The 72,089-nt window shown below is 41.6% G+C and overlaps 3 protein-coding genes and 3 long non-coding RNA genes across 7 annotated transcripts; 3 read left to right on the top strand and 3 right to left on the bottom strand.

Annotated features, from left to right (window-relative positions):
* Positions 1–14,836: 14,836 nt before the first annotated feature.
* On the top strand, positions 14,837–66,567 carry LOC115267661 (zinc finger protein OZF). Of its 2 annotated transcripts, XM_062842184.1 has the most exons (4): positions 14,837–15,843; positions 64,560–65,598; positions 65,730–65,766; positions 66,134–66,567. In XM_062842184.1, exons 2-4 carry the CDS (start codon positions 64,605–64,607, stop codon positions 66,555–66,557), a joined length of 1,455 nt encoding a protein of 484 aa, XP_062698168.1. In that variant the 5' UTR covers positions 14,837–15,843; positions 64,560–64,604; the 3' UTR covers positions 66,558–66,567. The 2 variants fall into 2 exon arrangements, with proteins under 2 accessions (XP_062698168.1, XP_029730670.2); XM_029874810.2 differs by lacking the exon at positions 14,837–15,843 and having other exon boundaries at positions 64,503–65,598.
* On the top strand, positions 20,955–31,766 carry LOC115271100 (uncharacterized). The gene is made up of 2 exons (XM_062842183.1): positions 20,955–21,206; positions 30,908–31,766. Exons 1-2 carry the CDS (start codon positions 20,955–20,957, stop codon positions 31,733–31,735), a joined length of 1,080 nt encoding a protein of 359 aa, XP_062698167.1. The 3' UTR covers positions 31,736–31,766.
* Positions 40,959–42,788, bottom strand: LOC115271107 (uncharacterized). Its single transcript, XR_003899744.2, has 3 exons — positions 41,832–42,788; positions 41,472–41,603; positions 40,959–41,093 (listed from the first exon to the last, which is right to left on the bottom strand). It is a non-coding gene; the product is annotated as an uncharacterized LOC115271107 (long non-coding RNA).
* Positions 50,199–52,443, top strand: LOC134291389 (uncharacterized). The gene is made up of 2 exons (XR_009999065.1): positions 50,199–50,708; positions 50,949–52,443. It is a non-coding gene; the product is annotated as an uncharacterized LOC134291389 (long non-coding RNA).
* On the bottom strand, positions 62,087–63,542 carry LOC115271109 (uncharacterized). The gene is made up of 2 exons (XR_003899746.2): positions 62,288–63,542; positions 62,087–62,232 (listed from the first exon to the last, which is right to left on the bottom strand). It is a non-coding gene; the product is annotated as an uncharacterized LOC115271109 (long non-coding RNA).
* Positions 66,568–67,214: 647 nt separating the features above from the next.
* LOC115271101 (zinc finger protein 287-like) lies at positions 67,215–71,627 on the bottom strand. Its single transcript, XM_029880586.2, has 3 exons — positions 70,539–71,627; positions 70,445–70,481; positions 67,215–68,714 (listed from the first exon to the last, which is right to left on the bottom strand). Exons 1-3 carry the CDS (start codon positions 71,509–71,511, stop codon positions 68,288–68,290), a joined length of 1,437 nt encoding a protein of 478 aa, XP_029736446.2. The 5' UTR covers positions 71,512–71,627; the 3' UTR covers positions 67,215–68,287.
* Between the last annotated feature and the right edge of the window lie 462 nt (positions 71,628–72,089).

Genomic DNA, 72,089 nt, shown 5'->3' with positions numbered 1-72,089 from the left:
TCACATGACTCTTCTCACTCGATTCCGGTTGTCGACTCGAGTGAGGTGAGTGGTTCACTTTTGTAGCGAGTAAGGAAATGAACGAAAACAAATGCGATGTTCATTCGCAGATTCTGTCAACCGGGTAGAGTTTCGGGATAACGCTCGAATTAGAGCGTAATCAATGAACATCAACAACATTTATTTAAATTCATATCAAATATTTTAATAATTATTTAGCAAAATATCTACTAAACTAATTGAAAAATCCAGTTAAAATAATGTTGAACGTTTAATAGATAATTGGTGTAATTATGGACAGTTTACTTGCTTATTTAGATACAGCTGATTATATTTATGTTTCGCCCTGATTTGAACAACGGTGGATGTTTGATTTCTGTTTTGTATGCAAACTGTGGTGCCGCACAAAAATACTCGGGAACGGAATTCTTTCGGTTTAGTGACCGTCTAATAAAGACCGGACTGGCCATACTTTTAAAGATAGGATAATAGCATCTAGATACCGTCCAGGTAGTGCTAACGGCAGCGGCAAAAAAGCCGAATCTATCGTAAGTGTTTCACAACCTAAAGGCATCCAATTCCAAAACAGGAATCCAGCAAGCATCACCCGGGTTGACTTTGATCCTGCTCAATGGCCCGTCAAAGAGTCGGAAAAACAGCGGAGTCAAGATCGGCCAGCTACCGTTCCACACCTTCCGGGCCATGGATCCGGACATGCATGGGTTGCCCATGGGTTGCCAGTGCTGCCCCGTTGTCCCCGATCTTTCCGAGGTGATCGAAAAGCGGAAGGAAACAAACTCAGTGTTTCTGCAGAACTTGCCGGAAGCCAAATGGCGCAAAGTGTTTGGAGAACGGAATCTCAAGATGGTGCTGATCAGTCAAGCCTACAAATAGGAACAACGCCAGATTTAATACCGAGAAGACAAAGTCGGGCCAACGCCATAACTTCGATTGGACAGCGTCATTCCGAATATGAAAAAAATGCGACTATAGATTTTATGGGCTTGTTCCATTTGGACAGGTGCACTTATTTTGGGCACTTGCCGCAATAATCAAGTAAATTTTATACCAATTGAATTGAATTTTTTATAGGGTTAACGACTGTACATATCTCATCGTGTACCAAATCAAGTTATTAGGTTTAAAATTAATTTAATTTGTGGTGCCCTGTAATCATTGGACGAATTACCTTAAGTGCTACTCCATAAGTGTGTGAGTCTTATCAAGAGTGTTTGTGTATATATCTTGATGTTCAGGTGACAGACAGTACTGGTTGAGAGTGCAAGCTGGAAGTGTTGTGTTTATGAGTGAGTGAGGAATGGAGAGCGCAGAACAGCGGCGTGGAAACGGTAACGGCAGTGGCCATTTAGGGTGTGAACCATTTCGCTTGTTCGTTTAACTTTTAGTTAAAATTTGGCACTTGGATAGTTATTTGCCATCGAAAAGTTAAAAAATAACCACGACGGCGGCCCATTTGAAATTTGACAGACGAGTAGTTATTTGGAACAAAATACAGTACGCAGCCAAATCATTGCGAACAAAAAATAACTATCGAACTGTCAAGACTAACCCTGCTCGGGAGTAGGGTTATTTTCAAAATAACTATCGAAGTGTCAAATTTTAACTAAAAGTTAAACGAATAAGCGAAACGGTTCACAGCCTTAGTGTCCCTCTCCACAGACTTCCGTAACCGTTGGGAAGAACCATTGAGGATCTCACAGTGGCGACGAAGATCGGCGATTCTTATTTGCAAGGCGAGACAGTGATTGGAAGAGGTAGTGCAAACACTGGATCGGCTGAAGGATTCAATGGATATTTTTTTTTGCTGTTTTGGAAACTTGTTGGCGCCTGTTGTTTTGGCACTAAATGAGGAAGGGAGAATGATTGTGGAAGCGGAAGATGCGATGCGCCAATAGAGTTAATAAACTATAGAGGACGAATGTCGCTGGTGTTCCCTTTGTTCTCGCTCGAAAACATACCGGGTATCTATCTGTCAAACTCCATACTTTTTCGCTTTGACACTTATAGCCCTGCCTATCTCCGCCAGCAAAAGATGTTGCTGCGGCGACGCCAGCGACATTCTTCCTCTATAGTTTATTAACTCTATTGATGCGCCGCAAGTGGAAGATTTCGTCAGGTTCAGTAGGTAGACAACTGCACTATGCTGGTTCTCGAGATTAGTTTGGTTGTGTTGGAATGGAGACAGTGGGAGAGGCAGTTGGCCTAAAGATGTGGGTAATGCATTGTACAGACACTAAAGTGGTCCCGGAGACCGTAACAAGCAGAAACGGTTGACGAAATGCAAAGCACTGCTCTCGGAGAGCGAGAAGTTGGTCCTGGAGACCGTATGTATAACGCTGGTGCAAAGCATAGCAATGCTCCCGGAGAGCGAAATTCAAGAAAGATCTTGGTCCCGGAGACCTATAAAATGGCTGGTGTAAAACACAACATTGCTCCCGGAGAGCGTTTGAAAAAAAAAATACGGACAGTGATCCGAGAAGTTGGAAAGAATGGAAACGGCTAGTGCATAGCACAGTGTGGGATAAGGTTGAAGTAGTGGTAAAGTAAGTTGAAGCGAAAATATGATTAGACTGTCTAACTGTTGGTCTGCGATTTTGTGAGGCCATGCTTGGTAGGACTTGATCAGGTTGAATAGTGTAAGATTCCTAGAATAGGAATAGTTTGGCCCTTTGAACCTGGTATGTTTGAGGAAGTTGCATTTAGGTTGGCTGGCTCAATTTATCAGCTCAGGATGCAAAATGGCCATGTAGCCACAACTGTACGGGCGTGTCCAGCATGACAATGCTGGAGGTGACGGGTTCGACCCGGTCGGTCCAGGAACTTTTCATAACGGAGAATGGTCATTGACAGTGGAAGCTCTCAGTTGATAACTGTGGAAGAACTCATAGAACACCAATCTGAGAAACTGGTTTTGCCCCAGTTTTGACGTTGCGCCAAGAAAGACAAGGCTGCATGAGAAATAAATCACGTTTTAGCAGATATTTGAATACTATCTATGTGAATGAGGCCGGTTACATGAATCACAATGAATACCATAAAATACCTGCTGATGACTTTTTGAGTATGTAGAAGGTGCTCTAGCGGAACAAAGGGTAGAAAGTGTGAAGCAATTTAGGTGTTATGCAAGGTGTGGTTCGACATGGGGCAGATGACATGGGACGAGCAAAATGGTTGGAATCCACGAGGGTCAATGGCGTTTTCTGGATGGAGTTCCGGTATGGTCGAGTATATTTAAGGATTTTTTGATTCCTCTGGTGAAGAGTGGATGGCAAATTCTGCTATTTGGTGTTCGTACAGAGCGTTCATGATTAAAAAAAAATTTAATCATGATTAATCATTGCTGATTAAAATTCCAATTTTGGTGATTATTGATTAAGATTAATGATTAATTTGATTTTTAGGATGATTAAAGATTATGATTATGGATTAAAATTGGTTTTATCTGTGATTATTGATTATGATTAATGATTAAAAATGGCTCATTTATTAAAAATCATGATTAATCATGATTAATCAATCACAAAAAACTGGAAATGATTAAAAAAATTTTATTGTTCAACATGTTTTTAAGTGGATGGCAAATTCTGCTATTTGGTGTTCGTACAGAGCGTTCATGATTAACAAAAAATTTAATCATGATTAATCATTGCTGATTAAAATTCCAATTTTGGTGATTATTGATTATGATTAATGATTAATTTGATTTTTAGGATGATTAAAGATTATGATTATGGATTAAAATTGGTTTTATCTGTGATTATTGATTATGATTAATGATTAAAAATGGCTCATTTATTAAAAATCATGATTAATCATGATTAATCAATCACAAAAAACTGGAAATGATTAAAATATTTTTATTGTTCAACATGTTTTTAAAGTTTCAAAAGTAAAAGGTAACTCTGTCCGGGAGATGTTTAAAAATAGAATCATAAATTATATTATTTAGAACAGCATTTGAACCAATTTAAATTGGATCAAAAATTTTATATGATGAATCATTTTTGGTGATGAATGATTAATGATTGATTAATATTTTTTCTTATGATTATGATTACTGATTAATGATTAGATTGCAAAAACAGTGTGATTAATCTTAATCATTAATCATTAATCATGATTAAATTTATGATTAATCATTAACGCTCCAAGTTTCATTACTAAGTTTTTCGAACGAGAAGAGAAGGCAACGTAGTGCACAGCGAAGCGTAGGAAAATAAAGTAGCTACTTAGAAGTAGTACCTCAGAAGCGTAACGTGACACGCTGCGTCAATGAAATAATCCGTCGTTGCCTTGCTGAATTACCTCGAATTACCATGGGATAACTTCGTATTACGGACTGGAACGCTGGAACCTTGAGCTTATGTTTGCTCACTTGTTGTGCACAAACTAAAAATCGCGAGGCAAAATTGTTAGAAAGAGGTGGAAGATAGATAAAAGAACACGGTGCAACTATCTCCTAGGAATAATGGCTCATAACCGTCACAGAGTGTGACAAGAATTCCAGTGTTGTGCCCTTTGTATGGTTGTGAATCTTCATATCACATATATCATTTAGACGTGATCTGAACAACAATACAGCACGGTTGATATATAAAGGTACATATAGTTGTTGAAAAAACAGAGGGTTTATGTTGTAAAACTTAAAAAAAGGAGCATATGACATGGGAAGAAACGTGCATTATTGACGTTCAACGAACATAAAAAAAATGAAGGAATCAGTACACTACAAATTGAAACTAGAAAAAAATGAAGTTGTGAGTAGATGTCGTTATTATTGCAAACTCGCGACGAGTTAATTTGGCTTATGTTACGAATAAAAGTCAGATATATTAGCCTACAAGACTACAGAACTGACATTCAGGATTATCTGCGATATAGAAAAAGCAGGAATAAGCAAATTTGACGAAGCATAACCGAATAATAGTAATGAAGCTTTTGAATGTTCAGGTGACAGACAGTACCATTGAGGATCTCACATAATTATTGCGTCAAGTGCCCAAAATAGGGGCACCTGCCCAAGAGGTACAATACCCTACCATTTTTTTATATGGGATATTTTATTTTAATCTAATACCACAGAGAATGTGCTAATACTTTATCTTTGTATGCTGACTAAAAAACCGAATAAAATGTACGAGTTCCATTCGATACTAGTAAGATTTCCATCCTCTATCCTCAGATGTAAGTTGCCACGTGGTCTAGTGAACGATTTTGTATCCTATCCGAAAGATTCCAGAAAAGAGCCGGAATACCATCGTATGCAAACGTGGAGAGCTGTTTGCTAGCAAAGTTGCAGCTTCTCCTAGAATGTTCCGGTTGTTCTTTGAAATAAATTGATTTCGCGAAGATATTGGAGTTCCTGAAGATAACTCACGGTTACGGAAAGAATCTAGGGATTCCGGAGAAAACTATTTAAATTGCAATTATTCCGGATGTATGATAATGTTCACGAGATTAAAAAAAACTAGTGATTCAAAGCCGAAAAATAAATGTTTGGGAAATATACAGAAGAGAGGAAACTTCTGTGGGAGTTCTTTAGAGTAATCTTCCAGGATTTTCGTAGGGAATTTCTCCAAGATATTCAATGCAAGTTCCAAAAGGAATATTATTGTGAAGTTCGGGAATTCCACCAAGGATACTTTTAGATGTTTCACTGAGGAATCATCTAGAAGCTTCGTAGCAAATACCTTTGAAATTTCCAACGGGAAATTTTGTAGGTACATATTTGACTGAACACTTTTTTTTTGGAGTTCCGCTCCCTCAGTGGAATTCCTCCGGCAATTCCTTCGGAAGATCCTCCAGGAATCTTTGTAGAAGTTTTTCAGGAATGTTTCGAGGAGTTCTATAAAGAATTCCTCTAGAAGTTCTATTTCGAATTACTCTAGGAGTTGTTCGAGAATTCCTTCGGTGATTTTTCCAGGAGATCCTCCGGGAATTCCTCCAGGGGTTCCTACGGAAATTCCTTCGAGAGCTCACCTTGGGAATCGCTTCAGGAGTCCCATCGAAAATAACTCTAGGAGTTATTACGTTTTCTTTTGAGAGATCATTCGGGAGCCGCTATAAAGCTTCATTCGGCAATTCCTCCAGAAGTTCCATCGAGAATCGCTTCACGAGTTCCTTCGGGAATTGCTCTAGTATTTCCTCCATGAAATGTCCAGGAGTTCCTTCGAGAATTGCTTCAGGAGTTACTCTGGAAATTTCTCCAACAGTTCCTCCGAGAATTGCTGCAGAACTTCGTCCGAAAATTGTCACAAGAATTTCACCAGGAATTGCCCCAGGAGTTCATCCAACAATTCCTCAAGAAATCCCGCCAGGAGTTTCTCCAGGAGTACCTCCAGCAGTTTTTCTAGGAATTCCTCGAGGGGGGCGACACATCCAGATCTTCACATTTTTACCTAAAATCCACTGTGCATTATCCGTTTCTATCTTTCCGTCTGCTTCCATCCAAAATCCACCTCAAATCTTTTTTACAAACTACTCGCATCTCTTTACATCTGATGCGATCGATGTAAACAAGGCAAACCAGATTTTTTGATTGTCAAACTGAAATCAAAACAGGACCGCGCAACTGCGGTTGGTCATCGGAGGGAGGCAGTAAGGAGCATCACCAGCCGTCGCCTTATCCGGAAGAGGTGTAACCTGAGACCTAAGACCAGCGGACTAACCGGAGCAACCCAGTGGCCGTGTCGGAGATGAAGAGTGCAGGAGTAGTTTCTACACACCAAAAATCAATTGAAACTTTCAGCAAAATGGTTTGCTGAAGCACAACCAGCAAACACATATTTTACTGTAAAAATCAGTAAACCGCTTGTATTTGCCGAAAATCAGCAAAGTCGACCGATTTTCTGAAATTTCAGCATATTTTTCTGACCGCTCGCCACCTCGGCCGACAACCTGTCAAAAAATAAAAAAAATAACTCCGCGTGTTTCTACGGCGACCGAAATCAAGTTTTTTTTTTCTTATTTGATGAGTGCTTTCAACGAAAAAGTGTGTATAAAGCCGTTGTTGGGACAGCAATGGAAAAATCCTTCGGACGATCTTGTAGCACGACTCGTTATATCTGGTACGTGAGTCAACTTTTTAGCTGCAATATATTTTGCTCAATAATTATCGAATTAAATACATGAAATAGATATAATGACTTACATTTCTAGTCCTCGGTTGTAAGCTTGTCCACTGTCCAACAATTCGTATTTATTTTAACTAGATTTAAGCTGATTTTAAGATAAGTTTTAAAAATTCAACCTTCTAGTTATAAGCACATTTCTGTTTGTTTTTGTTTCGTATTGCATGTATATAGGTAGCAAAAAATTCTATTCAATTCAACTGTGCCTGACATATTATCTATTCAATCTTACACACTATGGTTTTCTGCTGTGTGTGGATCGGGTGACCCTTTTGCACCGGAGTGCTGATTTCTCGTCGTTCGGAACATCCCCCGACCCGTATTGCTTGAAGTCTACTTCAGCGGTACCTCCGACTTCCAGAACCGCCAGCTTCGCTACCGACCGAACCAGCACTCCTGCACTGGCAGTCGCTACTTCCGTATTTCGTATACGGCCGTCTCGTCCTGGGAACACGCGGAGAACTCGTCCTCTCAACCATCCATTCCGAATCCGGTCCTCCACTACTACCACCAAATCTCCTACTTGAACAGGCTTGTAGTCCTTGAACCACTTGGGGCGCTAGGTGATCGTTGGCAGATATTCTTTCACCCACCGAGCCCAGAACCTGTCCAACAGCTGCTTGTACTGAGCATTAGGAAGCAGTTCGGGGTAAGCGCTTCTTGCTCCTCAGAGTAGATCGGTAGGTACGTAAGTGGCCTCGAGTAAACGATGGATTCTGCCTCTATCAGTAGCGTACGAAGTGTCTCATCATCCGGCTTGCCACCGGTAGACACTGATGTAAGCGCGCTTTTAACCCCGGACCATGCGTTCCCAAGATCCCCCCATGTGCGGTGTGCAAGGAGGGTTGAAACGCCACTGTGTGTCCGCATTGGTGAACGTGCCAGCCAGGTTGCTGTTGATGCGCTGCAACTCTATTTTGAGGTCGCGGCTAGCACCCACGAAGTTTGTTCCCCGGTCGCTGAATATTTCCCTCGGGGCCCCCCTCCGTGCGATGAACCGCCTGATCGCCATCTTGCAGGACTCCGTTGTCAGGTTATGCACCACCTCCAGATGTACTGCGCGTATGGTCAAGCAGGTGAATAACGCGACCCAACGTTTCACCTCGCTGCGTCCTTGCTTAACCAACATCGGCCCGAAATAGTCCACGCCGACGTAGGTGAATGGTCGAACATGTGACGCAGTTCTCGCTTGTGGAAGTGGAGCCATCCTTGGGATCTCTGGAGCCGCCTTGTACACTTTACACCACTGGCACTGCTTCCCGGCTTGCTTGAAGGCGACCCTTATCTCCGACACGTGGAACTTTTGGCGCATCTCGTTCACAGCCGTTTCAGCATTGCAGTGTTTGTGCTGCCGATGGTACCAATCGACAAGAAGTTTCGTGCCGCTGTGTCTCTTGGGAAGAATGATCGGGAACATGAAGTCGAAGGAGACCTGCTGCGCAGCTGCAATCCTACCGTCCATCCGGATGACACCTTTCTCGTCCAAAAAAGGCGAAAGTTTGAGGATTTTGCTGGTTTTCTCAAACTTTTGTTGTTCACCGACGGGAAGTTCTCGGTTTCTCTTCAGAATAACTAGCTCGTCTCCGAAAGCCTCGTGCTGGATCTGCTGGTAAACGGTTGTTTCCGCTCGCTGCAGTTCATCCCGACTTAACCATTTCGTGTTATTTGGTGACTGCTTCTTTGCCTTGGATCGAAGATTGTCTATGACCCGACGCACGTAGGCCATAGCACGAACTAAGCGTTCCCATTTCGAGAACCGTTCAAAATGCAGCAAATACTCCCTGTCGACGCCATGGTGAAGGTGAACCGGTCGAAGTTCTTCCAAGAGTTCCTCTGCTTTCGTCGTCTGCTGTGGCCACGAATCTGGATGCTCGTACAGAAATGTAGGCGCTTGGAACCAACGACTGCCTGAGCTGATATCGGGTCCTTTGCCTCACTTTGTAGCATCGTCAGCGACATTCATGCGTGATGGCACCCACCGCCATTCGTCGACCTGCGTGAGATCGTGGATTTCTGTCAGCCTGAATGCAACGAACTGCCGATATTTTCTGGGATTTGCCCGCAACCAGGAGAGAAAGGTGCAGGAATCACTCCAGAACGTTCTCCGCTTGATTGGGATCGTGTGGTTCTCCATAACGGACTTTGAAAGCCGAGCCCCAAGAACGGCAGCTGACAATTCCAGCCTGGGAATCGACAAAAGCTTCAGAGGGGCTACCTTCGTTTTCGCCGATACCAATGAACATCGAACCCTTGTTCCTTCAACGATTCGGAAATAGGCCACTGCTGCAAAGGCTTCCTCGGATGCATCCACAAAGATATGGAGCTCGACGGACGTGTAGTCTTCGGAAGAGTAGCCAGGAAAGTAGCAGCGTGAGATTGCAACTCCGTCTAGCTGCTGCAGTAATTTGACCCATCGTTTCCACTGATCTAGCAGAGTGTCCGACAAACGTTCGTCCCAACCGAGTCCAGAGCGCCAAATATGTTGCACGAGCACCTTCCCGTGGATGACGAAAATGGCTACCAGTCCGAGGGGGTCGAAGATGCTCATAACCGTCCGCAGAACTTCTCTTTTGGTTGGAACAACGTTATCCGAGAGGAGAGCCAGAATTTCTTCTCGGAACACGCCTTGGAAGACGAAGACATCTGGTTCAGGCTTCCAGATCATGCCAAGAACCCGTTCGTAGGCGGCCGATTTGTCGGTCCAAATTTTCTTTGCCGAATCTGTTGGCTGCTCCCCGACCCGTGTTAGAACGTAACTTGAGTTCGACAGCCAATTTCTAATGACGAAACCGGCCTTCGAGTGCACTAATTTCACCTGCTCTGCCAGTTCGACTGCTTCTTGCTCGGTGTCCACGCTGCACAGAAAATCATCCACATAATGGTGCTTCGTACAGCCTGCATTCGCTGGTTGGGTCACGACTGCGCCCCGATTAGCGAATCGTGTTCGTTCGTTGGGGCAACTGACAACTGATCAAACTGCTCTAAACACACGCAAGTGACGAGAAATATTTCACGAAACACTCACATACTTGCACAAACGTTCTGTATACAGGAGCTGCGATACGACGGCGATAAGACGTCAAACTCGTTTTGACATCGATTTTGACACTGACAGTGCTTTTCAGTTGGGTTTTGCCCCAACCAGTGAACATTCAACCATCGAGACAGCCCATCTAACGAGCCTCCAACGAACGAATCGGCACTGTAATTGCCTCCGCTGCCTGCGGAAACTCTTCAGCAAACTCCTCGGCATTCCGATTTTTACAAACTGGGCTGCAGAAGGTGAGCAGGTGGAGCCAAACGTCGCGACGTCCATGACAAAGACCTCGAAGGGCTCAGATGGATCATCCCGCCACAAGAATAGCTGTGCCGACCGGTCCTCAGGTTGAATAAAGATCTGATGAAACATCTCGCAGCTATCAGCGCTGATGGCCACCTCGAACTGGCGAAACGATGACAAAACCGAAGGAAGCGGGGTGAGAAAGTCCGGTCCAGCAAGGAGAGCAGAATTGAACGACTGGCCTTGGACTTTAGCGGCCGCATCCCACACTAATCGCACCTTGTTCGGTTTCCTCGGGTTCGTAACGACGTTCAGTGGAAGAAACCAAGTCCGCTTTGGATCGAAACTGGCTAATTCCTGCAGACTCGCCTTATGTGCGTATCCCTTGGCTTGATATTGACTGATCTGGGTCTTCACGTTGTCGTACAGGCCGGGCTTTGATGCTAGGCGGCGCTCAAGACAGCGGAATCGCTTTTCCGCCATAAGCCGGCTGTTCGGGAACTCCACGTGGTTGTCCTTCCACAACAAGCCTGTCTGGAACCTTCCTGACTCCGTTCGCACAGTAGTTTCTTCCAGAATTTGTCGTGCACGTCGATCATCGTCGCTTTCCATCGTACAGGTTGCTGCACCCGCACTTTCCATAGCAAAAAACTCCTTAACGAGGTCGTGAAGCTCCTGATCGGGTGAGCGGATAGAAATGTGGAACAGCTGATGAACTGATCGATCAGCTTCGTTGGATGTGCTTCCGTAGACTGCCCAGCCAAGCCGAGTTTTAGCTGCGATTGGGCTACCTCTTGGTCCTTCTCTGCTTTTACGTGTTGCCATCACGAATGAATTATCCAAACCAATCAAGATTGTAGGAATGGCATCCGCGTAGCTTTGAACGGGTAGTCCTTGCAGATGTGCGAACTGCTTGGAAGGTTCGCTGAAGTTCAACGACTGAACCGGAAGGTTGAGATTCTTGACGGTATGCACTTCCTTCAAGTCCAGCATTGTGGTGTTTGTCGCACCCGAAATCTGCAACTTTATCAGCTGTGATTCGTCTTCCACCCGCTCAACTCCACTGGTCCACTGCAAGCAGAGTGGATGTACGTTGCCGGTCACTCCGAGTTCAGCAGCTACCTTCGCTTCCACCAGAGTTCTAGATGAGCCGTCGTCGAGGAAGGCATAGGTCCTAATTGTCTTACCATTCCCGTGTAGTGAAACTGGAAGAATCCGGAACAGTACGGTTTGCTTGAGCTGACGATGAACGGTAACTGTGCTTGTAGTTGTCGGTGGTTCGATTGCTCGGGATGATTGGGGATTTCCCGGCTGAAGGAGTTTGTGGTGACGATCCTCACAACCATTCTCCCCACAGTTGCTTGCCTTGCATGGGAACTTTCCGTGAGAACCCAAACAGCGACGACAGAGGAATCGCTCTTGCACTAATTTCCAGCGGTCTGCCAGTTGCATCTTGCGGAAAGTGTGACAACCCTTGATTCTGTGTCCGTCCTTCTTGCAGGATACACAGGGTTTCGGCTTGTTCTCCTGACGATTGACAGCAACGCTTTCCACTATCTTCTCCTCAGAGGCGTGCACGAACATTTTCTCCTTCGTCTTCGGTTTCTCTTGCTTGCCACGATGTCCATCTGCTTCACTGAAGAACGTCACCTCGCTGGCGGCTGTCACAATCTGGTCCATGTAGGGGTTGTGTGCTAGTAGTGGACCCTGCGCCTATAGTGGACCCCCTTCAGAAAAATTCAAATATAAATACTCAAATCAACTATTTCCAGGCAACTTCCACCGGGGGAACATCAATTACATTGCTACAAAGCAGTTCCTGGCAAACAAATAACCCAGTGGCCGCAACAATCGGTTATTTTAACTATTTAATGAATGTAAACACTCAAAAGGGTCCACTATACGCACACTCAGGGAGGGTCCACTATAGGCACCGTCGGCGGCGTGACAGCTAACATGGAAATCAAATGGGGGGTCCACTATAGGCGCCGAGATATTTGTAAACATTCCTATAATGGACCCCGGTGGTGTCCATTATAGGCAACATCGATGCGTATTTTCAAATGCGTATTTCACTGGAAAAATATATCAATGTTGTATGTTTGACGGTCGTAACATAAAAAGGGGACGTGAAACTTATTAAAAAAATCCACTATGAAACAATCCACTGCCTTAACATAGCTAAAAACCAGCAGAAGTAAATTTCGATGGCTTAGGGGGTCCACTACTAGTACCCAAACCCTAGTTGCCAAACGTAGTAAGATCGGCGTGCACATGTTGACGCTTGAAGAGTGACCAGTTCAGCTTAAGGGTGGCTGGCAACTTACTCACCAACTCCTGAATCAACAATGGATTAGAAAGGTGATCGTGAAGACCCGCTGCTTGGAGGTGGCTACAAAGGTTTTTGCATGCCAAACCGAAACCGGTCAAACTCTCCAGGTGTTCCGACTTGGGGGTTGGCGTTGCACGAAGCTTGGAGAGTAGCGAGCTGATGATCTGCTCTGGACGTCCATACAGCGTTTTCAACGTGTCGATGATCAGCGGCACAGATGAAGGATGCATCAGATGGCTTCGAACCGTTTCCAGTGCGTTTCCCCTCAGGCACCGCTGCAGCCGCATCAGGTTTTCTCCATCGGAATAACCACACATATCGGTCGTATTCTGGTAGCAGCTCAGGAACAACGGCCACTCGACTGGATCACCGGTGAAAGCAGGAAACTCTCTGGGCACGACGTGTCTGGCGGCGAGTTGTTGTGAGTTTGGACCACTGAATAGCTGTCGCCGGGCAACATCGTTGGCGGTGGAGACGGCAGAGGCGATGGGGGAAGATGTGGGAACCATCGGCGACATGATTGGAGTCAATCGAGAGGAAACTGTGTGCACGGAGGGGGGAGTAGAGTGGGCTTGAGGCGTACTCATATGTGCAGGAACGAATGGTAGAATGGGGGGAAGTAAGCATGGTCCGGTGGCCGGAGGGGGTGTTTTATTTATTTGTTCAACAGCTCGTGTCGGTGGTGACGAATCGAGCGAGCTTATAATATTCAGTTGCGGGGCAAGCGTTGTAATAGTATTGGAGCACGTATGACTTACCGAGCTGGTGACTCTGATACTACCGTCGATGGGCGGAAACTCGTATGCCACTTTGCGCGCCGGCCGTGGCACATTCACCGTCGATGATTGCGTTGGCAGGAATTGCCGGGCTTCGTCCGGGTTTCGCTCTGGATCTTGAGTATGACCGGGTGTCTTAGCCATCAACTGCTGCTGGAGGCTGTCCGCACACCTTTGGACCTCGCTCAGCTGCTCCATCAACGCCTCCGGTGTGGTAGGAGAAATGGAGAAATTCACCGCAGTCGGCAGCACCTGATGATCCGTCGAAAACGTCTTGAAGCCACCTACAGCACCGTCGTCGCAGTCCGTCTCGATGGTCTGCACGGTATCGTGCGCGTCATTTTTGAGCTTGCAGGTGAGCTAACCGACGGCGTGTCGGGATAAACGATGATATGGCAGTCTGCTGTACGCTCGGTGCAACTTTGTCCACTGGCGCCGGATCCTTATTGATGGATAACGATCGCATTTTGGACACTATCGACTCGTCCAAGCTGCTAGTCACTGGAACAACCTTGGGGATGGTGCCGATCCGGGACTGAGAACCCACGGGGGTCGTTTGCGGTCCGGTGGTGTTACTCGTAGTCGGGACAAACTGGCTCTGTACCCAATCGTGCGTTCTTCGTGAGCGGGCACTGGAGGATTTACGTGTATTACCGCTACTGCTGCTACCTTCTTCGTCTTGGTCGAGCTGAGCCTGCAGGACCGCGTATTTCTTGGCGATGAACTCCTTCTCCAGACGCTTTTCTTCCTCGAGGCGCTGAAGCTCCAGGGAAGCACGTAATGCTCGGGAACTCGCTCGGGAACTCGCTCTGGATGATCGACTCTTCCTGGAACTGGCGATGATTGACGCTACAGCACCATTGCCGGAACCTTCCCGATGTACGCCCAAATTGAGGTTAGGATCGCCTTGCTTCTGTGAGTCTGCACTTTGTAGGCAGCTTTGCCCCATCGGTTCTGTACTAGGTACCGTGGCACCAGGAATATTCGCGGAGGTCGACATCTCCGTAAGATTTCTCGATAGAAATCTAAAAAGTTTTGTTGGGACAGCAATGGAAAAATCCTTCGGACGATCTTGTAGCACGACTCGTTATATCTGGTACGTGAGTCAGCTTTTTAGCTGCAATATATTTCGCTCAATAATTATCGAATTAAATACATGAAATAGATATAATGACTTACATTTCTAGTCCTCGGTTGTAAGCTTGTCCACTGTCCAACAATTCGTATTTATCTTAACTAGATTTAAGCTGACTTTAGGATAAGTTTTAATAATTCAACCTTCTAGTTATAATGTGGTGTCCCTTGCGACGCCTATGCATAGCAACAAAGTATAGTCGATCAAACTCCGAGCCGCGCAGGATGTTTATTGCTATATAAGCATAAACATGCTGAGCCGTTGGAGTGCGATAAACTGACCAAGCTGCTGACGCAGCGATAAGGGTCACGTATCCATTGCCCGCGATACTTACCAAAAAGAGCACAATAAATATTCTAGTTTGTACCACCAACAAGAGCACATCGTCGTGATTAATTCGAATGTCCCCAACTCATTGAGCGTGATATTGCATGGCGATCTTCTGCCAGTTCGAACAATTAAGTAGTAAACTCAGTGCACTTATTCGTCGCGGTTCATATCCAAGCTGAAAAGTGAAAAGTGAAGTGCTGAAATATGGGATGGTTTAGCGCTGACGAAGTGATAGCGCCAACCATTTCCAACGCTCCAGAGAAAAGCGACACTGTTCAAACTGTTGCTCTTTGTATTTTGGCCGCAGTTGCAGCTTGTTATGTTGGAGTAAAAGTATTGTTGAAGCTCCACAAACATCACACCGAGCGGTTGGCTGAGCGTGCCGCGAGACGAGTTGTAGTGCCTGTTTAAACTATTAAGTGAACAAACTATTGAAGACCATAGAAACAGTCAATTCTATAATTGCGTTAACAACGAACTATCTCACAAGTACGTGAAATTTACGAGATCAAGGAGAATTGTGTCGATGTGTGCCGGAAAAATGTGCAACAGCAGCAGCCCCACCAGCAGCAAACACCAAAAGTAGAGGAAAATACGGTGCGGAACGACAATGGGATGGATGAACGACGAACGCATGGATGAGCCACAAACCTACTGACGAAAGACAAATGGATGGATGACGAAACGGAAACAGGGAAGTAAAGTTATAATTAACAAAAAATAATAAGAAGAAGAAGATGTGTACTTAGACAACTTTTAAAATTATTTTAGGAAGCCCAGAGTGTATAACCAGGAAACTAAAAGGATGAATAAAAGCGGAAAACAGCAATTTGTACAAGGTATGTGCCTAAAAAGATGATCAGTTTTACATGTACAAGATAGGTGGTGAATTTTCCAAGCATCCCGATTGGAGTAGTGGTAAATGATTTCAAAGAAAAGTGTTAACCCTTAATTGATTTATGGAAGATACTACATTGCAAATTAAGGAACATATTGCAAAATTAGTGTCTAACCTAATAAATTTCAAGAAAAGCCCGAACAGGATTTATTTGAAAACTACTTTGATTAAAAAGTCAGAGTACTGTGCAAATTGTTTTAGAGAGGGTGAAAAATTATTACAGGGGTCCGTACATAAGCTATCCCCTGCGGTGTTTAATCATTATAGATCAAAACTCCGCGAAACATATAAAGAGTTATCTGAATTAATTCAAGACAAACTAACAGATTTAAAAATGCCACCGAAGTTGGACTTATCATTGGCGTTAAAAATAGTAAAACCATTCGATGGCTCGGCTAGTCATCTGCAGCAATACATTGACAGTATTGAATTGCTCAAAGATTATTCGTCAGACGTAGCAGAAGCAGAAATATTGAAATTTATGAAAATTACATTAACGGGTGCAGCACATGGCACTTCCGACAATGCATCCACGATAAAGGAAGCAATCGATGCATTAAAAAATAAATTTGCGGTAAAACTTACCCCTAGAGCCGTGGAGAACGAGATGAACTCAAAACGTCAAGCAAACAAAACAATAACGGATTTCGGAGCAGAAATTGAAACTTTGGCAGCGAAGCTTGCTGCCGCGCATGTATCGCAAGGTACATTTGCGACGGAAGCTGCCGCAGCTAACATTGTAGAAACCGTTGCCGTAAAATCTTTCGTCGATGGACTACAGAATCCAACGACGCAATTTTTACTGAGAGCTAGAAATCCTACTAGCCTCAATAAAGCAATATCCGATGCATTGGAATGCAGTCCGGATAATTCTAAGTCCAAGATTGAAACAACTTTATGGTGCAACTTTCAACAATGCACCAGAGGAAATCACAGCCATTGGAAAGGAAATCAGAGTAATAGCTATAGAGGCCGTTCATCTGGTTACAGAAGAGGCAGAGGTTATTTCCGTGGAAGAGGAAATAATCAGCGAGGAAACCATGGGTATTTTCAGAACGATTTTCAGAATCTAAACCGTAGCCAAAGCCGTGGAAACCATAACAATAACAACAATAGGAACAGTAACAATCGTGGACGACAAGATAACCGCCAAGCCAATGTCGTTGAAGAAAATAATGTCGAACAGAACGAAGAGGTGAATGTGGCGAATCTTTTTCGTGAGTAACTCTAATGGAAAGTTACTTCGAGTGAATTTTGAATGTTATAAAAATAAAGTCAATTTTATTATTGACAGTGGTGCAAGTTGTTCAATTATATCGAGCGATCTAGTACCCAAAAATGTTAAAATCGACAGGGAGAAAACAATTAAAATAACTGGTATTAACGGAAAATCTCATTCTTTAGGAACAATCCAAACTATCATAAAATACGGAGATTATGCATTCAAAACTTTATTGCATGTTGCAAACAATCTACCAGCAAGTGTACCTGCATTGCTTGGTACAGATTTTCTACGTTATTATGGTGCAAACATAAACATGCAGAATATGACATTAGAACTATGGCAGGAACATTCAAATATTATTATTCCATTTGAGAATAGCCCATATAGTATGCTGACCATACCCGCACGCACAGAAATTTTAACATGCATACCCACAAGTCTAACTGAAGAATGTGTAATTCTAAATAAGCAAATTTCACCATTTGTGTTTGTAGCCAATTCCATTGCTACACCAAAAGACGGAAAAATACCTATCAGGATTGTTAACGTTGCAAATAAACCAGTCTGTATTAAATCGCTAAATGTTGAAACAAAAAACTTGAAAGATTACAATATAATAGGAAAAATCGAATCCCCACAGCATGATGCTTAAAGATGTAGTCAACTTTTGGAAGAATTGAATTTGAAGCATTTAGCATCAAAAGATAAAGAAATCATAACAAAATTATGTTTGAAATATTCAGACGTATTTTGTTTGAAAAATGACAAATTAACTACTACAAGTATGTATACTTCTAGTATCAAAGTAAAAAGTGGCACTACACCCGTTTATTCGAAACAATATCGACTCCCTCAATCACAAAGGAGCGAAATCGATAATCAAATTGATAAAATGATGAGTGATGGGATTATTGAAAAAGCAAGCTCCGAATGGAACAGTCCGATTCTTTTAGTTCCCAAGAAATCGGCAAATGATTGCAAGAAATGGAGACTTGTCATTGATGATGATGATGATGATGATGATTGTGTACCCACCATCAGCGCAAGGATTACCTATGGCTGCAGAGTCATACCGGAACGGAATGATCTACCTGATGGTTTGTTGTAGCAGGGTAAGCTAAATTCACTGGAGACCTTCGGAAAACAACATGATAATTGTTATCTCGTGACAAAGTCTGGCCACCCCACGAACATTTGCCCGGAAACCAGTTCATTTAACTTCCTTTGGCTACCCCTCCGAAATCCCCATATATGTCATGTTCAAATATAAAAAGTAAGTATAAGGAACGAACTCACCGGGTAATCCTGACCAGCTGGTTTTCTATGTTTGGCTTTGGTCTCAGCATGCAAACGGTCCAACCATATTAAATGTGCACTCGTTCACACCACTCGCTGATTCTCCGATCGTCCATCGAAGAATCCGAAAAAAAATACATAAGCGAGAATACCCGACGCACTGAAAAACAATCTCTTGGATACTAGCATTTCCGAACTCGGAATAACGACGAACACGAGCACCACGATGCGGGCAATGTGGTCTCTTGCCACCGAGCCATCGTCGATCGTTTACACAAAGTGCGAACAAAAAACACAAAGAAAAATACGAAAACGCGGGAACGACGAAATGTGGTAAGTTTCAGCCTCCGCGCCCTGCTTGTCACTGACGACCGACGACCGTTCACTCTTCCATCAGTGTTCCACTCAAGTACGAACGAAAACACAAAGAAATGCAAAAACGCGGTAAAGACGAAATGCGGCATGTTTCAGTCTCCGCACCCTGCTTGTCACTGACGACCGACGACCGTTCACTCTTCCATCAGCGTTCCACTCAAGTACGAACAAAAACACAAAGAAAAATGCAAACCCGAATAGAAATTGTAATGTAGAAAACATCAGCATACAACTATAAAACCTTAACATTTAATGTATATCATTGTTCTCGTAATGTACTCAGACTTCAATGTAACATCTAAGTACACAGTGATACATAAGATTTACATTTAACATTAAAGTCAAACTTCAATGTGATGTTGAATTTAACATCGTATAACATCCAAAGACAAAATCTTCAAATGTTACATCAGAATCATATGTTATTACGATTTCAACTGTTGCTCGCTTGAAGCATCAGACTACATTTAACTACAGATAAATGTGATGTGACATTAGAATCAAACATCATATTGATTTCACTTATTGCTCACTTGGAACATCAGAATACATATCATGGCACCAGAATAACACGTTACATTAGAATTAAATGTCATATTGTTGTCAAGTTTTGTTGGCCAAACACATCAGCATACATCATACGACATATAAACAAAACGTTACATTTGAATCAAACTTCACATTGATATCAAATATTGTACGTTCAAAACATCAAAATACATTATACGACATCTGAACGACAAGTTACATTACAATCAAACGTCAGATTGATGTGAAGCGTTGTATGCCCAAAACATCAGAATATATTAAACGACATACGAATCCAACGTTACATTACAATCATACGTCACATCGATGCTAAGTTTTGTTCGCTCTCAACATCAGAAGATATTATACGACACGTTACATTACAATCAAATGTCAGATTGATGTGAAGTGTTGTATACCCAAAACATCAGAATACATTATACGACATCTGAACGACACGTTACATTACAATCAAACGTCACATTGATGTTAAGTGTTGTATGTCCGAAACATCAGAATACATTATACGACATACGAATCAAACGTTACATTACCATCAAATGTCACATCGATGCAAAGTTTTGTTCGCTCCCAACATCAGAAGACATTATACGACATATGAACGACACGTTACATTACAATCAAATGTCACACTGATATCACGTGTTGTCTATACCATCAATCCATCCATCTATACCATCAATCCATCCATCTATCTTCTATCTGTATATATGAAAGTCAATGTATGTATGTTTGTATGTTTATTTGTTTGTATATCAGTATGTATGTTCCAGCATAACTCTAGAATGCCTCAACCAATTTCAACCAAAATTGGTACACACATTTGTTAGGGTATCTGAATTCAAGATGGCGGCCAAAACGTCAGAAGACATGTTATTTAATGGTAAATCTTTTACGGATACTATGTAATATGGGCACCCATCGATCGGGCTTGGTGAGTAGAAGTTACAAATAGATATTCGACGCCATTTTGGAATCCAAGATGGCGAACTATAATCCAAAATGGCAGACCATAATCCAAGATGGCGGCCATGGAATGGTGGTTTGAGCTATAATACCATGCAATATGGGAATCTATCGATCGGGTTTGATTAGTGGAATTCAAAAATCAGAAGTCAACTCAGAAGAACTTAATATATTGTCGTCGCGGTTGAAACCCGAAGATTCCCCACACCCGACAATCGATTTTTCTCAAAATCCTTACGTGAAACCCAACGTCGGACGTAGTGCGCTGGACAGCGGACCTGGCCCTCTATCCTGCGCACTGTGCCCGACGTACGTCCGACACACGGTTTAGGAGAAAAATCGATTTTCGCGTGTCAAAAATTCCGATTTTCAACTGCACGAACAATACAACAGGAGACCATCGGATTCATATGTTTTTTGCAACAACATATTGTCGGGCCGCCACTAAACCGGACCGCGCTGGCGCGAGTCGCGATGCGACGTTTACTCGCGACGATAGATTTTGACGCCTCTATGTCAATCTGACATCATCACTGTCAACACATTTAGCTTTGTTTGCAATTCTGTTTACTCGAGACTGATGAAAAGTATCTTAAGTTGAATTCTAAAACCTAACTTAATTTATTTATCAAAAAACTGCCATGGAATCAAACATCATCATTCAAAACGTTCGTCATCTGCACGCCAGCAGCAACACGGTTTATCACGCACTCTACGGTCATTTTTTTCTCGGAATATCGAAGAACAACCTTGCTACTATTTACGGCAAATCCCGATCAACTATATTCGAGTGGTTCTCCAAGTATGAAACAGACGGGATTTTTCGGAGGAAGCGACGTGAGCAGGCGTTCAAGAAATTCAACACGAATATGCGAGAATGGCTAGTCAACCTTGTAACCGGTGGTTCCAATAGTTACTTGCCGGCTCCACCGCAAGGTATATTTCTCCTCCTTCAAACCCACCGTGCATGGTACGCAGCCATACAGGCAAGAGTGACACTTTTGTGTGTATGGAGTGTGAGTACCAGGAAGATCTCAACACCAACATGTATCATACCTGGAACTCACTTACAACGGTTTGAGCGCAAGCAAAACATAAAGCTTGCCTTACGTCTCTCACTGGCCCACAGATGTCGCATTGTGGAAGAGTTGCCAACCAGCTAGAACCAACTGATTTCGGCTATTTTTTCGTGTTCGGTCGTATCGTAATTAAAAATCTCAGCTATCGATCCGAACTGATTAGTCCGTCCGTAACCGCATCGGGAGTAGTAGTGCGCGTCGGATTACTCTCTTTTATTAATTTTTGTGAGTTGAACACAGACTAGTGGTGAAAATTTTCTAATCAGTGCTTATTTCTTCAATTAGGTGGTCAGAACAAAAACTTAAACGTGCTAGTCAGCAAAAACGTAGTGTTCAAAAAGTTATTGTTAAGCTACAAATACGGTTAGTGATGAAAAGGTGCATTGTTGTTAGTAGGGTAAAAGAATAGTTTTTGTCATTTCTTTGTTCTTAGATCTATTGTATGTTAAAACAACCACGTGATTAAAACCAACAGCCTTTGTGATAAATAATAGAGAAAAAGGTAACTAAAATTGTTAAAAACATGCCTATTGTACAAATTAAAATTCCTAGTGACGTCACACGTATATTAATTATGGGGTAGGTCCTATACGCGGGCCTTTTTCTTTTTCGTTGCATCGCTTGGCGGAGCAAGCGGTATCCGTATCTTTCGCAGGACGCAACCGGCCCTTTTCCCGTTCAAGCGCACGGATTGAAGGAACGTTAATTTCCCGAGGACGGACAGATTGTGGGAAAGGCCCTGCACGAACGACGGCCACTATCCGGTGCACAAAACCGGCCATTTTGGATACGGAACGCGCCTACATCTGGCGTGGGCCATTGTCGTCCGTCGTCAGTGTCGGCCATTGTCTTCTGGCCATTATCAGCGCCTGTGATTTTGGAACCGCCATTGCTCCGTTCCATCGCTCCAGCCAGGACAGCGAGCGATACGCTCCGAGGTTAGCCCAGCTATTTCCGGAGATTGCCCAGTGCGACCGAAAGTCAAGCGATTCCTTCCGGTCCCCTCCAGGACCCGCCTACACCGAACAATATTCAGCAGCCAAGATCAAGCCATTTCCGGAGACCCTCCGGTACAGAAGCGTACCCAGCATCTTCTCCAAGCACTGGGAGAGTCAACCAGCTCGGTTCACGGTGTGACAGCACCCCTATGTCCCGTGGAACTGGACCGTTCGCGTCGTAGCAGCTCCAAGTTAGCCTGGCCAGCCTGCTAGACCCCGAAGCATCGCCCGGTACCACCGCCGGCCCCCAGATGTCCACCATACCACCGCATCGCCAACCACCACCGCTCTAAAACCGCAAGTACCCTACCCCAATGTTGTGACGTCACATTACAGCCGATTGGCTAATAAAATAGCATGCTAAATTGAAAATTAAGGTGTTAGGAGCTAAATTATTGAAGCACTGAGCCCTGATAAGACTTTTCCGCCGCTTTTGTTTTTCCTCTCGTTTCGGACTCGCAAAGGAGTCGCCAAGCCTCGCCCAATGTGGTTGAGATGGATTAATTAGTTCGATTAGCTTTTGAGCCCCCCTAGATACGACACTGTTTGTCGGTTGTTCCACTGTGTGGCACAAAAGGGCACGTGTCGCGCAACACACGTGCGTGTGTAGCTCCTGTTGTAGGTGAGTACCACCGTGAGAGTGTGGGTGTTGAGTAATTAAGGTAAACGACCCTATAATTGTCTCCTTTCCCTAGCCTCGGTGAGCTAGTGGGTAACAATTTGGCGCCCAACTAAAATTTGAATTTTTACATTACCACCCCCCTCCGGTAGGGGCAGTAAAACAGTGTCCTGTTTCAAAATTCATCTTCGTCCTTCAAACGAAGAAACTGCTTTCGTTGAGAACTGTTAATTCGTTCAAGATTTCAAAGATGGATGTGGAATTTGATTTGCTTTACCTAAACCTATCACTGCATCATCTCGAGCGAGAAGAATTGGAATATGAACTCCTCATTCGAGGGCTTCCATTCACGACAACGGAAACGCGCGCGGCATTGATGAGGCGATTAAAGGATCATTTCAAATCGGATTCGAATGCAAAAATTGATATTGCTCAGTGTGACTTCGTGGTCGACACTGAGATTAAGAAAATAGATTCGAAGATAAAAGAAATTCAGGAGTTCCTTGCGCATAGGAACAAATTTGAAGGAATACGTGAGAGTCTCAAGACGCGTCTTGCTCACTATTTCAAAAGAACGAAAAGATTAACGGAAATAACGGAGAAAGATGAAGATCTCGCGGATATCGATGATTTAATTGCATGTATTCGCGGTACGTTCAATAATAACTTTTCAATGTACGCGCCACTCGGGCAGCGTGACGTTATTGAGAAGTTAAATCAATCGATTTCGCAACTCGTAATTGGCAATAAAAGCGCGTCGGGTACCGATCAGCATCGGAACAGAACATCTACCCCTAGCGAGGAAGATGAAGACCTAACAGAGGGTGCATCGAACGCGCGTACACGTCGGTTAAAATCAGTCATTCACAAACAAGAGCAACAAAATTTACCTGATTTGGGTGCCAACATCATGCCATTGCTTTTTCAACAGTGGATGATGAAGGATCCCCAAATGCAAAATTGGGTTCAGCAGATGGTGCGAGAACAAGCTTCGGAGTATTTTGGAAAGACTATCCGGACAAACTCGCGAACCGTCCAGCAAGAAACAGCTCGCGTCACAAAGGTGCAAAGCAAAGCATCGCGTCGGTCGAAGAACGTGGTCCAGCATTCGAGCTCGGAATCGAGGAAATCCTCAAGTACTGAAGCTGGTTGGTCTTCGGATGAACCACGGAACTCGTCGCGCGGTAGCAAGAATGTTCACAAATCAGGGAAACGTCGACCAGTCTCAGACTGGAAACTTAAATACGATGGGTCAGATAACGGTTTAGCGTTGATGAAATTCCTCCGCGAAGTAGAATTTTACGCGAAATCGGAGAAAATGTCTAACAAAGAGTTATTTCAGTCCGCGATTCACCTGTTTAATGGTCCCGCGAAAACGTGGTTTATGACCGGCTTCGATAACGAGGATTTCACCTCGTGGGAGGAGCTTAAGGAGGAACTCAAGAAGGAATTCTTGAGTCCCGACCACGATCATTCCACTGAAATTCGGGCAATCTCGAGAAAGCAGGGACAACGCGAGTCTTTTCACGATTACTTTTTAGAACTACAAAAGATCTTCAACGCGCTTACAAAACCGATGACCGAACGCCGGAAATTTGAAATCGTGTTCCGTAACATGCGTGCCGATTACAAAGGACATGCGGTGTCCTCGGAAATCGATAATTTGGCTGACTTGAAGAAGTTCGGAAGGCGCCTAGATGCGACTTATTGGTTTAAATACCAAAATACGTCGAACGATTCGTCCAATACGCGTGGAAAAGCATCTCAAGTAAACGAGATCACCGCGGGCGCGAAACAAAAACCCAAAATCAAGGGAGACGCCGGGAAACAAAAATCGCGTACGTTTCACAACTCATCGTTGCAACCTCGCGGGTCTGACGACGAAAGACACGAAGAAAAACATCCGCGAAAACAAACCGATAGCGGGGCGCGACCGAAAGATCAAGCGGACTCTCCTATATCATCCCAGTACAATCACCCACCTCCTAAATACTGTTTGAATTGTCGCTCGAAGGGTCATCACACACGTGATTGTGATCGCCCGAGACAAAAATCATGCCAGAAATGCGCTTACCCGAACGTGGAGACAGCTTCATGTCCAAATTGCCCAAAAAACGATTCGAAGACTGTCGCAGAGGGCCGACAGTTGGATCAAAATTAGAGTCCCTCACCCTTCCGGTTCATGTCGAGGAAGCTCTGCAGAGCCAAGGGTTCGACAGAGTGTTTCCCTCAGATTACGTCCACACGCATACTTACCAGGTGAATGAAACCATAATCAATCTACAGAACGATGATAGGCCGTTCGTCAAACTATCCATTTTTGGGATACCCCATGTAGGACTGTTAGACAGTGGTGCTCATCTCAGTATATTGGGAAAAGGAGCCCTGAAATTAATACAAAGATGCGGTCTTACCATTTTTCCGTCCGATGTGACTCTCCGAACCGCAAGTGGAGAATCACTGGGAGTCACGGGACTAGTATACCTTCCGATTACCTTTAACGGGGCCACGAAGATAGTAGACACCTTAGTAGTACCTTCGCTGAAAAGGAGAATCCTTCTTGGAATCAACTTTTGGCGAGCTTTTGAAATTCACCCTACTGTGGGTGCTTCGCAGGTTGAAGAGGTTGCAGCAGAAGCGATGGAGACAAGTAGTCCTCCGGCCGATGCTGAATCAAAATTGGAATTAGATGAAGAGCAGATAGCTCGCTTGAACGAAACCAAAGGCCAGTTCAAGGTAGCATCAGACGGTATACTAGACACCACAGATTGGATTAGCCATCGAATTGAGCTCTCGGAGGAAGCCAAAAAGCTTCCACCCGCCAGAGTGAATCCCTTTCCTACTTCTCCAAAGAAGCAGGTGCAAATCAATGAAGAGTTGGACAGAATGTTAGAAGCAAAGATAATTGAGAAATCTTACAGCGACTGGGCACTACGTCTGGTCCCTGTAGATAAATCAGACGGATCGGTGCGTCTGTGCCTGGATGCACGAAAACTAAATGAACGTACGGTCAGGGATTCCTATCCCCTCCCACACGCAGACCGTATCTTGAGCAGACTAGGACATGCGAATTACATATCAACCATAGATCTTTCAAAGGCTTTCCTGCAAGTCCCTCTGCATCCTAGATCTCGCAAGTATACGGCGTTTTCTGTGTTGGGACGGGGATTGTTCCAGTTCACCCGGATGCCCTTCGGGCTAGTCAACAGTCCAGCGACTCTGTCGCGGCTAATGGATAGAGTGTTGGGTGGAGGTGAACTGGAACCAAACGTTTTCGTCTACTTGGACGATATAATCGTCATTAGCGAAACGTTTGAGGAACACCTGACCTTACTTCAAGAAGTGGCAACCAGGCTAAGAGCAGCCAATTTATCAATTAACATTGAAAAATCACACTTCTGTGTGTCAGAAGTAACCTATCTGGGTTACATCCTAGGCCGGTCCGGTCTGAGGCCAAATCCGGACCGAGTAGCCGCAATAGTTAATTATGAACGTCCGACTTCATTGAGAGCACTCCGTAGGTTTCTCGGGATGTGTAACTACTATAGAAGGTTTTTGGCCAACTATAGTGCTTACACGCAACCCTTGACGGATTTGCTCCGAAATAAGCCCAAAACTGTCTGCTGGAACGATAAGGCAGAAGAGTCGTTCAGGAAGATTAAGGAGCTTCTTATAAGCGCCCCCATATTAACAAACCCTGATTTCAACCTCCCCTTCTCAATACACTGCGACGCCAGCGATGCAGCGATCGCCGGCGTGTTAACGCAAACGCACGATGGGATTGAAAAACCAATTGCGTATTTCTCCCAAAAGCTGTCCACGATTCAGCAACGCTATTGTGCAACCGAGAAAGAGGGTCTCGCGGTCCTCAACTCAGTGGAAAAATTCCGGTGCTACGTTGAAGGTAGTCAATTCACCGTTTACACCGATGCGTCAGCATTGACATACATTATGCGCAGTACCTGGCGGACGTCCTCGCGTCTATGCCGTTGGAGCATAGAGCTTCAGAAATATGAAATGACAGTCCTACACCGTCGAGGGGTGGACAACATTATCGCCGATGCCTTATCCAGGTCCGTAGAAGAGCTAGAGGCCTGCGAAGAGGACCACGGTTGGTATGCTGAGCTTAAAAAGAAAGTTCAAGCTGATCCGGAAACCTACAAAGATTTTAGAATAGACCACGGAGTTCTCAAGAAACTGGTTTCAACCCAGGATGAACTTTTGGACTACCGTTTTTCTTGGAAAACTTGTATCCCTGAGTCGCTTCGGGAAAGCAAACTCGTGGAGGAGCATGATGACAAAATGCATCTAGGTGTTGAAAAGACCTTAGCGCTTTTAAAAAAGAAATACTTCTGGCCAAGAATGCTTGAAGACGTTCGACAGTACGTTAGAAAGTGTTCTATTTGCAGGCAAAATAAGCCAGCCAATCGGTCCCAAATTCCAGAGCCGGGTCGTCAAAGGCTGACCCACAAGCCCTTCCAAATAGTGGCCTTGGATTTTATTCAATCCCTCCCCCGCAGTAAGAATGGAAATACTCACCTTTTGGTCGTCATGGACCTTTTCTCCAAGTGGTGTTTACTTACCCCGGTGAAAAGAATATCCGCTCCTCTTGTGACCAAGATTCTGGAAGAATCCTGGTTCAGAAGGTACTCAGTACCAGAATTTCTGATCACAGACAACGCTTCTACTTTCTTGAGCTCAGAGTTCAAAGCTCTGCTGACCAAATATCAGGTCCAGCATTGGAAAAACTCCCGCCACCATAGTCAAGCTAACCCCGTCGAGCGTTTAAATCGTACGATTAACGCGTGTATCAGGTCATATGTTAAGGACAACCAAAAACTTTGGGACACTAAGGTGTCCGAAATAGAACATTGCCTTAACAACACTCCCCATACCTCAACCGGTTTTTCACCATATCGAGTGCTTTTCGGACATGAAATCGTTGGGACAGGTGAAGAACACAGGATGGACAGGGAAAGGGAGGAAGTGACTGAGGAGGGGAGGCTGGAAAGGAAGGGGGAAATCGACGAGCATGTTTATTCCATTGTTCAGAAAAACTTAAAAAAATGTCACGAGAAGAACATAAACACCTACAACCTTCGTTCAAAACAATCTGCTCCAGTCTACGCAGTGGGCGAGAGAGTGTATCGGCGGAACTTCCGGCAGTCTTCGGCAGCCGATTCTTATAACGCCAAACTGGATGCTCTGTATGTCCCTTGCACAATTCTGGCTCGAGTGGGAACAAGCTCGTATGAGCTGGCAGACGACACGGGAAAGCCTATCGGTATTTTCTCCGTCTGCGACTTGAAGCCCGAAGCCTAAAAAAATATCATTCACCATTCATAAGATAATCTTCAGGTGGGTCGTTTTAATTGAGAAACACTCACCATTCATACACTCGTCCGGACGATACTAAAAATAATTTCCTCGGATTGATCCCCGAACCTAAAATCATTAGAATGAGTAATATAAACACAAGTTCAAGGCTGTAGTCGACTAAAAGCACTCTAATAACAAAATCTTACCTGGCAGAGCTCCAAATTTTCTCCTCCAACAGCATTTTCTCACCATCAGCTGATCCCTAGAACATAGATTGAAAATCCGACCGGTAAAGGCTTTATTGATCGCTGACCCTTTGCGCACCGAGGAGTTGCTCTTGGAAGACTTAAATTTAGACAAAATTGCAGGAAAACTCGCGAAAATCGTAGAAAAACGCATCGAAGAGACTCCGCATGCACCGTCGTTCGCCCGCGTAGAGTGTAAACAAAGTTGACGATGTGACAGTTCTCAACACAGTAGTGTTGGTAAAGTTGAGTTACCGTATAAGAGTACCTTTTCTTCATCGTGTTTATGATGAAGGTAAATGGATGTTCAAGGTGGGCCTTAAGTAGGCACCTATTTAACATAAATCGGATATCGATTTTTGTTGTAATTAATGTCTAAAAGACACTGAAATAGTACTGAATACGGTTTTTTTAAGTATTCAGGGAGGGGGGATGATAAGGTAGTGTAACCGGTGGTTCCAATAGTTACTTGCCGGCTCCACCGCAAGGTATATTTCTCCTCCTTCAAACCCACCGTGCATGGTACGCAGCCATACAGGCAAGAGTGACACTTTTGTGTGTATGGAGTGTGAGTACCAGGAAGATCTCAACACCAACATGTATCATACCTGGAACTCACTTACAACGGTTTGAGCGCAAGCAAAACATAAAGCTTGCCTTACGTCTCTCACTGGCCCACAGATGTCGCATTGTGGAAGAGTTGCCAACCAGCTAGAACCAACTGATTTCGGCTATTTTTTCGTGTTCGGTCGTATCGTAATTAAAAATCTCAGCTATCGATCCGAACTGATTAGTCCGTCCGTAACCGCATCGGGAGTAGTAGTGCGCGTCGGATTACTCTCTTTTATTAATTTTTGTGAGTTGAACACAGACTAGTGGTGAAAATTTTCTAATCAGTGCTTATTTCTTCAATTAGGTGGTCAGAACAAAAACTTAAACGTGCTAGTCAGCAAAAACGTAGTGTTCAAAAAGTTATTGTTAAGCTACAAATACGGTTAGTGATGAAAAGGTGCATTGTTGTTAGTAGGGTAAAAGAATAGTTTTTGTCATTTCTTTGTTCTTAGATCTATTGTATGTTAAAACAACCACGTGATTAAAACCAACAGCCTTTGTGATAAATAATAGAGAAAAAGGTAACTAAAATTGTTAAAAACATGCCTATTGTACAAATTAAAATTCCTAGTGACGTCACACGTATATTAATTATGGGGTAGGTCCTATACGCGGGCCTTTTTCTTTTTCGTTGCATCGCTTGGCGGAGCAAGCGGTATCCGTATCTTTCGCAGGACGCAACCGGCCCTTTTCCCGTTCAAGCGCACGGATTGAAGGAACGTTAATTTCCCGAGGACGGACAGATTGTGGGAAAGGCCCTGCACGAACGACGGCCACTATCCGGTGCACAAAACCGGCCATTTTGGATACGGAACGCGCCTACATCTGGCGTGGGCCATTGTCGTCCGTCGTCAGTGTCGGCCATTGTCTTCTGGCCATTATCAGCGCCTGTGATTTTGGAACCGCCATTGCTCCGTTCCATCGCTCCAGCCAGGACAGCGAGCGATACGCTCCGAGGTTAGCCCAGCTATTTCCGGAGATTGCCCAGTGCGACCGAAAGTCAAGCGATTCCTTCCGGTCCCCTCCAGGACCCGCCTACACCGAACAATATTCAGCAGCCAAGATCAAGCCATTTCCGGAGACCCTCCGGTACAGAAGCGTACCCAGCATCTTCTCCAAGCACTGGGAGAGTCAACCAGCTCGGTTCACGGTGTGACAGCACCCCTATGTCCCGTGGAACTGGACCGTTCGCGTCGTAGCAGCTCCAAGTTAGCCTGGCCAGCCTGCTAGACCCCGAAGCATCGCCCGGTACCACCGCCGGCCCCCAGATGTCCACCATACCACCGCATCGCCAACCACCACCGCTCTAAAACCGCAAGTACCCTACCCCAATGTTGTGACGTCACATTACAGCCGATTGGCTAATAAAATAGCATGCTAAATTGAAAATTAAGGTGTTAGGAGCTAAATTATTGAAGCACTGAGCCCTGATAAGACTTTTCCGCCGCTTTTGTTTTTCCTCTCGTTTCGGACTCGCAAAGGAGTCGCCAAGCCTCGCCCAATGTGGTTGAGATGGATTAATTAGTTCGATTAGCTTTTGAGCCCCCCTAGATACGACACTGTTTGTCGGTTGTTCCACTGTGTGGCACAAAAGGGCACGTGTCGCGCAACACACGTGCGTGTGTAGCTCCTGTTGTAGGTGAGTACCACCGTGAGAGTGTGGGTGTTGAGTAATTAAGGTAAACGACCCTATAATTGTCTCCTTTCCCTAGCCTCGGTGAGCTAGTGGGTAACAACCTGTATCAGAATGAGCCATTCCTTTTCTTTGATGAAGCGAAGGCACGGTTTCAACGGAATTTCAAGTTGTCCTTAAGTGTGTCATCTATATCCACGATATTACACGAGTCTGGATTGTCCTGGAAGACCATCGAAAGAAGGGCTATCCAGATACGGGAGGACGAAATAGTCCGGTTTGTCAAGGAAATGCTGTCGGTACCATGGGACATTTATAACCTGGTTTTTCTGGATGAGGTAAGCTTTGACAACAAAGATATGTTGCGTAAAAAAGGCTACGGGGTCGTTGGACAGAAGCTTATTTACCGTGGGGAGTTTTGCAGAAAGCCCAGGGTGTCTTTCCTATGCTTTCTTGGAATGAACGGTATGCTGGATAGCTTTTGGGTTGAAGGAACTTTTAACAGACAAAACTTTTTTAGCTGTTGTCGGAATATTGCTCTAAATAATCCCCATGTTGAACGATATCCAGGCATGCATTCCATTTGGATTTTGGACGGAGCTAGAATTCATTGCGATGCAAACATTGTGAGATATTTCCGTTCAATTGGCATCATCCCTATATTCCTACCAGCATACTGTCCGTTTTTCAACCCCATTGAGATAGTGTTTGGCCAAATCAAGTTTTACCTAAGAAGAACTTATCAAGAAAAAGGATCAATTTTGAAAGAAGTTTGTTCGTCAATGAATGCGTTCAAAAATTATGAGTGTAAAAAAACATTTGAAAACTGTGGATACTTGCCGGGGGGCGTATTTCTTCCCGAGAAAGGACTTGCTCAAGACCCGAAATACTTAGATTTTAATATTACCCCTGAATGAAAATCATTAGCCATGTTGAAAAAAGCATAATAAAAAACAGGGGGGACGACACTAGTTTTTAAGCCGACTTTTTTAATAATATTCGCAAAAATGTCAAGCTAACCTAATTAATTTGTTTTGCCCAACTTATTCCTGGACATCCCTATTTATCCGCTTTTATCCTCATAAAACCTGAAAAAGCCAAAAAAAGTCGCTCGGTTGTCAAAATCTTTTTTCGACTTTTTCATTCCTTTTTTTTTTTGTTTGTTTATGTTTTTTCTACCAGCGAAATTGTATAATTTTTCCTCGAAGCATATTTAATACCAGCGGGAATGACCGCTGCCGTCGTCGTCGGTTCTGTCGTGTTTTGGGGCCTTTCCGGTGAGTGAGGTGAAAAAATCGATTATCTATCTGATTGATTTGATAAAGTGAAAACTAACGTGAATTTCTTGACTTCCAGGTAGCTCAAGTTTACGGCAGAGGCGAAGTCAGATCACCGGATAGCACAACTTCGGGACCTGCTTCCTAAATACGCTGTTCCAGGCCTTGGCGACTTGTCTACAGTTCATCACTCGGCTGCAGTTACACAACACCAAGGACAAGAGAACGTTGTCAATGGATCGCATCCGACGTAGCGCCGCGATCCATATTCTCCGGGATCAGTTATCTGGGCCCTAAACGGAGGAGGTAACTAAACCGAAGATGATCGGCTGTCTGTCGGATGGCCTGGAGGAAGAGGAACTTAGGGTCATGATGCCAGGCCGTCCAGTGCCAGCGCGACGTATCCACGAACTTGAAACGCTACGTCCGTTTCGTCTAGTCTGAAGCGCACACTCCGGATTCACCGCTCTCAACTTGCACGGGAACGGAGGATTCAATGGCGGGCCTGGAGGGGTCACTAATGGACTGCGCCGGAACACCGTCATCGATCATTCCCAAGCTCTTCGAGCGACCGAGCAAGCCGAAACTGGACAAGCGATCACCTGGGTGGTGCCGATCTCTGTGGGTGTGCCCCGGGAGGGTATAGATCTGGACAGACCGGAAGCAGATCCAGGCTTTCCATCCATTCCGAACCGTCAACTTTGCTGAAACAAATCCGTGGTCAGATGCGACAAGTTCAAAACTTGTGTGACGCTGCCGCTTCCGGAAGTTAAGATTGTTAGGTACTCTATTTACTTGTCTGAAATAAAGGCTACTATAATCCAAAGTATGAACTACGGCGCTGTCCATAAACTACGTAGACTCATTTTGGGAAATCTCAGACCCCCCCCTCCCCCTCCGTAGACTTTTGTTCATACAAAAATTTCGAAATTTGTATGGAGCGTAGACTTTGGCCAGACCCCCCCGTCCCCCCCTAAGAGTCTACGTAGTTTATGGACAGGCCCTACTGAGGGGTCGTCATTATACCACGAGGAATAAATTCTGACCTTTTCTCTCCTTATAAAGTGAACAAGCGTAGGCTTCAGTTTTCCAGCATTCATTCCAAATGTCCAGCCTTTGCGCCTGCCTGCCAAGTGTTGCTCGTTTGATTATCGACCTTGTACACAGCAACTATGAACTTCTGGAACAATTCTAGACATTTTTGCTTAACCCTTTATAAGGCCGAGAAAACTAGAAGAGTTGTCAACGCATACTATTATGGAAATGATTATATACATGATTACATGTACAAAACAATTTTTGTTTGAAAGAAACTCTCAAAAATCTAGGTGGCAATATAGTTGCCACTGTTGGAGCTAGTCCACCATGGCCACGCGGGCCATAGCGAGGCTAGCTCCGTCGATGCCTGTTTCTAAATTACAATGAAAATAAAACGCTAGACACCTTCCATCAAACTAGACGGCTGCCGACTGATACCTCAATCAGCAACCGCTACACTCTTTATTCATTCCAGGTATATACAATTGTTCAATCTTCTTCAATAACAACATACCTACGCCAACAAATCTACCTCGCTCCAACACTCCAAACTCGAACCTGAAGGTTCGACGCTATCCGAGCGCTCAACGCTACCTAACTTCCAACACTCCTCCTTAGCGTCGCAACCTTCGAAACACGATCACCTCCTCCTGGATCGAAGCTCCTCCTCACTCCAACGCTTGACAAGTGGCCCAACTCCGACGCTTGCACCAGCCTTACACCGTTTCCGAGCTCCGACCAGGTCCATCTCCGAGCTCCACCTTCATGTTGTCTTCCGGATCACTCCTCCTGTCGCCAACCTCTTCGTCCAGGTGCGACCACCGAGCTGCATCCGATCCAACTCAACAATCCTCGAGCTCCTTCCGGTGACCAGCCAGCAGTCATCCAGTTGACCCGTATCGCCAACATTCCCATGGATCCTGTCCTCCGTTGCAGCCAATCCATCCGCCCAAGGATCCCGTGCTGCGACTCCGCGGCTTATGCGGCCGATCCTTCTCCCGGTCGATACGTGCTGTGGAACACGTTCCTGGGCCCATAACCTGTTGGAGCTAGTCCACCATGGCCACGCGGGCCATAGCGAGGCTAGCTCCGTCGATGCCTGTTTCTAAATTACAATGAAAATAAAACGCTAGACACCTTCCATCAAACTAGACGGCTGCCGACTGATACCTCAATCAGCAACCGCTACACTCTTTATTCATTCCAGGTATATACAATTGTTCAATCTTCTTCAATAACAACATACCTACGCCAACAAATCTACCTCGCTCCAACACTCCAAACTCGAACCTGAAGGTTCGACGCTATCCGAGCGCTCAACGCTACCTAACTTCCAACAGCCACTGCCCGTTTAGGCCAAAAACGCTGGTGGCAATATAGTTGCCACTGCCCGTTAACCCCAAAAACGAACTTTTGAGGTGGCAATATAGTTGCCACTGCCCGTTTAGGCCACCAGCACTGGTGGCAATATTCTTGCCACTGCCCGTTTAGGGTACTTTTCTTCTTTTGACTTGGACAAAAAGCCAGAAAAGAGATTTTAGAGTGGATTGGGGCTCAACCCATAATATAAACTGTGTAGTTCAGCTCATGTCAACCCAGAATTTGATTATTTCTTAAAATATTTACCGAATCTATAATTTTACAATAAGTTTGAGCTAATTTTCTTCACGCGGTCAAAATTAGCCATTTTTGAGACTACAAATGGCTCATAAATTGTTGTTAAAGCTTTGTTTAGTACCAAAAAAAATACTAGGCGTTGTTAGTAGTCCCAATTTTGCGTAAACCAAAAAAAAAGTTCAATATAAATTGTTATGAAACAGAAAAAAATACAAACAGTAGGTGGCAATATAGTTGCCACTGCCTTATAAAGGGTTAAAGAGACCAGTTTAGAAGAATGATTTCTTGCATCCCCATGCAAATTGAGAGGACGTGATGTACCTTATGAAAACATAAGTGGACATCTAAAGCCTCGGCGTCTGGATCTGTTCAATAGAAAGTAACTAAAAAATTACAATTTACTACTAAGCAGATGAATACGCAATAGCGGCGTCACCAAGCGACTTCAGAGGACTTGGTATACCATTAATACTGCAAGATCTGTTCAATAGGGAAAATATCTACGAAGAGAATAATTCTCTCTCAATTATTGATCTATTTCAAAACGAGATGTACTGTGCATCACCACACAACTTCAGCAGAGGACTTGGTGAACCTTCTATTCGGCAAGATCTGTTCGATAGGAAGTATTACTGCAAATTGTGCGTCACCACACAACTTCAGAGGACTTGGTGAACCTTTTATTCGGCGAGATCTGTTCAATAGGGAGAAAACCTACAAAGAAAATTGATCTATTTCAAAGCCAAATGTATTGTGCGTCACCACACAACTTCAGAGGACTTGGTGAACCTTTTATTCGGAAAGATCTGTTCGATAGGAAGTATTACTGGAAATTGTGCGTCACCAAGCGACTTCAGAGGACTTGGTGAACCTTCTATTCGGCAAGATCTGTTCAATAGGGAGAATAACTACAAAGAAAATTGAACTATTTCAAAGCCAGATGTACTGTGCGTCACCACACAACTTCAGAGGACTTGGTGAACCTTCTGTTCGGCAAGATCTGTTCGATAGGAAGTATTACTGCAAATTGTGCGTCACCACACAACTTCAGAGGACTTGGTGAACCTTTTATTCGGCAAGATCTGTTCGATAGGAAGTATTACTGGAAATTGTGCGTCACCAAGCGACTTCTGAGGACTTGGTGAACCTTCTATTCAGAAAAATCTGTTCAATAGGAAGAATATCTACTAATAGGGAGAATATCTACGAAGAGAATTGATCTATTTCAAAGCCAGATGTATTGTGCGTCACCACACAACTTCAGAGGACTTGGTGAACCTTCTGTTCGGCAAGATCTGTTCGATAGGAAGTATTACTGCAAATTGTGCGTCACCACACAACTTCAGAGGACTTGGTGAACCTTCTATTCGGCAAGATCTGTTCAATAGGGAGAATAACTACAAAGAAAATTGAACTATTTCAAAGCCAGATGTACTGTGCGTCACCACACAACTTCAGAGGACTTGGTGAACCTTCTGTTCGACAAGATCTGTTCGATAGGAAGTATTACTGCAAATTGTGCGTCACCACACAACTTCAGAGGACTTGGTGAACCTTTTATTCGGCAAGATCGGTTCGATAGGAAGTATTACTGGAAATTGTGCGTCACCAAGCGACTTCTGAGGACTTGGTGAACCTTCTATTCGGCAAGATCTGTTCAATAGGGAGATAACCTACAAAGAAAATTGATCTATTTCTAAGCCAGATGTATTGTGCGTCACCACACAACTTCAGAGGACTTGGTGAACCTTTTATTCGGAAAGATTTGTTCGATAGGAAGTATTACTGGAAATTGTGCGTCACCAAGCGACTTCTGAGGACTTGGTGAACCTTCTATTCGGCAAGATCTGTTCAATAGGGAGAATAACTACAAAGAAAATTGAACTATTTCAAAGCCAGATGTACTGTGCGTCACCACACAACTTCAGAGGACTTGGTGAACCTTCTGTTCGGCAAGATCTGTTCAATAGGGAGAATAACTACAAAGAAAATTGAACTATTTCAAAGCCAGATGTACTGTGCGTCACCACACAACTTCAGAGGACTTGGTGAACCTTCTGTTCGGCAAGATCTGTTCGATAGGAAGTATTACTGGAAATTGTGCGTCACCAAGCGACTTCTGAGGACTTGGTGAACCTTCTATTCAGAAAAATCTGTTCAATAGGAAGAATATCTACTAATAGGGAGAATATCTACGAAGAAAATTGATCTATTTCAAAGCCAGATGTATTGTGCGTCACCACACAACTTCAGAGGACTTGGTGAACCTTCTGTTCGGCAAGATCTGTTCGATAGGAAGTATCTAGACCAACATTTGAAAAGGGCGGAAGAGCCAAAATGTAAACAAATCACTTTTCAGCATAATTTGATGAAACAACTCATAAACATATGATTTTCCTGACGTTAGCTCAAAAATGAGTCTCCACTTCTGGAAAACAATAATTTAAATAAAGGCGGATTTCCACATCTGATTTTGATCACTTCTAGACCAACATTTGAAAAGGGCGGAAGAGCCAAAATGTAAACAAATCACTTTTCAGCATAATTTGATGAAACAACTCATAAACATATGATTTTCCTGACGTTAGCTCAAAAATGAGTCTCCACTTCTGGAAAACAATAATTTAAATAAAGGCGGATTTCCACATCTGATTTTGATCACTTCATTTGGTTGTTCCGCCAATGATCTTGCGCCTTTGAAAAAAGCACAAAAATGCACAAAATTGTTAACACTGTTGAATAAACAGTCGAGAACAGCATCTCGCCATTCATATTAATCAAATTTACCCAAAACTTTTACTCCCACTTTTGATTAAAGTCGCCCCTAACTACTTACACCGTTATTGAAAAGCCTTCGTCATTACGTCGTGCTTCGACGCCCATCAAAATGTCTGAGTGGAAATCCGCCGCGCACTTATTGCTCTTGTTGCGCACGGATGGTTCTTACGCCCAAGATCAAATCGTGCGTTTTTCATCGTAAAATTCAATAAAGTCGCTGACTGACTGCAATAAGTGGCGATAATATGGCTTCAATGTCTATTCAGGATATATTTTCTCCAAAAGACCCAGATTTGGATGATATGCAGCTGGTAAAGCTTCAGTGATAAAAATGGTAGCGAATGGTCTCTAATCTATTGACCGGCATACTGCCCCCACTCGCATAACAGTCCCATTTGACTTTTCATCAATTTTGAGTTAAAGTTATGAATAGTCATCATTTTCGATGTACTTCCAAATACAATAATAAAAATTACGAATTTTTATGTCAATGTGTGAAAAAAATACCAAGTCATGAGCGTCCCATATCAAAAGTACCCGCATAACAGTCCCATCATGGATTTTTGTATCACGAAACACAAAACTGAACAACTTTGTAGCGATTGTAATATTTTTTACAGTTATAAATTCATGTGCAAAGCAATCTGTGAAAGTTTCGAGATGATCGAAATAATTTTCAAATTTTGGCGATTTTTCAAAGTTTTATATGGAAACAAGTTTTCAAACTTCAAATGCCGTTTTCTCAATTCCTCCTTTTTGCAAATGGGACTGTTATGCGAGTGGGGGCAGCATAGGTCACAGCAGGTAGATTCAGCAAAAGGTGATATTGGGAACCAGGCCCGTGCACAGAAAAGGCGACAAGGGAGGGGTTTTACCCAATTTTAGCAAAGGGTGAAGGAGCCCTTGTGTATAGAGTATCGGCAATGGGAGGAGTTTAACCCTCCAAAACCCATCCGTTGTGCACGGGCTTGTTGGGGACATAATATGCTGCCTGCGCTTCCCCATCGGTACTGTAGCAATATTTTTTTTTCAACGCGCATTATGGACAATGGCAGGGGCAACTTTCTCCTTTGCTGTACGATACTAGATAAATTGTAAAGACTTGTTGTTCATAGATAAGAGCTAGAATATAGATTTCAATCGAAATCGGATTTCCATTGCGTTTTACTCATTGTTTTTTTTACCACTCATCGTAGGCAATGTCAAGAGAAAATTTCCTTCCTCCTCCATTGTCCAATGTCAGATAAACTTTAATTAGTTACTTTTAGTTAAGAAAGCTTCAAAATCAATTTATTGCAGTGGATTAGGTTCAAAATCTATTGCATTCCACTAATTTCGATACAAAATTTCTTCGGGCGTAACAACAAAAGCGATCGATTCTAGGTAATATTGACCAGGCGTAATTCCAGTGCTGGCGACCAAGCGGCGTAGCATGTCGGGCGTAATGACCAATGAGTTTTTATTTGGGCGTAATTTTCATTTCATTCATTTTCTTCAAGGAAAAACGCTTGTTTGTACTTTTTGACATAAAATCACCAAGAGGATAGTGTTTTCTTCTAAAACAACGAAAAAGATTGAGTGCACACGCACAAAGTGTTAAATAGGAATTAGTTTTGGATTGTGAAACTTTGCAAGCGTTTTTCTCGATTCTAACATTTTGGATATCCGCCCTTTTCACATGTTGGTCTAGGTATTACTGCAAATTGTGCGTCACCACACAACTTCAGAGGACTTGGTGAACCTTCTGTTCGGCAAGATCTGTTCGATAGGAAGTATTACTGCAAATTGTGCGTCACCACACAACTTCAGAGGACTTGGTGAACCATTTATTCGGCAAGATCGGTTCGATAGGAAGTATTACTGGAAATTGTGCGTCACCAAGCGACTTCTGAGGACTTGGTGAACCTTCTATTCGGCAAGATCTGTTCAATAGGGAGAATAACTACAAAGAAAATTGAACTATTTCAAAGCCAGATGTACTGTGCGTCACCACACAACTTCAGAGGACTTGGTGAACCTTCTATTCGGCAAGATCTGTTCAATAGGGAGAATAACTACAAAGAAAATTGAACTATTTCAAAGCCAGATGTACTGTGCGTCACCACACAACTTCAGAGGACTTGGTGAACCTTCTGTTCGACAAGATCTGTTCGATAGGAAGTATTACTGCAAATTGTGCGTCACCACACAACTTCAGAGGACTTGGTGAACCTTTTATTCGGCAAGATCGGTTCGATAGGAAGTATTACTGGAAATTGTGCGTCACCAAGCGACTTCTGAGGACTTGGTGAACCTTCTATTCGGCAAGATCTGTTCAATAGGGAGATAACCTACAAAGAAAATTGATCTATTTCTAAGCCAGATGTATTGTGCGTCACCACACAACTTCAGAGGACTTGGTGAACCTTTTATTCGGAAAGATCTGTTCGATAGGAAGTATTACTGGAAATTGTGCGTCACCAAGCGACTTCTGAGGACTTGGTGAACCTTCTATTCGGCAAGATCTGTTCAATAGGGAGATAACCTACAAAGAAAATTGATCTATTTCTAAGCCAGATGTATTGTGCGTCACCACACAACTTCAGAGGACTTGGTGAACCTTCTGTTCGGCAAGATCTGTTCGATAGGAAGTATTACTGGAAATTGTGCGTCACCTAGCGATTTCAGAGGACTTGGTGAACCTTCTATTCGACAAGATCTGCTTAATAGGGAGAATAACTACAAAGAGAATTGATCTATTTCTTAACCAGATGTATTGTGCGTTACCTATATTACAAATTCAGAGAACTTGGTGAACCGAAATAGAACACGAGTCCTTATGGATATTTAAAGCCACCAGAAGTGAACTGTTTAAAGTTGCATCACCATGCAATTTTAGAGGACGTGGTGAAAATAGGACACGAGTCCTTATCTGCCGGTGGACGCATAAATGTCCCATGTGCAAAAACAGACAATCGAGAAAATCGCGTCCAAAGTTCGAAAAAAGTAAATTGTCTCAACTATGAAGTATAAGTGCTGAATCGTGTTCTAACATCAACCAATTTTTAATTTGAGCACTATTTTTTGTTTTACAGCGATTTTATAGTTCCATAGGATTTCCAATGAAACGTGACGCTTATGCGTCCACTTTTAAGAATGTTACAAATCGGCCATGCATTTTTTCAACAATTTTCGGAACAAACTACCTATTTTTATTTCCCCATATGATAGTACCCCACGATACATGGCCATGGGCTGCAAAATCTCAATATTGCCAAAAATGCACATGGGACAATTATGCTTCCACCAGCAGTTATGGACATCTAAAACCTCCAGAAGTGGACAGTTTCAAAAGTGAAATTCGCTTGGGTACATTCGAATGTTTTACAGTTTCCGGCGAAACCGCTCGCTGAACACCTCACCTACACCCAAACCACCCCCTCCCAACAAAACCATTTTTATTTATTAAACAATTGAACAAAATTAACATATAGGAACGGACCCGCTTCTGGAAGCAATGCCATGCGTGATGGTGCGAGCTGTGGTGTTGATCCTTGCTGTGCTTGTCGTGCTGCTCTTGGACGAACTGGGTAAGAGGGATAGAAGGTTCGATTCAGGATCTTTGATTTGGAAATTTAGGTGTAACGGTAAAAAATGAGTTTCTGAAGAAGTTCTCACAATCAGGCTTATTCTGCGCGACGTGTGAGGCCGCTTCGTTTTGACTGAGGATGATTTCTGCATATGGGAACGTCCATAAATTACGTCACGCAAAAATTGGGCATTTTCATCCCCCCTCTCCCCTATGTCACACTTTTTGAGACCTTTGAAATTTCTGTACAAGTCGTCACACTTTGCTGAACCCCCTCCCTCCTCAAAGCGTGACGTAATTTATGAACGTTCCCTCTCTCGATCTTGTCTGAGAACGGCATGCGTCCAATGAATGATGCAGTGTTATGTTACTCACCTATGATGGGATCGTTTCTTGAAGATTTTCGGCCGTCCACGTCATCATCCTTGTAGCAGTAGCGATCCTCCTCGGCAGCCTTTTGTTCCGGTTTTGACCAATCCTTGCCAGATTCATCATCGCATCGGAAATCTACAACAAAAAAACAACAGTTTGAATAACTTTATTATTTCTCACGACTATAAGGGAACGTTCAAAAATTACGTCCAACATTTGGGGGAGGGGGGGGGGTCTATAAAAGTGTGACACCACGTGTATTAGGTATAGGGAAAATGCGTGACAGAGGGGGGAGGGGGGGTCTAGAAATCCCAAAAATTGATGGACGTAATATTTGAATCTTCCCTAAAGCAACCATCGTACCTCCATGTCTGCCACCTCAGACGCTGCCGAGTCGGATTCATCGTCGTCGTCGTTGTCGGTCAGTTCGTACGCGTCATCCTCTTTGCCCTCGGTATCGTCTTTGGGTTCGCCTTCGCCGTATCGGCCTTATCGACCGCTTCCGTGATATACTTCAGCGCTTTTACCGTGTCCTAGGGAACCTCCTTCCCGTGCAGATACATCACACCCAAATCGGACTGTCCAACGGGATTGCGCTGTGTCATTGTCCGCTTTGATGCTGTCGCTCCTCTCCAGGTAGATCTTTCCCAGGAAATTTATGGAAACGGCTTTTGCTGCATTGGCCGAATGACTAAAGCACTGCAATGCTTTCTGATGGTCCATCGGGATTCTCATCCAAAAGCCTTATCCGATGGACGGCTACTCCGCCGGAAAACTTCCCTTGATTGGTTAATGGTCGCCTTCGTTGCCACCTTCTTGTAGAAATCCAGCGCCGTTTCGCAACTAATCGGTACCCCAACTCTGGGCCAGGCCGGTACTCGAGCGCTTTCTGAGCCTACGAGTTGTTCCCCAAAGCTGCTATCATGTAGTAGACCAGCGCCTTGGCATGGCTCTCGTTGAACCCGATGCCCGTGGCGTACATAAATCCAAGACCCATCTGCGCCTCAGGGTACCCCTCTTCGACTAGCTCCAGGATCGTCTGCTTGGCCGCCTCCGTGTCCATGTGTACCGGATTGAGGACCATCATTGCCCTGTTATTTATTCCAAGCTCTTCAAACTGCTCCGGGCTCAGCAATATTTCCACGTCAACATCTTCCGGTGACATCCAACTGATCTCCTCGATCTCACTCAGGATCATCCGCCTCTGCAGCTCGTTCAGCATCTCCGACTCTACTTATCCTGTGACGAATCCAGCGCATTCCACAATCCCATTCTGAAACAAGTCTGAAATAAAACTTTTTATGTATTCGTTCAAAAAAAAAAGTTTATCATGGCGTAAAACAGTTCAATTTACAAACCTTTTTTAGATTATTTTCGTCGAACAAAAGTAATGTTTAATATTATTTTAAAAAAAAACGAGAAAACCAAGCATAATTTTTCAATACGGCGTATCTACCAAAAGTAGACAATACCAATAATTATTTTTGTTTTTACATTTTTGCCATATTGAACGGCATTTAACGTGTCGTACGTGTCAACTAAAATATTTTAGTCACATTGTTATACTAGTTAATCAAACAATCTACGTGAACTACATTTATCTGATTAAAACAATTGGAGTTGAATGTTGAAAATATGATTAAATGCGTTAAGCCCTTCTGAATTGCTGCCGTATACTTCAAAAATATAAAAGCTTTTTTCAGCAAAATATCCGCTAAAAAGATGCACCACCATGACGCAACCTTTCAAATTTTTCATATCGAGGGATAAGCCTCTGCAAGTTGAATATTCCAACAAAACCAACACTAAACAAAAATAACCAGATAAAATCGATGAAAAGAATCATGACTTAGCCAGTGTCGCCAGTCGCAGATAAAATTTAAACGTTGATTGTTTTATTTGAGCTTTGAAATCAGGTACAAGTGATACTTTTGCACTACGAACTGATCATGTTAACTATTCCGCATGGTCGACATCCTCACAGTCAGTTACCTCTCGGCTATCTGGAGACTGAAATTCGATTCCTCCGGTCGTGTTGCAGATTCCATGGTTGCAAATAGTTCAGAGCTATTCGATCCTCTGGCTGATAGGTTCTCCATTTTTCGTTGAATTCCATGCAAAATATTCAGAGCAGTGTTCAGGTCCTTGGAAAGCTCGTCTATGTCACGACACCACGCATCATTATTTGTTTGGGCAGCTACCATGCCACGATGAACTGATTGCAGCCGTGCAGCCTCTGACACGCCAGTCCAACGAAAGTATTTGGACAGTTCCAAAGGAGGGGAGTCGGAGTGAGCCATCTGATCACGGTTGTGTGCTGGAGATGAGTTGATGAGATTTGCCCATAGCAACCACGAACTGAAGTGCCCTTCAATGTGAGGATGATTAGTTCGAAGCTCGTTTGCTAATCCCGAGTCATCTCTTGTTGAATGGGCTCCAGAGCGGTCAGGGTTTTGAGGTGCAATTAGTTTCCGCATAACTTGTTGGTACTGTCCCAGTGATCCAACATTGGTAGAATAAACATGAACCAGTACCTTAATGGACTTGTTTCTCCATGACGTCAGCAGCCTTTTTCCAATAGCAGAAGTCTGATAGACTTTCTTTTTAACAGTATCTTGAAGCAAAACGAACTTTTCGACATCCGCGAAATCGGGAACCTGCTTCTCGGACCAACGTGGAACATCGTCTTGAAACTGAACTTCACGTCGAACCAGTTTGCTGGCGTGCTTCCACATGCACTGAAGAATCTCATCCAACGAATTTCCATGCACGCATCCCTGACTCAATTCCTTGGGCCGTAGATGACTTTTATATAGACGTTGAACGAAGACTCCGTTGAAGGAAAACGTGGATTGTCTCCCTTCGTCGTCTGAATCGGATAAGTCAGGGTCATACCTGATTCCCGATGGCATATCCGTGTCCTCGGCGTGTTTATCAGCACTGGAATTGTTGTCGTCCATTTGGGATGCAACAAGAGGATCGCCAGTTTGGTCGCCTTCTTGGTCCTCCTTGTCTGAATTCTCCTCTTCCTCGAGGTACTCCTCGGACTCGTATTCGCTGTAATTTTGAATAAAATAACTTGTTAATATTAAAAACACTAAAGATTTTCAGAAAAAAATCACAAACTTACCTATCCATTCCTCCGACTGCTCCAAATAAAAACAAAAACAAAGATGCTGATTGGTTGAACAGATTTCGGCATTAACAACAACACGCTGATTGAAACATCATCAAATAGCAAATAAATATTACCCAAATTTAAAGTTGAATAAAAGAAATATTTTAAATATGAAGCTTTTCTTAGTATTTTTTATGTTTATAATTGTGCCTGATATTAAAAAAATATCTCAGATTGTGAATAGAAGATGTTCAACAACCAGAATTATCTTAATTTATATTCTGAGAAAATATAACCCTGAATGTAATATAACACGTTGTTGAAGAACTTTACTGGTGTGTGTTTCGCAACTGAAACAAGAAGCAGGACAGTTGCGCCCTCAGTCTGGAATTCTATCGAATGGACAATACATACAAAAACGTTTAAATCTAACGTTTTCGTACATCAGCATACACCGTAAAACGTTTGAATCTTATTTTTGCATCTTCATACATCAGAAAACGTTTGAATTTAATACACCTTGTACGTTGAAAAACGTTAAAATGAAACGTTTTCATACATCAGCATACATAAGAAAACGTTTGAATCTTACGTTGTAGCACATCTCAAAACATCTGAAAACGTCAGGTTTTAATGTTCTGGGTAATATTCGTGACATCAAAAAAACGTTTGATTTCCTGGGGCCTGTAGCATAATGAAAATTTTACTAATAATATTAGTCTTGTAGCTTGTAACTTATATTTTTTTGTTGCATAAAAATACTACAAGTACAAGTTACAAGTCCAATACTACAAGTCGGTTGGACTAATATTATTAGTAGAATTTACAAGTGTATGTTGCATGAACAAACTACAAGTATAAAATATTAGCTATGACTTGTACTTTTGATTACAAGTCTCAAAGGTCTTGTAAAATAATTTACAAGTTAGATTTAAAGTATTGCAGAAGTCATATTTAGTTTTGAATATATCGATTTACCATTTTGATGAACTCAAAAGATATTATTTATCTAACATGTCTACCTTAATTCCAGTTTTCGACGATTAAATTTGGCAGTATGTATTCGAAACTCATTGAAAAGAAAATTTCGTTGATGTACACTTTGCATCCAAAATATAATTTCTGCTGAGTCTCTCAAGTTCTCCAAAGTTTCTACAATAACCATCTTTGATTGGAGGTTCTTGGTAAAGTTATATATTATGGTCACTGCATAAGCACAGGTAAAGTTGCAGATGCGAAATAAATTTGAATCAATTGCTTGTATGTATTGCGCATCATTAAGCTAATCAAGAGCTACAATATACATACACTAACTCGAATCGAGTTGAGGCGACATATAAAAGTAGGTAAAAGATCATTTTTTGTATCCCAGATCACTTCGGATTTTAACAAGAAGCATAATACATGTTGCTAAATCTTTATACATTGTTTTTCAACCAGTACTATTAAATCTTTGGGACATTTTACTACAAATCTAGGTACTTGCAGTGCCATACTTAGTAAAAAAAACATTTCGTCAGAGCGGCCGAAAATTATCCAAACAGCACATGTTTTTCTTCATCTATCGTATAAAGAATGCAAAACTTCGGAATAAATGAAGTTATTTCCGGATGTTACGCGGAAAATGCAGAATATAAACAAACATCAACTGCCATTTCAAATTAATAGTGAACTGTCGGATGAATTTTGACAGGTAAATGAACCAAAACAACTTGTATTTTCATGGTCACTAATATTACAAGTGCTAATAATATTAGTGGAAAATTGAGCCTTTATGCAACACAAATTATTAGCACTTGTAATATTAGTACTTGTAACTTGTAACTTGTAGCTAATATTATTAGCCCGATTATGCTACAGGGCCCTGATGTATACATCATGTTACCTTGCATAAACACATATAAATTGTAATGTTTTGTAATGTTCAACATCAGTAGTACATCAAAACTTGATGTAGATGTATACATCGAAATTTAATGTCAGGCTAATGTAAATTTTTATTCGGGAAAACGCGGTAAAGACGAAATGCGGCATGTTTCAGTCTCCGCACCCTGCTTGTCACTGACGACCGACGACCGTTCACTCTTCCATCAGTGTTCCACTGAAGTACGAACGAAAACACAAAGAAAATGCAAAAACGCGGTAAAGACGAAATGCGGCATGTTTCAGTCTCCGCACCCTGCTTGTCACTGAAATGGAGACTTGTCATTGATTACCGAAAACTCAATAATGTTCTGGAGAATGATAAGTTTCCACTACCAAATATTGAAGAAGTTATCGATTCATTAGCAGGAGCCAAATACTTCTCACATCTAGACCTTTCACAGGGATACTACCAATGTCAGTTAAAGACAGAGGATAGACCTTTTACAGCTTTTTCTACGTCAACTGGTCAATACCAAATGACCAGATTACCTATGGGTTTGAAGATAAGCCCATCAGCCTTTTCGAGACTCATGACCATTGCTATGGCAGGTCTCAACGGAGAAAAATGTTTAGTTTATCTGGACGACCTTATCATCTTTGGTAAGTCGCTAGATGACCACAATAGGAACCTTTGTGAAATTTTTGAAAGATTGAGAAAAGTCAATCTTAAACTCAATCCAATGAAATGTAATTTTTTGCAAGAGAAACTAGTTTACCTAGGTCACTATATATCTGCGGAAGGAATACGACCAGATCCCGCAAAAATTGAAATTATCAAAAAATGGCCTAAACCAACGAACGCGGACGAGGTTAAGCGATTCGTTGCCTTCGCCAATTATTACAGGAAGCATATTCAAAACTTTGCCAGAATATGCGCGCCGTTGAACTTTTTAACTAGAAAAAATGTAAATTTTGTTTGGACTTCAGAGTGTGATAGTTCCTTTAATCTACTCAGGGAAACATTTTTAAACCCCCCCGTGCTTGATTTCCCTGACTTTACTGAAAATAATACTTTTAATCTGCATACTGATGCGTCAGGATATGCAATAGGCGCCGTTCTTTCTAACAAGAACGGAAAACCTGTAGCATATGCCAGCAAGATGCTTAATCAGGCAGAGAACCACACTCATGCATGCGGTACATCGATTCGCGACTTTTTAGGAAATCTTCTTAACATTTTGCATGGAGCTAGTCTAAGACCACATCAGGAACATTCGGTACAATCCCGGAACTGGTTCTGGGTGTCCCTGGAAGTGGTAAAATGCAAAAGTGCAATGAAATAGTCTCAGACTATATTTGGGAGACACGGTAGTGCTCCGGAACCAGTTCCGAGAACCCCACCGAAAGTGATCAAATGTACCATGTGATACATCAACCACGGCTTTTTTAATAACCTGAGGAACGATTAGCTAGAAAACAGGCTCATACCACATAAAAGCTACCGGTAGGGTTGCAGAACCAGCGTTTGGTGCTTCGCCGGAACTACGAAAGTGAATAAAATCAATACAAGCGTTTAATATATGTAAGCGAACAAAATCTTGACAAATTAAACCCAAATACAAACAGACGTCTCACTATACTCACTACCTATCGTTCTTGTTTTCAATGGTTGATTAAAATATTCATCAGTACACAGCTAGTCGCGTTCGGTAATTTTTACCGAAATCTCAACTGCTGAGCGTTCGGTAATGGTTTTTTACCGAAATCCTGTAAAAATTACCAAATTTCGGTAAAATGTTATCGTTTATCTGTCAAATGTTAACGAGGTTCGGTAAACGTCACCGAATTTTTCCGGTAACAATCTAAACGGTTGAGATTTCGGTAAAACATTACCGAAGTCGGTGATTTTTTCTAAGTGTGAACGTTTACTCACTACAACCGTATAGCTAGCCGTGAAGAGATCTCACCAAATCACACAATTTCATATTCCTGAGGTGTAAATATACAACCAAAGTAGGATGAGTCAAAGTTGTATGGTAAAATTCAAAATTAATCGCATCAACCCCGAACAAAAGTTTTCCAATTCCCTTTTGCGTCTTAAATTACTGGATAAAATTTTAATGCAACTGGTTGCGCTTTTGCGCTCTGTAATGTGGTTAAAGTTTTTACGGGATATTTCACATGCTTGCATTTTTTTTGTCAAATTTTACTTGAATGTTATAACCTATGATAGTGTGCAGAAAAAACCGCAAAGCGATCTGTGATTGTGTAAAATGTTTTATCTTAGAATGTAAGCATCGTCTTGATATTGATTGGCCTCCAGTGTTAATGAAGGTGCTCAAGCAGTCAACTGAGAAGTCTGTTATATTTCAGCTCTGCTCATACGTTGAACATAACGTCGGACTATGTCCCATCAATAATTTTTGAGTCAATTCAATGATGGCTTTGATAAAATGCTTGCTTTCTTATAAAGTATCAGGATTCAGAACACTTTGGCTTACGTCCGCGGAAAGATCGTGAGAACGTATTCAACGAGAAAGGCACTATCACCACTAGGTGGATAAATTTGGGTTTTTTTTTTATTTTGATTCGATTTGCTGAAATCCATCAGCAAAGTGCTGGCAAACCCCACGCCGGTCGAGTTTGCAGAATTTTCAGCAATCCTCAAAAATTTGCTGGTTTTCTCAGTAAACTTCTGTCACTCAAGATGACAGTCGACATTGCTGAAAATTTCAGTAAATTTTATTGCTGAACGGATTGCTGATATTTCAGCTCGGCAAAATTCAGCAAAACTTTGCTGATTTTCAGCGGAAAAAATTTGGTGTGTATAGGATTTGCGGATAGACACGATTGCCACGTCGGAACTTGAACCAGATACGTAATAAAAAAGCAACATCGAATAATATAGTCGCAGCTGCTGGAATCGGTCCCGCTTGGGTGTAACATGCTGAGATGCTGCTAGAACTAAGCAAGAAACAGAGTTTTCAGCCAAAATAAAAGAAGCCAAAACTCTCTCGAGAACTTTTAGTACCTCGGAATCAACCGGGGTTCCCCTTCTCATTGCTATCGTTTTTAAACCCTACAGCATAGTAAATTGCCCCAAAGGTTACTTATAGATTTTTTATCCAAAGAATCTTGCCGGTGATGAGGCCAGGAACAGGAATTCTGTGCGAGGATTCCGTCCACCGGAGAGAAGTATCAAGAAACTCATTTCGATATTTCGGGTGAGATTGCTTTATCAGTTTCTTCAGGAACCACTTCGGTAGGTGGTCCGTGATTTTTTCGTGAATTCCTTCGAAAGTCCTCCGGGAGTCCAAGGAAGAATTTTTCCGGTTCATGATTGATTATAGGAGGAATTGCTGGAGGAAATGGCAGATTGAATCTCTCAAAGTAGTTGATGGATAACTGGTGATTACAAGGAGGTTACTGCCGGTGGACGCATAAATGTCACATGTGCAAAAACAGACAATCGAGAAAATCGCGTCCAAAGTTCGAAAAAGTAAATTGTCTCAACTATGAAGCATAAATGCCGAATCGTGTTCTAACATCAACCAATTTTGAATTTGAGCACTAATTTTTGTTTTAGAGCAATTTTAAAATTTCATATGTTTTCCAATGAAACGTGACACTTCTGCGTCCATTTTTCAGAATGTGACAAATCGGCGTTGCATTTTTTCAACAATTTTCGAAACAAACCGCACCTATTTATATTTTCCTATATGGTGGTACACTATGATAGTTATGCAAATTAGCACAACCAAAATGTAAATAGATGCATTGATATTCACTTATTGCCTGTGTTACTGGATTTAGTTTGCGTGGATAAAGTCGAAAGATATTCTATAAACAAAAATGTTTTCGTTTGTAAAAATAAATTAAACCCTTTTCACCTTATGTACTGGGCTGGCTATCGCACATCGCATCCCATCCATTCACATCTCCGGCTATCTCAAAGCAGCGCTCGGCAGGATGGAAAGTGAATGCAGCGCAAAACAGATAGAAAAATCTGCAAGTAGCACACTGATCTAAAATAAGTAGATGCATCTTCATTGACATCTTTTGGAAGATTTAGATGTGTCGCCCCCCTCGGGAATACTTGAAATGTGTCGATTTCTGAATGCTGTTTGATTATCTAGGTGAATGTGGGAACAATATTCAGTAAACACGACAGCACTGCAATGTCAAATGCATCGATCCAAGCGTCTCGTACAATCGAACTGCTGCGGAAGATAAAAATATAATAATTAAGGTACAAGGTACAAGATGGGCTTCGTGGCCGAGCGGTTAGCGGCGGCAGTCGTTTAGGTGTCTCGTAAGCCTCAGAGTGTGGGTTCGATTCCCGCTCCAGTCGGGGAAAACTTTTCGTCGAACGGAAAATTCTCCACTGGGCCACTGGGTGTTATATGTGTTGTCCGTTGTCGTATGTCTGTAATGTTCAGTCTGTAGAGGCCGCAAGGTCGAATACGGTGTTAATTGTCTTTTAATTGTCTTTTAAGATATCTTGTTACAGACTAATAATAATAAATAAATGCCTCATTTTTACGTTGATTACGTCTCTTGGCACTCAATGTTAAACTACATAATTCTATTCTGTTTTATTTTATGTGATTCGTTTAAAATTTTGGTTCTTTAATAACTTGGTTGTCTAAACAGTTTTAGCCATGATTTATCCCATAATCCGAACAAAGTTCCGAGTCAAACTATGACGGGCTGAAGGCGTTTATTTGACAAGTGAAGAGCACGTTGTTCAGGAGCATATGCTTATCGATGCATCAGCTTAATAAGATGCAGACAAAGGTTTTGTTAAACTCCTTTGTTAAGGAATCAATGCTTGTCGAATTAATTTCTTGTTTAACTTTTGAAAAGTGTTTTAATTAGAAATCCTCTATATAGAGATGAGCGGAAGTTTTATATGACGAATCGGCAACGCTGTTTGTTTTGTTTACAACTGCTTCCAACACTTGCCACAAAGCTGGATGTTCAAACTTTGTGCGTGACTTTGTGTGGTGCAAGTTGTTTTGTTTACGATTGCTAATTAATGGTCGAGCTTTATTTTACAAAATTTTGGAAAAAATAGCAGCGCAATCGAAAAAATATGAAATGCATTGCAAAGAGCAGCGCAAATCATATCAGTAGAAGTGAATCAAGCAGCAGCAATGGAAGGTTTTACGAGAAGAGAAGATACAAAAGTTTCTACATGAACATGAGTACATGTCGAAAGCATAATTAATTAATTATATCTTTTTTATTACAATTTAATATGCCATCAATTCATCGATATCAAAAGTAAATAATTATAATTTGTTCAATTCTGATTCCAATACCGTTCGAACGACGCATTCCTACAAACAATAAACATGTTCGTTTGGCTCACACTTTGACATTTCTCTCTGCACGATTGGCTCACAATGGCCGCTTCCGCAGATCTCTATAATGTAGGATTACTAGTTTTAATTTATCATTGTTGATACCGATGAGGAAAGTCGAACATTGACTATTTTCTCAATAGGCTCCTAAAGTCCTATCGGGATTCTTGTTTTAAACCACAATATATGGTTCAAGAGTACATATTTACTCATTTTTTGACGTTTTTATTAACCGTAGTTGAAAATATATAATTCAAGCATAATTTTTCAAATCGACGTATCTAACTTTTTCACTGATCTGAGTAAATTCATGGTCAATGTTGACGACCATTTCACTAAAATAGTTTTTTTTTTAAAAAGACTTTTCCTAAGTTTTTTCGTGCTTAACATCACCAGGGATATAGCACGCACTAGGTAAGAAACAAAACCTACTCATTCCATATCATTTTCACAATGAATTTTGACAAAAATACACATACACCGGGTGGGTTAGAGATACGTCATGCCAGATACGTCGCTTTTGTATGGTGCCAGTTTGGTGTATCTGTTACTTTTGATTTTGGCTAGATACGTCGTTTGGTTTTCTCATATATAAAAACGGTGTATCTATCAGTTAAGTTGTAAACATCAAAATAGTTAGATACGTCGTTTCGAAAAATATGCTTAGTTAAACAAATTAAGCAATAAATCATCAAACAGTGATGTGGATTCTTCAATTTGCTATATGAATCATGCATGCAGCAGTAAACCCGGATTTGTTTACATTCTCGAGTTACGTCGGATTGAAAAGTTAGGGTATTTTATCCAATAGTGGACCCTTAACCTATAGTGGACCCCTAGCAATTATTCTAAAATTTCCCGCTCGAATCTGCTTCTACAGGTAAACTTCCACCGGAAAACCATGGCTCATGTTCCTAGACAGCAGTTTCATGGGACGAAACTAGGTTAGAAAGCGATAATTTGATTATTTTATCAAATTTGTAAATGTAAACAACTCGAGGGGGTCCACTATAGGTTAAATCTAAGGGGGTCCACTATTGTCACCGATTTAACATGCTAAGATAATACGATCTACCCAATAGTGGACCCCAACAATCCTATAGTGGACCCCGTGGGGTCCACTATAGGATAATTTGATCGAGATTTGAAATGATTATTTTATTAGAAATTTAAGATGTTTTCGCTCGGTTTTTGTGTGCAATGGGTAGGAAAGATATAGAACTTGTTGTGCAACCATTGGTAAAGACAATTCAATTAAGATATCATAATGTTTTTACGATCAGAGCAAATTTCAGTTACTAAGGGGTCCACTATTGGTTAAAATACCCTATGCTTGAATTTTTATTTTTTTAGCCTTTTGTCTCGTCCCTAGCTTATAACACATACTTTGAGTGATTTTTTTCACCGTGTATGTCAGATAGGAACATTTTTGAAATCCCAGTGCGAAAAATGTCGAGCTCAGTCACACAAGGTTGACCTCAAATGTCAAAGTAGAACTATTTACCATTTTACTTATTTTGAATTTTCTCATTATTCCTTTGTTTTCCAAGTTCGAGTAAACAAATATAAATTCTTCGATTAGAATACCATGCTTGATCGTATTATTCAATATAAGCGAGATTTCGTCTTTAATTTTAGGACCCTATTTAGAAGAATTCGATGTATTTTCTTGCCGACTGATATCCTACAATAAATTCAGGAACAATTTTTGAATGAACTTTTGAAGAATTTTCACATAAAAAAGGGAATTTTATTTAGCCGAAAATCCAATTGGGTTGTTTAGTGAATGAAATATTGCTATTTTCTATAGCCTAATCGCTAGAGCTCATTCTTCTGAGTATAGCGTGATTTTATTGGATTCCAATAGTTTTGTTTTGATGGTTAAAATAACAAAACAGTTTTAATTTTCGTGGATAGAATGACAGTTCAATCGATAAAGTGACAGTTCGACCCGAACAAAAAAAAATTCCCATACAAACCTTATTGCAGAGATTCCACCTGTTTAGACTCCTGCGCGAAAATTAGTTGCGTGGATTTTTCTTGCGTGGGCCCACAGATATAAAAACAGACCGCATCCTGGTGAATATTTCACACTGCGTTGTTAAGTACACATTTTGTTATAGTTTTGCATTGTAAACAAACATTTATAATGTACATACGCTGAAAATGAGCTTAATCATTTATTTGCGTCAGAATCTATAAATCTTCGCAGCGGGCAATAAATGCATTTAAAAAATAGTTCCCGCACTCCAAAAATTATGAATTTCGACTAATTTTTAGGTGGAAACAGGGGTGGAGAATCCGATTATAAAATAATCTGGAGTCTGGAATAACAAAGGTATACTCGAGACACTTTACAAAACATTATGTTTCCGTGCACGGAGCCGCCAAACTACCAAAAATTGAGTTCTTTTAACGCAATCCCATAGTTCGGCCCAATAAGCCAAATTTGAGTAAATCGATTAAACTCACACTAGGTAAATTGCCTTCCTCCAGCAAAACCATTTACTTAAGAGTAGGTAAAATCAACCCAAGACCCCCCTCTCATTCAACCCAAATTTGAGTAAACCTGCATTTACCCAAAATTGGCTTATTGGGCTCAAGGACCCTCGTTGGGTAGATGCATCTCTGTTTGTTTTTGACAACATCGGTGAGGGAAAGAGGGAAAACAACCTAATTTTGGGTAACTAGTTTATTCGATATACTCAGCTTTGATTAAAATCGACCCGAAAATTAGGCAGTTTGATTTCTCCGTGTGTGGTTTGTTTTGATAGTTTATTTGTTTTTTTTTTATCAATTTTAGGCCTTTTCAGCTGACAGGTCCGTGTATGCCACTGTTTACAATTGCCGAACAAAGGCGCAAACGCTATACTGTCAAAATCATAGGAGAACTGTCAAAGGCCCGAGAAATCAGCTGATTTAAGACGTCAAATGAAAAGGCCCATTACAAAAATATCACAATTTTAGATTTTGCTCAAGTGATTCTAATAATTTCAATATTTACTACACTGCGAACTCGGCATTACCCTTTAAAGGGAAAAAGTACCCATTTTTTGCAGATGTATGGAGCTGTCAAAATACAGGGTACTTTCAAATTTTGAATAAAGAGTACTTTTTGACCTTTTCTATATTTAAATTCTTTACCCTATAATGGGTGAAAATTTACTTCCTCTCCTGAAAGTTCAGATCTGTTTAATTTTCTAGTCTTAAGTTAAGACAAGCCTTTTTTCTATTGATTAATAAATGGAAAACTCTTCTTGAGCTTGAAAACCTTTGTGTGATGGTAAGTACATTCATGTTATAATACAGTCCCGATTCGTTCGTTGGTGGCTGGATGGATGGGCTGTCTCGATGGTTGAATGTTCACTGGTTGGGCAAAACCCAACTAAAAAGCACTGTCAACGTCAAAATAGATGTCAAATCGAGTTTGACGTCTGACCGCCGTTGCATCGTAGCTCCTGTATACAGAACGTTTGTGAAAGTATGCGAGTGTTTCGTGACGTATTTCTCGTCACTCGCGTGTGTCTAGAACATTTTGATCAGATGTCAGTTGACCCAACGAACGAATACGATTCGCTAATCGGGGCGCAATCGTGACCCAACCAGCGAATCCGGACTGTAGTCAATAACACTGAAAGTAAATTACATAAAAATTTCAGGTTTGTTAATTGTTGCTCCCATACGGACATAGCCAAGAAACGCATCTACTCCAAAAAAAAATGTATGTTGCGATGCAGCTGCCGCCAATACAAGTTTCCGTTGTCTTCCCTGTACGGATGGCAAAAGGAGACGGGATTTCGACCCGGAAAAGGCTAATAGATGAGGACACCGAGGAATCCGTTTATGCTGAGGAACTCACCGAATGCATTCTTGCTACTAAATTTGTTAAATTCCATCTATATATACCTAATGACAAAAACGATTTTAATAAACCCTTCACAGTTTTCCACCGTCTACGTGATTAATTTGTTTTAATATTAATTATTTAAAATTTAATTTTCTATTGCAACACGAAATTTATTGAAAAGGGAGGGTAAAATTCACTCATTTTGTTGTTTTCTACAGTTCAAGATAAAGGGTAAAATTTACACCTTGTTTTGACGTACAGTCGATTTACTCTTTAAAGAGTACGATGACTTTACTCTTTTTATGAGTTCACCTAGTTACTCTCAAAGAGAGTACTTTTTCACCCTTTAAAGAGTAGTTCAGTTTCTCAGTGTAAAAGTTACTTACACGCTAAGATCAGATTACCCATAAATAGGTACTTATTTTACCCATATTTGGGTTTTGCATGCATAACCCATAATATGGGTAAAATATACCAATAAAATTCGGTAAGATTTACGCATATTTTGAATAAAGTTACTTTACTCAAATATGGGTAATTCCACTCTACCCATATTTGGATGAAAAAAATAAACTTCACAACAAAGGCAAAGTCGAAGTCAACCTGCACCGAGAAAAATTTCTACTCAATGACTGAGTTGGCCTTACTCAGAAATCGAGAAATCCTTTGTTTTCTTACTCAGTTTCGGCTAAAAGTGGGACAACCCATTGGCAATGGGTTGTCCCACTTTTAACGGAAACTGAGTAAGAAAACAAAGGATTTTTCGATTTCTGAGTAAGGCCAACTCAGCCTCTGAGTTGAAATTTTTCCCTGTGTGTCGGGTGTCGAATTATTCTTGTCATTTTTATAGACCACTTCAAGAGCAAATTTTCAATACGTCCTAAGTAACAAAATAAACAAAAATGAGGTTTTTGCTTATTTCAATATCTAATAAACTGCTTTACACTATGTAGCGAGATCAAAAGTCAACAATAGTTAGAAACTTTTAAAATTGAAAAATTCAAACTGTCCTAAGTAACAAAGTGAGCACTTTTCATATGTGTCGCTTTGTCGGTACAATGACTTATGTAACGCACGTAACTCACAACTGACGTAAGTGCGCTGTCAAAACGACTTAAGTAACAAAATCACGCAAACAGGAATCAAAGGTGTTTACGTCAGTCCAAAGTCCACACTTTTAAAATAATTATCGTCGAAACTACGGTCGAAATACGTTTCCTGGTGGAACCTCTGGTGGCCAGCATATCGGCACTGAAACCGGTTACCAGCACTCAAGCCAGCCCAGCTCAAAAATCGGCGATCCGGCAGTTCCAGATTGAGGTAAAGACGAGTGTTCTCCCGATGCAAGTGGAACCAAAAACAGGTAGAGAAGTAGATCGTCGTGGTCTGGGAATTGCATTCAGGACAAGCATCAAGCCGAGCATCAAGCTAGCAACGAGGAGAGGAGAAATGTGGCTGTCCTTCACCTTCTAGCTCATCTAAGAGGAGGAAATCTGCCGTCTGGATATGGTAAATTACAATTCCACGCTGCTTACCGGCTTTCAACGAGTGATTTTTTTTATGCACCGGATCTTTCTGAAAATACTTTGACTGCTGCAGCTTCCGCCGCCGAAATGCTACTTCTCCAGCAAACAATGGCAGCTACTTCAAGTGCCTCAACAAGATTGTTCCTCAGCACCATCGTCGTCTGCACCTCGTATTATTTAGCCTGGGTTTCAAGTAAGTTTTAAACTAATCCACTAACTTCTCATGTTGTTCAAATGTCACCTCGTTTACTTCTAGAGAACCCAACCGCTTGCATCGAGTCGGCATCGCCAGCTGCAACAGCGACTCTGGCAGCACATTTGCCATGACAGCAATGGAAGGCACGAACTCGGAATACACGGTCAAATCCAGCTCGGACGGAATTAAGCCATGCGGACAAAGCTTTAGTAGTACTCTGTGGTACTTATCCGCCGGAAACATCAGCAACACCTTTTTAATTGTATTAAATAATCGATTCGGAATACACACCATTTTACATATTTTATTCAATAAAAATGAATAAAAAATTGTGCCGTCGCTCACCCAGAAGTTTAATAAGAAGTGCTCTGTTTACAAAGTACATATTTTCACTTCACAGGTTCCACATGTCCTCTCAGATTACGAGGTGACGCAAAACAAGTTGCTTTTTAAACTATTTACTATTTTCTTGAACTTCTGAAACAGACACATGATCTTTGATATTATCTAAATTAATAAGGTTTCTCTGAGGTCCTCTCAAGCTGTAAGGTGACGTGAACCAGGCCAACTTCTAAAATTATTTAGGTACTTCACATTAATAATTATTAATAATTATTATATTATAGCTATTGAAACCCGTCCAACAGTGTGGCTTGCCATCATTTTCAATTTCGACTAATGGATCAAATGTAATTTTAAAACACAATATGTCATATTCCTTACAATATGGCCCTTATTATGGTCTTATGAGTGTTACTTTACGGTGAAAATCGATCACGGTGACACATTGCGAATCCACGGTGAAAAAGTTCTGGGCTAATCAAATGTGAATCACTTTCACCGTCTTTATTACCGGTGACACTTTTTCGAATTCACCGTGAAGTGACACTCGTAATCAGGCCCTATTTTTAATGAACGAGCCTTACGCATAATATAGGGCACTGCATAAAATTCTCTCCTTCTCTTTCACTCCTACAGAAATTTTGTAAACAACAAGGCCAAGAAACTTCAAAATCCCATACAAAATCAAAACAGTGCAGTGCCCTATAGCGCAAAAATTACAAATTGGTTTATTGGTACAATTTAAATTTAACAAATTTTGTTTTTTTTTATTTACTTTGATTCGTTTTCAAAAGAATTTGACAATATTTTGAAGCCCAACTCGCAAACTACAAAATATGGGAGCGAAATTTTCTTGGACTTTTGGATGAAGTAATCACTGATGATGAACTTGGGCGTGTTAGTTATTTTCTAATGTCGAATTCGTTTTTAAACCTGGGTTGGAACTGGATCGGCGGAAAATGTGTAAACAAACAACGTCAAACAAACTTTAGTACAAGCAAAACCGAAGTCGGGTTGGGGTTGAAACTGTGATCTGATCCAGTTCCAACCCAGGTTGGAACTGAATCAAAAACGAAAACGACATAAGACACACGCTGTTGTCCGTTGCAAAAAACCTTTACAGAAAAGAACGGTTACAAAAAACCGTGATCTAGAAAATTTGAGCTATGTACTCGAAATACCTTGTCCTTAAATTGTTTCATAAAAATCAAATTCAACATGCCCTCCCAAGTTGCGCGATTACGCATAACAAACCTGCTTTTGAAATCAAATACAAATCAAATGGTTAATAACTGCCTGTTGAGCGCAATCCAAAATTATCATAGAGATGAACCAGCCACGGGCTGAAAGTCTCTTTAAAAAAGAAAAAAATGCAACTTAGATTGTTTAGTTTCTTTCAAATAAACATTGTTTATCATGTAAAAATCGCACATTAACTCTATCTTATATTAATTAATGAATAGTTCATTGGACTTCTCCATATTGAAGGCATCTGCACGGGCAAGTAGTCCTGGTAGAAATCGTGCCGAGCCTACGTGCGGACGCGTTCCCATGTCGCAGCCGTACTAGGAGGTACAGCTTTGGTTTTGGAAAAAAACGGTACAAAACGCTCTTCATGACCTTGCACAGGTTCTCGAACTTGCCTTTGCCCTTTTCGCACTCGACTTCTCATCGTCATCTTCCGACAGTTCTAGCTCTAGGAATCCTATGAGACGGACACCATCTACTTGCGTAGTATTCCGAGCTGCTAGTTCTCCTTTGTGCGACCATCAGAATCGCTTCCTGGTTTTCGGCGAGTTCTTCGCAATTCTCCATGAGAAAACTTGGCGCAATTCTTCATTATTTAGAAACGATGGCGTTGCAAGTTCAGATGGGCTTCGTCTTATGCGTTTGACTATTTTTTTTATTCTCAACGTCTTCGGGCTCTTCCTTCTTTTCCTCCTCCTTCTCTAGGCGACATCCTCATTATAGGCAATTCATGGCATACGTTGCCGGTAACAACTTGCGGAAGTTTCCTAAAATAATAGTTATTAGAAGATAATTTTACCAAAACACGTATCAGCTTACCAGAACACGGCCAGGGAAGTTGCCGTAGGTGTAGAACTTTGGTCAGACGTTGTGCTTTCGGCCGCATCGGCTACCTGAACATGCTAATAAGCACCACGAGTCACAATATTCACAATATTAAAAATCGCAGCAGTCGAAATGGGCATTCCGCCCACGCAAAACTTTTGTCGTATGTACGTTTCAGTCGTTTGAATCGACGTAAACAACCGACGCAAGGAACACGTCCTCTGGCAGAGTGACGTATGAAATTTGACGAAAGTGACACAATATACCGTAACGTGCCGTAACGCACACGTCGAAAGTAACACAACAGTTTTCCGAATGACTTATCAAAATGTCCTATTTACATTATTTAAGCACAATAGTCGAAAAATTCTGTTTTTCAAAAGAAGGTGATAAATATATAACTAATTGAAATCTTTTCTTCTAAGAATCTGAAACGTTACTTTAAATATGAGTTTGCACGTATCTGTTGTTAATATAATGCTTTGGTTGTTAAATAGGAATTAAAAGAGATGCTCAAAACTTTCGGAGTGGATTTCTCACAAGGAACCATTTGTTACTTAGGACGTATTGAAAATTTGCTCTTGACTTCACGGCGAAATTCTATCTCTTTTGCTCCTTCAGAGAGTTTGAAAACAACAGGACCAGTACCTGTCAAATTTGACAGGTGTTGGTCCTGTTGTTTTCTAATTTTCCGTAGGAGAGAAAGAGAGCGATTTCTTGATGACGTCACCGTGCAATGGGCAATATGACTCTCGTATATTAAGGGTGTGAACCATTTCGTTTGTTCGTTTAACTTTTAGTTAAAATTTGACACTTGGATAGTTATTTGCCATCGAAAAGTTAAAAAATAACCACGACGGTGGCCCATTTGAAATTTGACAGAGGAGTAGTTATTTGGAACAAAATACAGTACGCAGCCAAATCATTGCGAACAAAAAATAACTATCGAACTGTCAAGACTAACCCTGCTCGCGAGTAGGGTTATTCTCAAAATAACTATCCAAGTGTCAGATTTTAACTAAAAGTTAAACGAACAAGTGAAATGGTTCACACCCTAAATCAGTTAGTAAAATCTGTTGACACGGATTTCAACGGAGAATACGAAACCGTTATTTTTACGAGTTAATGATGTATAATTGAAAAATGGTTACGGGTGTGAACCATTTCACTTGTTCGTTTAACTTTTAGTTAAAATCTGACACTTGGATAGTTATTTTGAGAATAACCCTACTCGCGAGCAGGGTTAGTCTTGACAGTTCGATAGTTATTTTTTGTTCGCAATGATTTGGCTGCGTACTGTATTTTGTTCCAAATAACTACTCCTCTGTCAAATTTCAAATGGGCCACCGTCGTGGTTATTTTTTAACTTTTCGATGGCAAATAACTATCCAAGTGTCAAATTTTAACTAAAAGTTAAACGAACAAACGAAATGGTTCACACCCTTAGAATATCAAAACGGTTACTGTAGAGAGCCGAACGAAATTAGTCTATGGCCGAACCACGTCCAATATTCTGGTAAGTTTTGTTTTTTCTGTTTATAGATAGAAAGTAAATTAGAACTCTTCTATTTGAATATTCTAGTGTCGCAAGTTGATGTTTTTGTTCCGGAAAGATAGTCACGAAACGCGCTCAATGGGTCGACGAGAAGGAATCAGAGACGTACTTATAGAATAAACGACTGAGATCCGGAAGATGAGCTCCGGAATGTGCATGAGGAAGTTTTCAGGAAGAAACTTTCGATCTTTCGACTGCGGAAAGAGCGACGTTCCATTATCGCCAGTGCCATGATGTTTTTCGACGTCAGGAACATTACTGCAGAGAAGCGAAAGTTCATCGAGATAATGACTATTTGAACTGCGATGAGTCCTACTAGAAAGAGAAGATTTCCAATATCGGGAAGGATTCTCCGAGAAGTGTTCCGTCCGGGCGTACACACCAAATTTTTACTGCTGGAAATCAGCAAAATTTTGCTGATTTTTTTTGTGCTGTTTGTTCAGCAATTCTTCCAGCAATGCAAAATTTACTGGATCAACCAGCAAACTGAATTTGCATCGAGTGACAGCTCTTTTGCCGAACAACCAGCAAAGGCGAGATTAAATTTGCTGGTAAACCAGTAATTGCATTGAGTATTTTTTGACAGCACTTTTGCTGAACAACCAGTAAAATCAAAAATAGTTTGCTGATTGATCAGTTAATAGATAATAAAACAATTGCTGGCATTCCAGCAACATTTTGGTTTGCTGACGTTATGGGGCGGATATTCATATAACATTTAAATATATTAAGCGTTTTAAGCAATTATTTATTGAATAAATTGTTCATGCATGTTTCCGCATATTTTTACCTCGATTTGTACAGTGTTTTGTTTGAGTATGTTGAAGCCGCTGGTATCCGGGCGTTAACGTAGAATCGCAAACTTGCGAGCATAACTAAAAATTATATCAGAATGTGACAAAAGTCAATTGGTTTCAAGTAAAAACTTACCCGTCTCCTCTCATTTTGTTGTGTCTTCTAATCGAAAATTCCTATTACTATTGGCCAAAAATTAAGAATTCCGGGTTCAACATGCACAAAGAAGCAAGAAACACGCGTTCGGTACGGAATGAAATTCTCTGACGTTTGCAAGTGACAGCTTGGAAATTTTGCTGGCGTTCAGTAAAATATTGATTGCTGATATGCGTTCTGTAAACATTTTTGCTGATTTACGGCGATGTGCCAAATCAATTGCTGAATGTCAAACGAATTGCTGATTAGCAGCAGAAAAGTAATTGCTGAAACAAAATCAGCAAATAAGCAAGCTGAATTTCGGCAAAATATCTTGCCACAGCTGAGTATCAGCAAAACATTGCATTGCTGATGAACATCCAGCAAAAAAGATTGCTGGAACATCCAATGAAAATTTGGTGTGTAGCTGATGTCGCCTGTATCCAGCTACCGGAGATTTTAATTTAATTGGTTAGTGTTGTGTTTGTGTTCTTGTAAAATAAAATTTGATGTTTATTTGTTTCTATTTTTAATGTACTTAATATTTATGAATCATCTGAAATCTATCGAAATATTTAGAAAAAAAATAGCAAAAATTTACCCATATATGAGTAAAAATATTCTACCCACATATGAGTAAAGTGACTTTACCTATTTTTGAGTAAAGCCGCATTACCCATAAAATGCGAATGTGTACTTTTCATCAATTATGAGTAAATTTCACCCATATTTGGGTAAACTGACCTTAGCGTGTAAGTTGTTAATATACAGGGTGTTACGTTCGCGAGTGCAAACTTTTTAAAGGGTGATAGAGGACCATAAAATGGTGAAAAAAAAATGTTCTACGCATATGGTCAAATCTCAACCGTTACGTAGTTATTGAACTTCCCATGTTTTTGACTCTCATTGCCTTAACTTGCTATAACTATAAAATGGTCGAACTTATCGCAGTTTTTTACCCTTATTCGAAAGATTATTGAATTTTCTATCAAATGACTTCTTTTAATCGATTGGTTTAGTTAAATAACTAAGTTTTCTAGAGCAAATAACTCAAAAGTAGTGTGTTTTAATTTGATTTTGTCAATTAACTTTGAAACTTGCGTAATGAATTAAAATTCTTTCTTCGGCAAAGTTGTTACCCCTGTTCCACTCTACAATTCGATTTTTGACACAAAACTTCTAGCTCTTATCGTTTTCTTGCAATTTTGGTTTAAATGTGCGGCACAGTGCGCAAAAAAGTGCTTTAGGGAACGTTCAAAAATTACGTCCAACATTTGGGGGAGGGGGGGGGGTCTAGAAAAGTGTGACAGTACGTGCATTGGGTATAGGAAAAGTGCGTGACAGAGGGGGGAGGGGGGGTCTAGAAATCCCGAAAAACGATGGACGTAATATTTGAATCTTCCCTTATCTTGACAGTTGCAAATTTATGATCTGAAATGCGATGTTTAAAACGAAATTGCAAGAAAACGATAAGAGATAGAAGTTTGATGTCAAAGAACGAATTGTAGAGTAAAGAGGCCACAACTTTGCTCAAGAAAGAATTTTAATTTATTATGCATTTTTCAAAGATAATTGACAAAAACCAATTAAAACACACTACTTTTGAGCTATTTGCTCTAGAAAACTTAGTTATTTAACTAAACCAATCGGTTCAAAGATGCCATTTGATAGAAAACTCAATAATCTTTCGAATAAGGGTCAAAAAACTGTGATAAGTTTGACCATTTTCAAGTTATAGCAAGTTAAGGCCATAAGAGTCAAACACATGTGAAGTTCAATAACTACGTAACGGTTGAGATTTGACCATATCAGGCCAAACATTTCAATAGGTCCTATCTGCATTTGAGAGGCTCTCTTTGTTCATTTTCTCTTTCAATTATTGCAATATAATGGTACACTTTTCAACTATTTTTGCAGTACAAATCAAAAGACGATTGTTTTGACCATCGTTCAATGCAAGGAGACAGTCATAATACAAATAAACAATATTGACGAAAGAGAGGGAAACCAAAGAGAGCCTCTCTTCTGCAGATAGGACATTTAGACATGTTTGGCCTGATATGCGTAGAACAATTTTTTTCACCATTTATGGTCCTACATCACCCTTTAAAAAGTTTGCACTCAGGAACCTAACACCCTGTATAATGCATACTATGATGCATCTCATTATGGATAGCAGACCTTGTTTGTATTACATACCTCCTTCAAAGTGATAGCTCAACTGTTTTTCGAAATGTTGGTAAAATTCTACAATTAATAATTACACCTCCAGGATCACGTTTTTATGATAATAAATTACAAATAAAACCACAGCAACATGGCTTCACAACCGGACACAAATGTTGCCGCCCTTTGTCGCATCTGCATCCGCGACGTAAGTGATGTACCAGCCGTAAATATTTTCGAGCCCTCTAGTAAAGATCCCAGCATCTACAGTAAGCTTAGCATAATCTGTTCCAAGGTGTTTGCCTCTGAGCCCGAGCCGAAACCACTAGCCCAGGAGGAACAAGCGAAAGAAAAAGGTCTACCGGTGAGCGTGTGCCCAGAATGCAAATCTAAAATCGATCAGGCTTTTGACCTTCACGAGCTGTGCATCGAGAGCGACCGGAAGCTCTGGGAAATGCTGACGGACCCTGTCGGTGTAGTAATCAAGCACGAATTGGGCGATGTGATTCTGCCTGAGAAAATTCAGCAACTGCCCGAAGTGTTCACAGAATGTCTTAGTGAGCTACCGCTGAATGTACAGCATGGAGCTGCTAAAGAGGACCCTAAAAAATGTAAGGCCAAAACGAAAGGGCGTCGGCAGTTCCGGTGCGAAAAATGTACGGCCACGACAGATCGGGCGTTTGGTCTGTATAAACACATGAGGCTTAAACATCCCAAAGAAGCCCTTGTATGCTATTATAGAAAGTGCCATCAGGTTTTCTTCGACGAGGTTAAGTTCCAAGAACATAGGAAAACCCACACTGTCGTCAAGCCGAACGAGCCTCAACCGTGTCCAAACTGTGGAAAGTTATTCAAATCGCTAGATGGTATCAAAGCACATGCGGATCAATGCGCAGGAAACACGCCTTTTCTGTGTACTGAATGTGGCAAAGCTTATTCCTATGCGGCCAGCTTGCGCCAGCATGTTATGCGACACAAGGAAAAATCTTTCGAATGTGATCAGTGTCCTGTGAAGTTTCATACGAATATCAGCCTGAAGAAACACATGCTAACGCACACGAAGGAACGGAAATTTAGCTGCGACACTTGCGGATCTCGGTTTACAATGAAGCACACGCTGCTGAAGCATATTCAGTTGCATACGGGTTAGTAATGAAGCCTTTACTTTGATTTTCTACGGGGATGAACCAGCCTCGGGCTGAAAATACCCATAATAAACAGCCAATAATAATAATAATAATTTGATTTTCTAACAACTGATTATTTACTGTTTTAGGTGTTCGACCATTTTCATGTGATTTATGCAGTTTAAGGTAAGTATTTGTTGGAGTAAATCGGTATCGCAGTATACTGACTATCTCCTTGGAATCCGAAGGTTTCCTTAGCAACCTAAGTTTTCTTAAATAAACAATGGAGCTAGTTTTTTTCATTCCTGTTCAAGCTCTCCATCAAGCTAGTTATAAATAAATTAGTCTACTGTACTTTGCTGTTCCGGTTCTTTTCTAACCATCAAGAGTATTCTAGAGGAAAAGAACAATATTTTAGACATTATGTCTACTATTGTACCTGGAAAACCATGAAATTCTCCCGAAATACCACTCGAAGTTGGTATATTTAATTGATGGATATGTTTCTACGTAATTTCTAGATATTGTTTGATGATTCTATCACTTTTTCCAGATTCACAAACTCGGGCCATTTACAGCGGCACATGCGTACTCACACAGGAGAAAAACCATACAAATGTCCACACTGTGATCGTGCCTTTGCTCAAACTGGCGATCTGGCCAAACACAGCAAGACCCACTTCGGGGCAAATCCATACAAGTGTGACCAGTGCGATGAGGCATTCCGTTTGATGACTGACTTACGGAATCACTACCGACTGCACTATCAAGCGAGCGATAAAGAAAAACCGGATCGACCAGAAACGTTCGATTTTACTATTGTTAGCACATTGAGAAGGCGTGCTGAACAGGAGAAGCACTCAGGGAGTCGGAAAGTGGATCAACCGCTTGATAAACGAAGAAGAGAGGTTGGAATGGTGCAAACAATTCTGGCGGATTTGTCGGAATTTCCGACGTCGGTGGCAAATAAACAGTGATATAGCCTGACACAGAACTGTAAGTAATATATTCCGAAATCCAATTATTTCAGTTTATCATACTACATACATAGTAAGGTCTGGAGGAAAGTGCGTTGCTGATTTATACAGAAACAATCATGTTGCTGCAGATGCGTCTGAAATACTTCTCTCCAGATAGGGAACGTCCATAAATAACGTCACGCTTTTAGGGGGGAGGGGGGGTTCAGCAAAGTGTGACGACCCATACAAAACTTTCAGAGTTCTCATACAAAAAGTGTGACATAGGGGGGAGGGGGGTTTGAAAATTGGCATTTTTTGCGTGACGTAATTTATGGACGTTCCCATATGGAAAATGTCCTATATGGAAAACTACAAGCAATAGTAAGACCACAGACAAACAGACGTCTCACTCTACTCACATCCCATCGTTTCCCTTTTTAACGGATTATTCAAATATTCTGTAGTTCGCAAATCGCTCGCTCATGGCGCTCGCATCGCTTTTGCTCCTGTTTGACGTTTGCTCACTACCGCCATCTACTCAGTGTGTTTGCGTACCATAGCATAATTAGCATTGGGCGATTATGTTTGCGTGACGATGATTTTTATCGCATTTTGTTCCAAGTGATACGTCTGTTTGTCTGTGGTAAGACCATTTGGAGCAAGGACAACTTTGTCCCAATTCATCAAAAGTGGAAACAACAAGGCGTGTCCACAGGAGTTTCCTGTACTAGACCAAGTACCCGTAGACGGTAAGTACAAGAAACGGCTTCTTGATTAAGATGAATTAATGGGGCAACGTCTAAGAGAGCTTCGGTCGCTGCCGTGGGAGTTGAAGAGAACGCTCCAGACATCGCCATTAAGCATATCGTTCTTACTTATAAGTATATATAGCCCTTTTGCCAATATTGGTCGCAAAACAGTTGTGTAAATCCATTTGATATATGTACTTGGGTTTCACCAAGTTGTACCAAAGGTTGGCTGGCATTGCCCGAAGGCCATACAAGCTTTTTTGATTCTGAACTCAATGTGAGGTGTCCAGGAAAGCTTGAAATCAAGAATAACTCCAACGTACTTACCTGTTCAGTCACACCGATTTCAGAATCAAAGATACGCAAAGATCGAACGCTATTACGGGTTCGCTTTTCCGTGAAAAGAACAATAGATGTTTTACTCGTATTGACCGGAAGCCCATATTGGCGGCACCAACCCTTAACTACCTGAACTGCTACGAAATTCCGCAAAAGCGGTGCCAAGACTCCCCCTTGGGGGCATCTACAAACACTCAATTTCCTATATCGCCGCTTGATGCATTGTCGAGAAAAGAATCATCTGATGTCGGTTTTTGAGCATTTGGTGAATCCAATTGGAAATCATTGGAGATATACCATGACCCCGTCTCGTGCGGCTTCCAATATGACATTGAAAGGCACGTTCTTCAGCAGATCGAAGAGCTTTCTTGTAGGCCTTGCGAGCCGACCTGAAAGCCTCTGATCCAGCCGAACGCCGTCCGTTCCAACTCTTTCTACATTGTTTCCTGAGTTTCACCAGATCAGAGTTCTACCAAGGGATTCCTTTTGTGGTTTTCACAGATCGCAGAGGGCAAGCATCTTCAAAAGCTTCCATGATGAAGATCGTTGTGGTATAACACGTCAACAGTGAATTTAGTCTACAAAGGGGTTTCCTACTTGCACACGACAGCTTTCGGATCACACACGATAGTTAGATGTTAGATATTATTCATTATATTATCATATCTTATTCTCTATTCCCATCGAAGCTATCCAATGATCTGCTGGAATTGTTTGGTTCTCTCCAGACTGGATTTGTTCATTCAATGTTGTATCAACCTGTTGCTGACTTTTCCGATCCTTCTCCTGCTCAGCGCGCCTGTTCAATGTGCTAACGATGGTGAACCGCACCTCCTCTGGAAGATGATTTTGATTTTGGCTTCCACCTGCTTCATAGTGCACCTTGTAGTGGTTCCTGAGATCAGACAATAGGCGGAACGCTGCATCACACATTTCACATTTGTATGGATTATCGCCAAAGTGGATTTTGCTGTGCTTAGCCAGATCGTTGGTTTGGGCAAAGGTACGATCGCAGTGGGTGCATTTGTATGGCTTTTCGCCAGTGTGAGTTCGAAAATGTCGACGCATACTATCAAGAGTCCTAAATCTACAAGTAAAAAAATGTATCGGTAATTTATTATGTCAAAAGACTTACTTAGCGCACTATGGTCCCAGAGCCGTATATGTCATGACAAAAGTGTTACCGTGTTACCGCCTAAGCCAATGTTTCCCAAACTTTTTGGATATACAGGTCGGACTTGATTATCCGGAGTCGCGTTCTGATTCTTCTTAAACAAATATCTGGGGAACGGAATGCTCTATAAAGCTGAAATTTTGACATTTTGTCAAGCCAACTTTGATTAGTAATCAGTCCAAATTTCAGCTTCTTCAAGCATTTCGTTTGAGAGATATTTTTTTGCGAAGCGCCAGAACTCGATTCCGGATAATCGAGTCCGACCTGTATCGTATACCTATCGTACTTTTGTAGATTCCGCTTCCAGATTTCATGTTTTTATGTAGTGAAAAATAAACTAAGAATGTTATTGAAAAAAAAACTTTCAGGCGTTACTTTAACATTTTACATCGCTTAAACCATAACAGTTAGAAGTAGGTATTGTTTCTTGGTCAACATTATTATGTTTCCAGTTCAAAACCGAATTGGCGACATTTTTTCTTTGACTTCCGCTGCTTTTGCCTTGCGTTAAACACAATGCCGGAAGTGGGGCGCTGTATAGAGCATCAGGTGTACAATACAGCGCCCCACTTCCGACATTGTGTTTAACGCAAGGCAAAAGCAGCGGAAGTCAAAGAAAAAATGTCGCTAATTCGGTTTTGAACTAGAAACATAATATTTGAAATTGAGTGCTGTTTAACGCTGTAGGGTATTTCGTTATTTTGTTTGGAATAACAATATCTTTTATGAACTTGAGAACCATTTGTAACACAACTATTTAACAATATTGAAAAAAAAACAATGTTCATAATTTTGTGATTTTTCGACTGGAACTGGATGTTATTGAGTTGAAAGGGCTATCTCAGTCTCAACTTACGGATGATTTATTTTGTTTTACCCTACGTTTCGGCAATTGATTTTGGCCTTTTTCGAGGGAAAACTGTATTAGAAAACAATATGTATTAGGTATAAATTTGTTAGGCTAATCTAGTCTTACATTGTCTATCGTCATTGTCCTTGTTACAATGGACTACCCGCTTTGCGCGCAGCCACAGTTGATCAGCAGGAGTAAATCAATTTAATTTTGTATGGCGAAATGCATTTAATCTTGAATTACTTGAAATACAAAGCTTTTCCCGAAAAAATATTTGGTAGGCTTAATAGTGATCACCATTGTGTACAACAACTACCAAATATTTTTTCGAATAATGTGTTCCGCTTTGAAGAATTTGCCTTTAGATGGTATTCGCCATACAATATTTTTGCGATTTACTTTTAGCGATTTTTCGCGCATAGAAGCTAGCGCCACATTGGTCGATGCGGAGAGTAGGAAAACAGCCGATGTAGTTAATTCATTGGCATTTGTGTTTGTCAATTTATCCGGATCATTGCTTCTGTAGAGAATATTGAAATTGACTTTGAATACAATACAGCATAAAACAAATATCACGAATTTCTTACTTTTATACAATTTTAGGGTAATTTAAACGATAATTTTCATCAGAGTTTAGCTTACACATATAACGACTGATTTAAAATGGTTCATAAATACTACATAAAAAAATCCCAAAGACACGTTACGACTAAAACTGATGGATTAGGTGAAATCAGTTTTGTCTTGCTAGATGCAGCTCTGGAAGACCATTGTGCAATAAATTTCATACCTCATAGGACATAGATCACAAGCATACGGTTTTTCACCTGGAATAATTGAAATGATTGAATATACATCCAGAGAAAGAACGAAAACTGACAAACCTGTATGAGTCGTCATATGGTTCACCAAATTATTCTTATGAATAAATCCGGCTCCACACGTATCACAGTGAAAATTTCTTATTTTCTCGTGCGTCAACATGTGACACTTCAGAGCTCCCTTCTGGCGAAACTTCGAAGGGCATCGGTCGCATGCGTAGGCTTTCTCCTTGTGAAGCATCAGATGATTCTTCAGGCTGACGGCGTAGGAAAATGCTTTGCCACATTCCGTGCACAGATACGGCTTTTGCCCGGTGCAACTTGTCAGGTGGACTCTGACTTCTCTGGGAGTTTTGAATAGTTTTTTGCAATTTGGACATTCGCATTTCTTTTCCTGCGAATGGACTACAATATGTTCGTCCAGCTTGGCTTGGTCATAGTAAACTCTATTACACCTGTGCCCTGTGACCTTGGAACAATGCAGCAACTCGTCGGGATGTTCCAGTTTCATGTGTCTCAACATCGCCCGGGCATTTATCTTCACTGCCGAACATTTCTTGCAACTTATCTTCCTGGATTTCTGACCCCCCTTTCTTACGCTAGTAGATTTTAGTTTGACTGGTAATTTCTCCGATTCCTTCACTGCTTCGCTGGGACATTCCACGGAATTTTCGGGCAACTGCTCACGGGTGGGTTCAGTCTGAATCTCATCCACAGGCTCCTCTTTAACTTTCTCCAACATTTGCATGATCTTCCGGTTGTTGTCCAGACACAGTTGATGCAGCTCGTAGGCTTCATTTATTCTGGATTTGCATCTCAAGCAGACCCTGAGAGGCATCAGCTGCATTGTTCCATCAGCTAGGGACAGTCTTTGGTCAGGAGCAAACAACTCGGAGCAAATTGCACTGAGTTTGGCGTGAATGCTGAGGCAGTCCGGACTGGAGGGATAGAATATGTTTTCCGCCGGAACGTAGGTTATGTCTCGGATGCAGACACGGCAAAGATTTGCCGGGCTGGTTGACGATTGGTGCCCCATGTCACTACTTATTTTTTTATGTTAAATTAACAAACTTTTCCACTTTTTCACTCGTCCATGGATCAAGCACTGTTTTGTTTTGTCAAAACTGCAATATTTATTTACACGGAAAACTTACACGGAGAGACGAATCTACCCAAAAGTGAGTCCTTTCCACCCAACTTCAGGGTTTGGTGCGTGAAGCCAATTTTGCAGCGGGGTAGCGCGGACGTCAACCACGAATAGATGTGCCGTAGTCCACATGAATTTGACATGTTTGGGAAATTGACACTTTTGGGCACTCTGACAGATCTGGGATGTGCACGACATTTGCGAATTAGTCATTACCATAAGTTATTACTTAAGTAAAACGTGTAAAACTAGCAAAAGGTTACCAAAATTTTGGCGTGCAATCGTTCGAAATTACACGACAACGCGAAGATAGCAAGTAAATCAGTTAGAAATTGTGTAATGCATCAGTTTTCCGCACAAACAATTTTGAACGTGTTTTTGTTGTGAGCTACGGTGATTTTGCCTTTTGCTGGCCCCCTGCAATTTTGAGTTGCTGGGAAACGATGTTTATGTTGGGTTGTTCCCGC

This window comes from Aedes albopictus, chromosome 3 (assembly GCF_035046485.1).
Source record: "Aedes albopictus strain Foshan chromosome 3, AalbF5, whole genome shotgun sequence".
Taxonomy (NCBI): domain Eukaryota; kingdom Metazoa; phylum Arthropoda; class Insecta; order Diptera; family Culicidae; genus Aedes; species Aedes albopictus.
This window is presented reverse-complemented; position numbering and strand designations above follow the sequence as displayed.

Excerpts from the sequence above, each read along its gene's own strand:
- LOC115271100 (XM_062842183.1), top strand. The coding sequence starts at position 20,955 with ATGGAATCAAACATCATCATTCAAAACGTTCGTCATCTGCACGCCAGC. Across the intron at positions 21,207-30,907 it reads GAGAATGGCTAGTCAACCTT|CTAGTGGGTAACAACCTGTA; the intron begins GTAACCGGTGGT and ends AGCCTCGGTGAG.
- LOC115267661 (XM_062842184.1), top strand. The coding sequence starts at position 64,605 with ATGGCTTCACAACCGGACACAAATGTTGCCGCCCTTTGTCGCATCTGC. Across the intron at positions 65,599-65,729 it reads GCATATTCAGTTGCATACGG|GTGTTCGACCATTTTCATGT; the intron begins GTTAGTAATGAA and ends TTACTGTTTTAG. Across the intron at positions 65,767-66,133 it reads TGTGATTTATGCAGTTTAAG|ATTCACAAACTCGGGCCATT; the intron begins GTAAGTATTTGT and ends CACTTTTTCCAG.
- LOC115271101 (XM_029880586.2), bottom strand. The coding sequence starts at position 71,511 with ATGGGGCACCAATCGTCAACCAGCCCGGCAAATCTTTGCCGTGTCTGC. Across the intron at positions 70,482-70,538 it reads CCATATGACGACTCATACAG|GTGAAAAACCGTATGCTTGT; the intron begins GTTTGTCAGTTT and ends CAATTATTCCAG. Across the intron at positions 68,715-70,444 it reads TGTGATCTATGTCCTATGAG|ATTTAGGACTCTTGATAGTA; the intron begins GTATGAAATTTA and ends TTTTACTTGTAG.